The sequence below is a fragment of the Megascapheus bottae genome, chromosome 12, assembly GCF_031878675.1.
Source record: "Megascapheus bottae isolate mThoBot1 chromosome 12, mThoBot2.hap1, whole genome shotgun sequence".
Taxonomy (NCBI): Eukaryota; Metazoa; Chordata; class Mammalia; order Rodentia; family Geomyidae; genus Megascapheus; species Megascapheus bottae.
Window position 1 is genome coordinate 22,828,578 of NC_143520.1, and position 50,798 is coordinate 22,879,375.

Below are 50,798 nucleotides of genomic sequence, written 5' to 3' on the forward strand. Positions count from 1 at the left end.
TTAAATTTTTTGTCCATGTTATAGAAAAAATGATTATTTTCCTTAATTTGTGCTATACAGATATGTTTAGAGACACTCTATTCATTTCACACTATTCTGTCAATATTTTTTCATTGATCTCTTCTATTTGACATTACACCTTTACATCCTATAGTATAATGTGATGCTTAAAAGCAGTTTTGCAGTACATACTTTCACTTCTATACAATTATTATTATTATCTTTTTTGCTTCTCTTATATGCTTTCTCTAAGATGGCTATAATTATGGATGCTAACTTTTATCAACAAAGAAAAATTATAGGACTTTGATTTATAGTACATTGAATATTGTAGAATATTTGAGGGTAATTAGCATTTTTAGAAAAGAATTAAAGTACTTGTGTAACTCTTCTGTTTATCACTTTTACAAAAAAACAATTTGCTAAGTTCATTCCTGTTTTATAATAATTATAGGCACTTTGATAATGTTTCTTTCCTCTACTAATATGTCTTTTATAGTAATATAATTATATTATAGGTTAGTTAACATTATATCTAATGAATACAATAATCATATTACATTGTATATAATAAAATTATTATATTTAATTACCTCATGGACTTTCCTCCATAGGCTGGCTTCAAACCAAAATCATCAGATCTCAGCCTCCTGATTTGCTAGGAATACAGGTATGAACCACTACTGTGGCTCAACTGATAGACTGCTAGCCTTGAGCAAAATGAACCCAGGGACACTGCCTAGGCCCAAAGTTCAAGCCCCAGGAATGGAAAAGGAAAAAAAAGGATCTTTGTTTTATGTTTGTTAATCTACCTTTCCCTCCCTCCTTCCTTCCCTCCCTCCCTCCCTCTCTCCCTCCCTCCCTTCTTTCCTTCCTTCCTTCCTTCCTTCCTTCCTTCCTTCCTTCCTTCCTTCCTTCCTTTTTTCCTTCCTTCCTTTGTTCCTTTTTTCCTTCCTTTCTTCGCTTTTTTTCCTTCCTTTTTTCTTCTTTCTTCCTTTCTTCCTTCCTTCCTTCCTTCTTCCTCCTCCCTGCCTTCCTTCCTTTTTTTAATCCTCTGTGTCCAGTTTTGGATCAGGTTGATTATCAGTATAAACAACTTACTTTGTACTCTTGGATTTACTTGAAAAGACAGATTTAAAAAAAAAACTCATAATCTTCCAAAGGATCAATCTTCATCTATTTTTCAATATTTTCTATAATTTTTGTGCACACACACACGCACGCACACACACACACACACACACACACACACTCAAATCATGCATAAATAGTTAATGACTCAGCCTTACTCAAAAAGGCTGCTCAGCATAACAGGACAATTGTCTACATGCAAATGTAATTTGATTCAGTTCATTTCAATGTCCATACCTCCTTCTTGATAAATTAAATAAAAAATGGTTTTTCAATAAAACTTTTGAACAAACCCAGAAATAAGTTTCTTTGAAATATTGGTTATACTGTTTGCTTTGTATTTATGTTTGTGTGAAATTTCCACTATCTGTTTTGTTGCTGTAAAAAGCAGCTCTGTCTTTGGAAACTGGGGGCAGTCTGACACCTCTCTGCAGAACTCAACAAGCTATTGTTCTTCACACACTATGTATGGACTGTTTTCTCTCTTCTGTAGGCCTGTTGTTTTCATTTGGTTTTTATTTTTATGACCTGACTAAATCATGTGGTCTGGAAGAAGCAAGATATAAAAGAATTAAAAACAGAGCTGCTGGCTAGGACAGTGACACAAGCCTAACTACTTGGAAGATAGAAAATGGGGGGTTATGGTAGTTGAAGAAAAAAAATTGAGATTCCATTTTAATCAATAATTGGGCATGGTGGCATGTACCTGCAATCCCCAGAGATAAAGGAAAGCCCAGGTGGTAAGACTATAGTACTGGCTATGGCTCAGGCATACATCAAGACCCTATCTTGAAAATAACTAATGAAAAAAGGGAACAGAGATTTGGCACAAGTGTTAGAGTAGCTGACTATTAAGGATGAGGCCTTAAGTTCAATTCCCAGGACCACTACAACCACCCAAAACCCGTAGCTAACATGTGGAGGGAGGGCTGGTATACACCATGGGGATGCTCAAAGGCAAAGATGCCTTTAAAAACCTCCATATTTCCTTATTTTCTCTCATTGACCCATTTACTGTTGCATATCTTCAACCACAAACCCAATTAGACACCCATCTTTTACATAGATCCACTGAGCTCAGAGAACTCTCTCTAAACCTGCAGTAGATGAAAAGGTAAATGGATCTTTAAAAAATGTAGTCAGTGATATTCCTATATGTTAAGTGCAGCAAATGAATGTGGAAAGATCTACTTTTGCACTGGAAAGACTTAAGGCTTATCTGAATAAGCCAGTCAAGGCCCCATGAATGTAATATCTTAATTTCTTGGCTAATATTAGAATATACTCATAAGCTTCCTGATTGGCTCAAGTTAAACTCAATAGGTCATAAATTGTTTGTACATTAAAAATACATTTTGGAGCTTGGTACTTGTGGCTCACTCCTCGTTACTCAGGAGGCTGAGATCTAAAGATTGTGGTTGAAAGCCAGATTGGCCAGGAAAGTCTGTGAGACTGTTATATATATATAGTAATAAATAGAAGGATTATATGATATTCACCAGATAGAAGGTGCATTATTTCACAAACATTGATACCCTTTCTCATGTCTTGATCCCCAATTCCCTCTCCCTACCCCTGCCCCTCATCTTGTTTTCCCCCTTCCTTATCTGATTTCAAATAACCAAATATACATATACACAATATATCAGATAACAAGATGGAATACTATAACAATAGGAGATAACCAAGGGACAGCAAAAGAGATGAGCCATAACATAGTACATTAAGGACAACAATCATTCATTATATGGCTTTTGTTTCTATATTCTGGAGGTCCTTTCATTTAGCGTCATACTCTATGGCCTTATGTATCTAAGTTTTGTTCTATTGTAAATCTCTGTTAGGAGAGTCCAAGGTTTCTACTGATTATGACAAATAAGGGAAACCATTGAGCCTATGTTCCTTTGAGTCTGGCTTACTTCACTTAATATGATTTTTTTCTAAGTTTTTCCATTTCCTAAAAAATGGGGTGATGTCCTTCTTTCTGACAGCAGGAAAGAATTCCATTGTGTATAAATACTACATCTTGTTGATCCACTCATTAACTGAGGGACATCTAGGTTGGTTCCATATCTTTGCTATGGTAAATAGTGCTGCAATGAACATTGTGCTAGTGGATTTAGTATGCCCTTGTTTCTGGACGTTTGGGTCAATGCCAAGTAGTGGAATTGCTGGGTCATAGGGGAGCTATATATTTAGTCTTTTGAGGAACTGCCATCCTGCTTTCCATACTGGATGAAGGAGCTTGCACTCCCACCAACAATGTAGTAGTGATCCCTCCTGGCCACATCCCTGCCAGCATCTGTTGTTATTTGATTTTTTGATCCTGGTCATTCTAACTGGAGTGAGGTAGAATCTTAGAGTTGTTTTTATTTGCATTTCTTTTATGGCCAGAGATGTTGAGCATTTATTCCTGTGTCTATAGGCCATTTTTGTTTCTTCTTCAGAGAAGACTCTTTTTAAGTCTTTGGCCCATCTTTTAATGGGATGGTTGTTTCTTTGGAGATTAGTTTTGGAGTGATTCAATTTTTTGAGCTGTTGACATATTTTAGATATAAGGCCTTTAAAACCCCAACTAACCCCCAGAAAACTGGAAGTGGTAATGTGGCTCAAAGTGGTAGCCTTGGATGATAAAGATCAGGGATAGATTCCAAGTCCAGAGTTCAAGGGTCATTACTGACAAAAATTTGTGTGTGTGTGTATAATATGCTTTTTGTTGTATGTACATTAAAATATAGTTAACTATTATGTTAGTTACATTTTTTCATGTTCTAAACATATTTGTCAAAACTGTAAGTAACAATGAGATTTGTTTTGTATCTGCATTGAAATTGTGAATGTAGGAGTGTCGTGTGCTCTCTTTCTGTTGTTTCTTTTTTTTTTTTGAAGACAAAATAGTAAGCCTTTATTTTCCTGTTTTGCAAATAAATCTGAGTTGACTGCTTCTGGGAAATTAGTAAAAATTAAAAAACAAAAACAAATGCCATATCCTCATCTGATTCATCTGACTCTTCCTTGGCTTCAGCTTTGGCTGGGGCTGCAGCAGCAGCAGGGGCAGCAGTGGTGGCAGTAGCCACAGGAGCAGCAGCCACAAAGGCAGATGGATGGGCCTTGACTTTTGCGGAAAGTAGCAAAGTGCAGACAGGGTCAGGACCCACTTGTACCCACTGATGATAGAATGAGGCCTTGAGGCAACACTTGCATAACCAGTCTGCAGATAGACGCTGGCAACGTCGTGGATGCTCTCCGGGAAGAGAGAATGCAGAGCATCCTCAGTGATGTCGAGCCATTCCGGGTTTAGATGTTGCCATTGTCAAACACCTGCCCGAAGGAGAAGGGGGAGATGTCCAGCACGTTCAGCAGTGTGGCTTTACTGCCTCCCACTTGGCCTCCGATCTTTATCAGTTGCACATCACTCAGAATTTCAGTGGTGCTCCTGGAGATCTTAGTGGTGATGCCAAGAGCCTGGAAAAAGGAAGTCTTCTCGGGGCCCAGACCAGTGCTCTGGGTTGTCACAGTGACTTCCCATGGGGCAATGGCACCAGCACGGGCAGCAGCTGGTACCTGATTGGCCAGCTGCATGTCCCTGATCTCAGTCAGGTCCTCCTGGGTGAACACCAAGCTCACATTATCCCGGATATGAGGCCCCAGTTTCTCCAGAGCCGGGTTGTTTTCCAGGGGGCCTCGGGTGGCCTGGCACAGCATGGTGTTCTTGTCCATCAGCACCACAGCCTTGCCAAGGAGCAACACCAGATATGCTGCATCTGCTTGGACCCCCATTGTCTGCTCCCACAGTGAAGCATTCTGGATGATCATCCAAACGTTGGATGATCTTAAGGAAGTGGTTGGACTTCCAGGTCGCCCTGTCTTCCCTGGGCATCACGACGGTGACTAAGAGATTGCCACGAGGACGCTTGGCAAAAGAAGGCTTTCTGTTGTTTCTTTTTCCAAAACTAGCTACTTGTCGGAGCCAGTACTTAATAGAACTTTAATTTGCCTTTTCTGAAGAAGTCTACCTACTTGACCATTCAAATAAGATGATAATTAGGACAAAGGAGTTGTCAGAATTACTGAGCCTCCCAAGTGACAATGATTTTCTAAAATTAAATATACCCTACACAACTTTAAATGTCATGTAGTCAAATAGTGACTGTATAACATCAACTCATCTCCTTGTTTATTCCATGGACCCAAGTAAATGATTTTTAATAATAATGATTTTTAATAATAATCATCTTTCAATAGCTGTACAAAGGAGTTGCCATTCAGCAGAGCTGTTTGTGAATACAATTTGTCTTGAGCCATATCACCCTTTTGAACATTCTTACTCATCTCTCCCAACTCACCTATTCCTTTACTTTTCTTCAACTTTAAAGAAGATGTATAGAAATATTTTATTTTATTTTTTGGACAGTTTTAAGGTTTGAACTCAGGGCCTAGACAGTGACCTTGAGGTTTCTCAAGGCTAGCACTCTACCACTTGAGACACAGCATCACTTCCAGATCTTTCTGTGTATATAATACTGAGGAATGGAACCCACGGCTTAATGCATGCTAGGCAAGCACTCTACCACTAGGCCCAAAGCCTGGGATTGTATTGAAATATTTTACTGCCTTCTCCCTGTTCTTCTTCACTTCCCCTTGACCCTAATTCAATCCTGTTTACTTTATTAAACTATGTTTTTTTTACCTTTCTAAGGAATTACATTGAGTTCTCCCTTAAATCTATTGTATCCTAATTAACATCTTATGTATATTTGCATAGCACCCAAGGGATTTTCTTATATATTTATAAACCAATGCTGGCTTCCACTAATGAGGGAAAACATGCAACCTCTTTCTCTCTTTGGGTCTGACTTACTTCACTTAACATAATTATTTCCAGGTTACAAATAAAGAATTCTTATCCCAATAAAAGAAGACAAAAGCAAGATAAATAAACAAATGAATAACACAAACAAAATGTTATGATACTCTAGGAAGGCAACTGAAATTTTCTCACACAACTAACAGCTATCTTAAAATAAGGGAATTATATAAGAAATACTGTATTTTAAGCAACCACTTTTCTCCTATGCCCACCCTACTAAATAAATATATGAATAAATAAATAAATAGTAATTAAGAAATTTCAGAGATTGGCTCAACTTATGAGTTGCAGACATTTTGATTTATTATTGAAATAGACTAAAGATGAATTCTAGCCTTTCAGCTTTGTAGGGTGTGTGTGTGTGTGTGTGTGTACATAAGCATTGCTACACTAGTACTGGAGGTTGAACTCAAGGCCTGAGTATTGTTCCTTACCATTTTTTACTCAATGTTGGTACTCTCCCCCTTAAATCATACCTCTCCTTCTGCATTTCAACTTCTTGAGGGTGGATGGAGACATCTTTGTTACATATATTGTCACTGGGTATGATAGTTCATGTACAAGTAAAGTCACTTTTTTGATGTTTTCTTTTTGAATTCTTTTAAATTAAAATTCAATAAGAGTAGCTAACTTTGTATCATTTATAATGTGTAGGCTATTTTTACATATTTCTCTCTAATAACTTTCTTTTGATATATGAAACTTTTCATTTATGGAGTACATTAGTTAGCTTAGGCTGCCATACTTTATAACATAACTCGGATCATATATTAGGTATCTTTACACAATATAAATTTATTTTCTCACAAGTATAGGGGCTGGAAGTAAAATTCTACAATGGTAAAGATTTGTGATGAAGATGGACACTTTCTGCTGGATTCTCACATATAAGCAATATTCCTATTATATCACTGCCCTACACTACAACTTTATTGAAACATTATTACTTCTTTATAGACTTTTTCTCAAACTTCAATCACATTGAAAGTTAGGATTTGTAACATATGAATTTGGAAGGACATAATTCAGTTTTGGTGGACACTGCTTTAAAGCAGCAATGTCAGAATTTGAATTAAGCAGCCTTTTGGCACTCAAACCCTCTTCCCAACCCTCTTACATTATTCTCCTGGATTGATACAAGACTGGTCACATTTCCTTATAGACCTTCCTGCCTTTCCTTCTGCATTCTGTAGTCTTATCCCGCTCACCTGCCTCTTCTAAAGTTCATCTCATTTGTATTTAAGATTCATTCCTTCCAAAAGAATTTACCAATGAATGAACAAAACTCCAGCACATGAGAAGACTACTCTCCTCAAACCATGGAACATGAGTTAGTGAAGCACGTGATGGGGGTGGAGGGAGGGAAAATAGTAGAAAAACAAGTGAAAAAGTAACAATGTTCGAGAACTAATGTACTCACTACTTTATGAATGTAACAGTAACCACTGTATACATCACCCTGAAAATAAAATTTCTTTAAAAAGATCAATATGTTAACCTAGGTTTGTAATATTGTTGGTTTAAATTATACCATGAATAATAGCTTGAAATAATCTTTTAAAAATCAATTTATTTCTAGTGTGTGTCTATATATTATGTAGATACATGCATGTGTATATTGTATGCATATATGAATTATATGTATGTATAAAATATACTATACATACATGCACACACACTCTACACACACACACACACACACACATACACACACACACACACACACACACACATTCCATAATGGTATTTGTAACCTCTCACTTGGATCTTTGTATGTTTGAGGGAAGATCATTTTGCCCATGTTATAATCCAATTATAGTAAGTCATATTACAATATGGATTTAAAATTTCTGAATTAGATCCATCTTTTATTTTATTAAAAAAAATTTTTGCCAGCCAATGCTGGGGCTTGAACTCAGAGCCTGAACACTGTCCTTGGGCTTTCCTCAAGGCTAACACTTTACCACTTGGGCCACAGCACCACTTCTGGCTTTTTCTGTGTGTGTGGTAGTGAGGAAACCAACCTTGGTCTTCGTGCATGCTAGGCAAGGACTCTACCACTAGGCAAAACTCCCGATCCCTGGTTCCGTCTTTGAAAGCACAATGGAGATTTTAACACTTTAAATATTTTACAATTTATATTTGACAGGTTTTACTTGAACTAAATTCACCTTAACTTCTGGTATACATTTTATTTTGGTTCAAAGTCTTCTAATTATTTAGATTCTAGTGTTGACCTTCAGAATGATATTTAAAAGCACACCCAGCTTCTGTGAAACATAGAAACTTCTCTTTTTCACTTTTGCTTTGATTTTCCCTTTTACTTGTCTCTTCTCCCCAAGACCAGATTTCTCAAATCTACTTGCCCATAGCCAGGTGCTGGTGGCTCATGCCTGTAATTCTAGATCCTCAGATCTCAGTGAAAAGCCAGCCTGGTTTGAAAAATCTCCTTGAGACTCTTATTTCCAATTAACCACCACAACCTTTCCCCACCCCCCCCCAAAAAAAACCCCAAAACAAAACAAAACAAAAACAGGAGAGTGGTGCTGTGGTTCAAGATGCTGGAATGCTAGCAATGAGCAAAAGGGCTCGGGGACAGCACCCAGGCCCTGAATTCAAGCCCCATGACTGACTAAAACCAAACAAACTACCCACCCATGACCTCTGCTACAATCTTTTTTAAGTCTTTGATTTTTGAGTATCCTGTGATATCTTAAACTCATGTGTACTTGCAGAGACCAATTAGAAAATCCTCCTGCAATTTTGGTTTACCTGTTATATTTTGTTTTACTTTGTTTTACTTAATGCTAATACTGGGACTTGAACTCAAGGCCACATGCTCTCACAGCTAATACTCTACTTGAACCAGGCCTCTAGTCTAACTTTCTGCTGGTTAATTGGAGCTGCATTTCTTCATACTTTCCTGCCCAGGTTGGGTTTGAACTGTGTTCCTTTGATCTCAGTCTCCTGAATAGCTAGAATTATAGACATGAGCCGAAGGCAAGGCACCCAGTTGCCTTTATCTGATGAGCACTCTGCTCTTTTCTCAGTCTAGTGTAAAGTATGGCCAACATTGTGCCTTAAATTTACCATTTTTTTCTTTCTTTTGTAAAGGCCATGGATAACCTTATTAATGACAGATAAGAAGGACAACCAGAGAAATGCTGAAGGTGTAGAAATTAAGTGACACACAGAATGTGTTTTGGATGAACATAACGAGTCAGGGTGTACTTTAGAGAAAGCACATTACAAGGACTTACAAGGGAACATTATGTCCAGCACCTGCCATTCTTGCTTACACTCACAAGATCTAAAGGTTGGCTGATCCTGACTCTTGCATTACACTTTGAGTGTTAAATAAGAGTCTGGATGCAAAAAGGTGATAGAACTTTGGAAAAAATTCTTTAAAAAATTGATGGATGATGTTTTGAGCACCTCTAACCTTAAAAGCCTTAAAAGCATGAAAGTGGCTGTTGAAAGGAGGAAAAATATAAGTTGATTTTTTAAAAACATTGTAAAGAATTAGTTCGGAGCTAAGGAGCTTAAAAGAAAAAAAAGCATTGGGTAATGAGAGTAAACTGCTGGATAGGGTTTGTGTAAGAAGTACCTCAAACCACAGAAGTCACATGGGTTCTTTCTGCATTGCTATTTTTGATTGCTTGTCTGAGGGTTGTGTGTTTAGCTTCCCCCACCCTTCAAGGCCACTTGAGCATGAACTAGCTGGACTAACCTTGTCTTTATTCACCATGTCTTTACAAAGGCTCATGAAACAACAAGGCAGCAATGGCAATTTGGACTACTGCCCTGGACCCTCCTATTACTCTGACTCCATGCTCACAGGCACACTTACCATGGAGGATAACAGAAGGCTTCAAGTGCTGGCAGACACAGTGGCGACTTTACCTCGGGGACGGAAACAGGTAGAAGAGCTGGTTTGCACCGGCTAATATGTTTATGTGCTCTTGAGAACATAGTGATAGATCTGTTTGTCTTTCTAGTAGTAATGGTATTTCAGAAACTTTGGAATTTGTGGCTGAGATTAATTATTAATGGTTTCCTTTTTATGTGTTTCTGTTGATTCTTTCCCTCTCACCCTCACTCAGTCTTTCATAAGCATTTCGCTTCATAATCAAAGCGAGATTTTTTGTGTGTGTGTGAGGACACATTTTCTTAATTAAGAGAATCCTCTTCATCTCTGTGGCACTGGCACATACCCAATGCTGTTAGGAAATAAGAAGTTTTGAATGAGTTCCACGTAGAACACTGGTAGGCTATTTAGTGATGGAGGATCTTGAGAAAGTCACTGGCCTCTCCTAGACTCAGTGTCTTTTCTTCCACCTAAAATTGATATTAATATACCCATCTTTATTGAAACCTTACACTGCTTAAGTAAGAATATGTACACTGACATGCCAAATGTTTTCATTAAATCTAAATAATGCTTTTAGTTTTATTTTTTGTTTTAGTATTTTTTGGAAATAGGGTCTCTATAATCCAGGCTGACCTCCAACTCATGGTCTTCTTGCATCAGTCTCCTTGATGTTAGGGTTCCAGCATGTGCCACCAGTCTAGGCTTGCTTTAACATTTTTATTACACATTATTTTTGAGGGATTAAAAACTCATTTGAAAAATATCCTTATCTAACTGAAATTATTGTGGTATTTTCACTTTGTCTAACAGGTTGAAAGGTACTTACCAATATATAGCTTAGGATTTTGCTTATAAGGCTGGAGGCATGGCTTATGTGGGGGAGTACCCACCTGGAGAAGGGAGGAAAACATTTTCTTTGCTTATATAAGTTGTTATAAATCTCAGGTGTACACTTAAACTTAGACAATATTGACAACTTTTGCTATTATATTTGTGTGTATGCCATGTGCTCCTCTGAATTCTAATTTCAGGATTAAAGGTCACTGGGTAAAAGAAGGTCATAGCCTTTTGTTCTAGGTGCAGTGTAGGAATGAATTCTTAATTTTTTTTCCACAGAAGAAGAAAAGGGTGCAGTACGTCAGGATTTGGATTAAAGATCTTTCTCAATCCCAAATATTTTTATGATGGTGAACGTTTCTATCAAGTTATACTCTGACTGAGAATTAACGTCTTTCTTAAGTTATCAGATAAATTTGTTTTATTTACCATGAAGCTATCAAACTAAATGTTATTCAATTGATTCAATCATGATTTCATTTTTCTGTAGAGGCTATTTACTAAGAAAGAAAACTGAATTTTTTGAATCATGATGGGATTTTTCTTTGCTTTTGAAGCCTCTTTCTTTCTTTCTCTCTGTCTCTTTCTCTGTCTGTCTCTCTCTCTCTGTCTCTCTCTCTCTGTCTGTCTCTCTGTCTCTCTCTCTCTCTCTCTCTCTCTCTCTCTCTCTCTCTCTCTCTCTCTCTCTCTCTCTCTCTCTCTCTCTCTCTCTCTCTCTCTCTCTCTCCCTGCTATTCTAGTGCAACAGTTTCTGAGCACCTCCAAAGTGAAAGAGATTACACTATTGGTAGGAAGTGCAGAGATTAGAAGGCCATGTTTCCTTCCCGGCGAGGGTTTACAATTCAGGTGACGGGATGAATAGGACTTGTATAAAGGAACACAATATAAACACTCTCAGCCAAGTGACATGTCTTTGAGAACAACCCTGAAGGATGTCTTGTACTCAAAAGCAAGGGAATAATTCACCCTGATAAATTGTCCTGGTGCTTTGGGGGCAGGCAATATTCAGTGCATCAAGAGGATCCTCTATGTATGTAGAAGGTAGGTGGGGACCTCAGAGTTCTGCTTTGCAGAATGTTTGAACTACTTCCCTTGAGAAGCAATGCAATTGTCCCTTGGTATCCGAATGAGATGGGTTCCAAGACTCCACACAGATTCCAAAATCTATGAAAATTCAAATCCCTGATATAAAATAGAGCAGTTGTTTGCTAATATACTATGTATATACTCTCATGCACCTGTTGCTTGTTTGTTTTTTCTGGTCCTGGGACTTGAACTCAGGGCCTAAGCACTGTCCCTGGGCATTTTGCTTAGGGCAGAGTATTCTACCATCAGAACCATAGCTCTACTTTTGGTGTTTTGGTGGTTAATTGGGGATTACAGTCTCACAAATATTCTTCCCCAGACCGGCTGGAACCACAGTCTTCAGATCTCAGTTTTCTGAGTAGCTAGGATTACAACTGTGAGTTACTGGTACCTGGTTTATCTCTGATGTATGTTTGGTAATATTTAGATTAATTAACTAACTCATATGTGAATACTGTGTAAACAGTTGTTTGAAAGTGACAAGAAAAAGACAAGCATTCAGTACAGATTCAATTTTTCTTTGTTTTTTTGAACATCTTCAATCTATATTTGATTGTTGATCAACAATCAAAATCTGCAGATGTGGAGAAGGAATGCTAATTTGATCATTTTAGAAAGCCATGTAATACAATTGAACAGTGGAGAAAATTATTAGGGAAGTTATTCTGAAACCATGGTGGGCTGGTTACTGAAGCTCATGGTTGGCAATACAATAGAAATGTTAAGAGATAAATAATAAGAGAAAGTTAGACACTAATTACATGTGTAATTCTCATGAATTAATTTATGCATATGTCCTTATCATTTCTAGTTCTTCTCTTCCTCTGGCTCTCATTTTCTTTTACCTGCTAAGCTTCCCATAATTCTCACAGCTTTTTCTTACTGTGGTAAAAATTGCTTTAAACCAAAAGCAAAACCAACCCAAACCTTTTGAACATGACACTTCTGATTTTTCCAAACATTTTGACACTTCCAAACATTTATTATCAATGAGGCTTCATTTCAACATTTCAGGAAACGGATGTTCGATGCTTCCTAAAGTGTTTTTAGAGAATAGCCACCTTTAGCACCGACTGAATTCCAGGCAACAAGATCCCTCTGAGATAACCACACATGCAGGTGTGTTTCTGGGCCTGCTGTTATTTTCAACACTTCGAAGGCTGACATCAACAATTCAGATTTTTAATTTTTGTTGGCTCATGTTTCTGCATAGCTGTATGGGTTAGCCTCTAGTTTTGGCTTACTCTTGAAATCAGTTGGATATTTACACCTAGAAATGCTTTGAAAGTTGATTTTAGCATGCCTGTATTTTAGGAATGGCAGACATATGAATGAGGCCTTTAGTTTTGAACATAGATTTTCTTTTGTGGGGAAAGTATTCCTGCAATGGCAAACTGTAGGGTTTAGATAGAAGAAAATAAAGCCAGGTACTGTGAATGTGGTGAGCACATAGGACCAGTGAGTGGTGTGCCTGACTGCACAATCTCACAAGGCTAGAAGAGAGCTTTTGAAAAGTGAGCTTCACCAAATGCTGTGGGGAGGCCCATAAACCTGATTTATAGGCAAGGAACTTAACTGACCATTTAGAGTAGGAACACCAAGTCACTACTTAATTCTTTTCTACTCAGGAAATTATTACCAGACAGGTAGCTTCTGAAGGGCCCATTTCACAAACCAGCTCAGCTGAGGCTTTTGTGCTATTCTTTGTAACATGGATGTGTCTAGTTGTATTCCACATACAGGAGCTTTCTCAGAATTGTTGCCCCCGTACATACATCATGGACCATCATTGTTTCCTATCTGCCTCAAAGGATTCTGGTCATCTCATTTTGCTTTTAAGTAGAAATTATATTCACTCTACTATGACAAAAGCTTAATATATCTGGTCCATATTGTGGTATGGGTGGGTTAATATCTAACTATTCTAGAAGAAGATGTTCATGAGCCCTCAGTGGGATCTTCCTGGGATGCTGGAACCTTCCATTTAGTTTCCTTTAGGGAACTTAGAACTAGGACATGGAGAACAACTCCATTAGTCCGTTGTATTTTTGAATACTGGTGAGCCTTGCTAACCAAACTCTCTTGATGTAAAAAGTAGGGGTGTCTTTATGAAATATTTGGGGCTTGAAGGAAAAACAAAGAACTTGAAAGAGAGAGGAGTGCATAATTTTAAGATATTTGACACAAACAATGACACCAAACCAACACCCCACCCACCTATGAATCAATACACCTCAGTTATCTCACCCACAACTCTTTCAGGAAATGAGTGCACAAAACTGGGACAAGGAAGTAACACTCTAACTTACCAGAAGTGGCCGCAGCATTGACCTCAGAGCTCACAGAGTGGCTAGCTAGCTGGCTCAGTGTAGTTTGCAAACAGACAGCTGCAGCATTTGGTCTTGGTTTCCCACTTAGAGGGAGACTCGTGAATCACAACATTGCAAGAGGCATTGCATTTTGAATATTAATGCATCGTCTTTCAAGTCACTTGACTAAAAACAGAAGAGCCATTGTAAATTCAACTCCAGGCATCATTGGCTTAGTGGCTAGTGAGGAGTTAAGGAGCTTTATGTATTCAACAGTCAGAACTGAATGTGTAGTTTGCAAGACTGCCAAATTGCTAAACCTAGATTTCTCATATTAGATAATGTGTAATAAAAGACAGCTGTTGCCAGCATATGCTGTGAGTTGCACACTATTCCCTCATTTAGCGGTCTTCATGATATCACTAAAACTCACCAAAGCCTCTGCCTGAGAGGGAGGCATGGGGATGCCAACCCTACCAGTCACATCTGTAAATAGGGTTGCTGACCCTAGGGAAAGTGGCATAGGGAAAGCTAGAAATGAAAGACCTGATTAGGAATCGGACATTGTACATGCCACCTAGGCAAATAGAATGAGTTTCCAATCTATTTCTTTCTGCATCACCTTAGTTTGACAGCTCAGACAGACCAAACAAGTAAGAAGACTCTTATCATGATATGCTATTTGCATCAGGGAATTTTATAGTGCCTAATTTATCTAATTCCTTTGCATTTATATGTAAGGTGCCCTAAATATACCATCTGCTAATCAGGAATGGAAAATAATTGATCATTTGTCTCGGTCTGAATTTTTTGTGTGTGTAACTGATAATTCAAATGAGTCAGTAACCACAGAAATTGACCATGTTTCTCCTGTTGTGTCAGGCAAATATTTTCATGTTTAGTCAGTTATCTAAACAGAAAGGGTAGAAAGAGATGCATTTCTTTCTCCCTAAAGCACTGTGGCCTGTTTTGTGGGCCTGAAAGGTTTTTACATTTGGAACTATTCAAAATGATTTTTTTATTTGGAAGTTATGCTGGAGGCAGTCTGGAGGCTGTATTAATGTTTTGGGGATCGGAATAGAGATGTTAAAGTTGGTGAGGCTGGAAGTTTGAAAAAGAATATATTAATTATTACCATAATTCATTTGTTTAATATTTATTGATAAAGACATTGCTATCTTACTTGATTTCTGGTATTTCTATTTCTGCACTTCTTAGTGTTTTAAAATTTTTTTGTCTTCCATTGTATTTGTTTGAAAATGTTTGAGATTTTAAATTTCCATTGTGTATTTTTTGTGAACATCTTTGAGTTTCCCTAGGAACATTTGATTTAATCAAAGACCAAAAATATATTAGCATAATTCCTCCTGAATGTGAATGTTTTGACTTAGGTTTCTCACCCTTTGTATTCATTTGTCTCGTCTAGTAGAATTTTTCTGTGCTGTTTTGCTATAGTTTGGTTCCTGTTCTATTTTAGGCTCTATGCTATATATTGTGGTAGAAGGCAGAAAATAACTATATTCCCCAGAGGATCAAATAATAAAGATGATTATTTGCACATGTGAAATATTTGATTGAATAATTTTCAATATATATATATATAAACTCATAGATAATGAATAAATAATATGGGGCATCAGGATAGCAATTGTAATACCCTAAAAACACAAATTCCAGTTCTTATCATAAAGATCACAGCTTTGAATATGGTCAACGTATGTCCTCTGCAATATGAATTAGGGGCAGCAGACAAGCAGATAAAGATTAAAAAAAAAGTGATCAAATACAATGGTCATTGGGAATGTTTGCAGACATCAGGCTTATTGTTCTCATTCTTAAGAATGAGCTCACGAACCTCATTGCATGGTCCCCCATCCTTGTTAAAAGTACATTTCAGGTACAATATTAGATCATAAAAAAATCATATCAAATGCTCTAGGGATCTTACAGTTTCTCTTGGTAAGTCAGAAGTAGATGATTTTAGCAAGTTTAGAGCATCTTTGTGGCCCTGAGACATCCTGTTTTAGTGGTCAGCATGATATTACTAAGTTAAGCTCTAGAATTGACAGAACAAAACACAATGGATTTATACTCATTCTGTGGAATGAGATTGCCTCTAATAATATGACACTAATTTTACAGATGAGTGGCTGAATTCTTAACACTGGGCCAGTCCCAGAAAAATTGGTAGGTAGCAGTAATATAGGTTTTGTGCATCTTGCTACACATGCATTAATTTCTTCTACTCATTTTACTTCTGGGTTCCTCTTCTTAGTGTATCTAGACTGACTTGAGCAATTAGATGTTATAATTTTTGTACATATGCACAAAATCATATTAAGCTGGAAATTAAACATTGCAGTTTAGCTAGTGTCGAAAGCCCTTGGGCCATGCTTGAGAAATGACTAGCTAGTAATTAAGATTTTTTAAAAATACTCTTCAAACAGACAAAATCGCAAAGCAAAACAAAACAAATCAACAGCTTCATAACTGTCAACTGCAATCCCCTAAAATGTCAAGTGTTACTCTTTGTTATCTTCTCTCCTGTGTATAATTGTAGGATATATCCTGAAAGCTGATATTTATTCATATGACTTTTTCCCCCAAATGTGGAGAAGACTATGGGTAAAAATATTTCTGCCATTTGGAAGCATTTTTTTCCTTGCTTGGTTCACTACTTTGTTTCAAAACTATTGGAAAAATATATCATAAACAGGATTAGGGTTTTGAGTCTCTGATGTTGCCTGAATAATGATTTTGTACATAAGTTTATTCTTTAGAGATTTTTATGCTACGAAAAGTAATAAGGTATTGAAATACTACAATAAACATCCACCAGCACCTCCCAGTGTTATCAAGTATTTTGACCTGTGTATTTCTATTTTTTTATTTCAGTATAATTATAAATTGATATGGTTCACCTTTCAGGGGCTATTTTTCAATACAAATCAGAAATGAAGTAATTGTTGGAAGCCAAGGAGTAAACTCTTGTCAGGGTATATTACTGTCTGAGCTTCTTCTAAGCTTAAGTAGACCTTAAGTCTGAAAGTCCTTATTCCTAATTCTCCTTTGCCATCACAGAAGAATGGAAATTACTGCCTTTCTGAAAAAAAATTACCAGGATCTGGGCCAAGGAAAGATAAAGAACAAAGTCCATTATGATTTAGCATACTTTATAGACTGTCTGAACGTCTTAAGGTACCTGTACACTTTCTATATTTTTCAGATTGCATTGATGAAATCAAGTTCTTTGGGTGACTTTTCATGGCCTCAAAGGTAAAATTATTCATTTGTGTTTTAATGTCTTGTAATATTTAGGAATATAGCTCTTCAGCCTGTACACACACGCACACACACATACATATACACACACACACACATACACACACATACACACATGTCCCACATTCTACAATTTATAGAAAAGCTATTTTTAACTGTAATTGTTATTTTTAATGACAAATACATGCTAAATGTAATAGTTTGGAATCATACAGTTTTATTTTTAACTTCTGTTACAGAAAGCTCATTTCTCTGGAAAAGCAAGACAATGGAACATTTGGATTTGAAATTCAGGTAGGCAATTTCCCCATTTTTCAGACTGCCAAGGAGAAAAGTGATTAATAATATCAAAATAATGACTTTAGGGCAGGATTTGAATTTTATCCACTGTATGACTGTGCATGGCGATTTTTCAGTGTGTTGAGTGCTAATTAGCAAGGAAAGAAAATATTGAAGGTAGTAAAATATTATTTCTGGAGTGTAATCAGGTTCTTGTGCTGTGTACTTTCAGTATTTCTTATGTCCAAAATTGAACAGAAGTACTTGACATCAACTGAGTCTTAAGAAGAGTGAAATATATCTACAGATGTGCACTTTACATATTTGCAATTTTATGGATTTGGATAATCATATGCTTAAACCGTATATCAAGTTCTAAATCTTTTATTTATTTATTTTTACTGGGAGTTGTTCCTGAGCTTCTTTTGCTCAAGGCTAATGGTCTATCATTTGAGCCACAGCTCCTCTTCCAACTTTGTTAGTAATTTATTGGAGATCAGAGTCCCACAAACTTTCTTGCCCGAGCTAGCTTAGAATCACAATCCTCAGATGTCAGCCTTCTAAGTAGCTAGGATTACAGACATGAGCCACTGGTGCCTGACAAGTTCTAAATCTTTAGCATTTAAGAAAAACTTGAAAGACTTTATCTGCATATGCAATATACATACGCACGCCCCCCACATATGCGTGCACACACACACACATGTGTGTGTGTGTGCAATTCTTGTTATTATTGATACCAAGTATTTCTTTTGGATACAATTAGAAACTTTTTATCTATTGTTTTCTAATAATACTTTAATACTTTATGACAATTCTTTACAAGTAATTATTTGATAATTAGGAATGTGCTTGTGGATTAGTGGTAGAGCATGTATGAGATTTGGATCCAATCCTTAGTCCACAAAAACAAACATGCATGAGGCCCGGGTTCAGTTCTTAGTGTACACAAACAAACAAATAAAAGATTCTTTAGAATCTTGGCACTTGCTTACATATTGCTTCATGCTGAAGGAAGATTTTTAAAAGTCTTTGTAGGTTTCAATGTAATTACCTCACAGTTTAGTTTCTTATTAACTGTCTGCTTTTATATGACGATATTTGTAAAGATTGTGAATGAAGTGCTATAAAATCTAGTCTAATTAAGTGCAACAGGAGTAGCCTAAGTATTACTGTTTTTTCATAGTAATTTTGCATTTCCTGTACATGTATTTTGCATAATTATATTCTCATGCTATATATCAGAATTTAGATGTCAGCTTTCGTTCTGCTTTTAGAACACGTTGATATGATATCAGACCCCAAATGGAAACCCAGTGAGTTTTTAAGATCATGAACAGGAAGCTGCTACATAGACAGGATTTATGAGTATAGAACCAAATGGAAAGAATAAACAGAAAGTAATAGGAGAAAAGACTTTACCTTCTCATCTCTACTACCTTGAAATTTTGTGATGCCTATAAATTGCTGCAATAATTGAAATCTATCAGACATCAGAAGAATCAAGCTCTCTTATTCCCAGTTCACAATAAACATCCCTGTTTTTCTATAGAGATACTGTATATTTTAGGATTGCTTTAAGTAACAATAGTCCTTAGGGATGGATAGCAGTTGCTATTGAAAACAGGATAAATGATTAGTTCTTTATCTTAACTTTCTATGATAAGTTATGACATCCTTACATTTATATTCCATACATTCTGAGCAAGTATCAAAATTATAATTAGCAGGCCACAGCTTGTTGAACTTTCATGGATCAACATAGATTTAGTGCCTGTCCTCTGAACTTAAGAATGTTCTCTCCATGAGGTAGGAAGTATAAGGCCATGCTATGGGAGCCTTTTGAAGACAAGATAAAATCCCCTTTACCAGTATCATGCATATAGATGAAAATACCATGTTTGTTAGTTGTTTACTGTTTATGAGAATCTTGGAGCATGATTTCAGAATTATGCACACTTGGATCCATGCTCTCTCAATTCTTGCCTTGTTAGGTATGTATGTTAAATAAAAATAAAACATATCAAATGCCTAGTTACAGCTTGATAACAGCAGAAGATCAACAACTGACAGTGTTAGCATAAAGGTCATGGGGCATGAGAAAGGGCAATGTGATCTTTATATTCTAAGAAATGCCAATGATCATTCTGTTACTAGCTTCCTAACGTGAAATAGAAAAGAAGGTAGTAGAAAGATGATAAGGAAGCCAGGTGCGGTGGCCCACGCCTGTAATCCTAGCTATTCCGCAGGCTGAGATCTGAGGATCAAGGTTCAAAGCCACCGGGGCACCGGGACTCTTATGTTCAGTTCACCCCTAGAAAATGGTAAGTGGGGCTTGGCTCAAGGATAGGGCAGTAGCCTTGAGATGAAGAGGTCAAGGAGAACACCCAGACCCAGGGGTGGGGCAGTAGCCTTGAACTGAAGAATTCAGGGACAGCACACAGGCCTACTTCAAGCCCTATTACCGCCCCCCCCACACAAAAGCCACATGAGAAAGGGTGTCAGTGTTTGTGAAGTAATGCACCTTCTATCTAGTGAATATAATATAACCCTTCTATTAATTACAATTAAAAATATATGGGGAAAAAAGCAAAGGAAGAAGAGGAGAAAAGAAAGATACTTGATTTTATTATTATTATTATTATTATTATTATTATTATTATTATTATTATTTTGGCCAGGCCCAGAGCCTGAACTCCAGGCCTGAGCACTATCATTGACTTTTTCCTCAAGGGTAGCACTCTACCACTTGAGCCACAGCACGATTCCCAGCTTTTCCTATGTATGTGGTACCAAGGAATCGAACCCGTGTCTTTGTGCACTCTACCGCTAGGCCAAACTCCCAGCCCCCAATATTTCTTTCCTTCTGTAGCATTGGGTTCAGTCTTTTCCTAAGTCTGTCCACCCATTGTATACCTATTGCAGACATTTGCACATGGTGACCCCATAAATGTGTGTTTCCCCTTGTGTCATACTCAGTAAGAGCATTGCTGATGGAGGGTAGAGTCTTACTGGTTAATAAGAATTTCTAGAATGTGTATTCCATCATCTCCTGAACTACACCATTCCCCATCTTTGGAAGAATCTGAACTACAGTGAGATCTTTGTACAGAAAATTGTTAATAGTTTTCCAGATGAAAATACATCACATCTTTCAAAGACCCTTTAAAATATGAGGAAACCATATGCCTTATAGATTCAGGTTTCTGGAAATTATTTGTACATTATTAACTTATTAACTCAGGAATTAGTAAATAAGAATAAACTGAATGCCAGACATTAATTTTTCAACAAGGAAACAGTGGCTGCAGTGTAGTTTAACATTTGGGGTCAGATGTTGGAAAGACTTAACTCAAAGCACTAACTTTGGCTTTAAATATAACTAAATCTCACAACTTACATGAATTAAAATGAAAATCGGTTTGTTTGGGATTCCCAGGTTAGTATATCTAGCAATTATCCAATGCTTTGATAAAATTTGAGGGAAGAGTAAAAAATAAAAACAAAACATACAACAACAAAACCAGACAGCATCATCAAACTCCTTGTCCCAAATTGGAGCAAGAGGCAAAAGATGCCTTTCCTAATTTAGTTAGGTAATTGAACTGGTAAGAATTCAGGACGGTCATAGCAGAGCATGCTCAAGAATGAAAATAGCTGAATCAACTAGAGTACTTTTAACTGAATGCAAGGCACACTGCCATTATTTGCAGAACTCTGATTTAAGCAGTCATTGCTGGCTTATCTCCCTCACATGTGTGTACTCTCATACCCTCCTGCAATGAATGTTTTATAGCTTAGCACACCTACATACAGATTTCTCTCTTTGCTCTTGGTCCCCATTGTTTTCCCCCACTAGGTAAAGGAGAAAACATAATTCTCTTAATAAATATGAAACGGTGCCATCAGGTGGCCTCTTGGGCTTGAAATAGAAAATCTTTAGCTACTTTCTATTTCATGCCAGATTTTTTTATGAATGGAATTGGCTTCAGATTGTTTGGTAGAACTGCAAAATTGGTACCCTTTATTCAGTTTATCATCAGGAAAGCCTTTTCAAATTGTTCTTTGTACTTACCTATTATACCACTTAATGATAATTGACAAAAATTTTGTTTGATAAATGCATTTTGAGTGTTTTGAATAGTAATTGTTTATCTCCTTGTATTTTAAAGACACACAGGCTCCAGAATCAGAATATCTGCTCCTCAGAAATGTTTACTATCATCTGCAAAATACAAGAGGACAGTCCAGCTCACTATGCAGGCCTGCAAACTGGTAACATAACTTTGTTTTTGTTGGAAGCCATTTAAATTGCAGAAGAAAAGTCCTTGACAGTGAAGGCCAGCATGTGATTGTTGATTTGAATTTCTTCAGTAATGCTTTGGCTGGGAACTCATTTGTTTTGTCTTGTTTTGCATGTTAGTAAGGATTATTTAACAAGCCAGTATAACACTGATTTTTCTCTGCATCTCCAAGGTGATGTCCTTGCTGCTATCAATGGAGTGAGCACAGAAGGCTTCATCCACAAACAAGTAGTTGACCTGATCAGATCATCAGGGAACCTGCTAATGTAAATATCCATTTATTTCCCAGTCCTCCTATTTAGTGGAATTAAAACGATGCTATGTTCCTCACAATGCCTGTTAAGTGAATAAGTAGGCTTTTGTTCATGGCTTTTTGTATACAGCTTTTGGATTGAGTACAAATACTTTTTTTTTTTTGGTCAGTTACCTTTGTGTCTCAAGGTTTTCTTAGTCTTGAACATATTGTTAGTATCTGTAGTAGTGGGTATAAATAGTCAAAGGTCATTCTGGGAGGATAGACTTTATAAAAGTATTTTTATTGTGAAATTTCATTAACTGGTGCATTCAGTTCCTTTGGGGTGAAAGAAACTGGTTCAAATTCCATGGTTGACAGAATATTATAGTTATGACAAATAATCAGAGGATTGGATTTTTTTCTTATTATGCCAGAAGCCACTGTTTTGTTTTGTTTTTATTCTTCTGCTTTTCCATTTTGGAGAAAGAAGAATAGCATTTAATTCTCTTCTCCCCCAAACATACATATTCAGCTTTACCAATATCCTAAATTAAATACTGGCTTTGTCATTCACTCCTCCAGGAATAATAGTAGCAGTGACAGTCTCAGTGACTTGGGAGATAGAAGTAGGAGAACAATGGTCTCCACAAAACCAGAAAACTCAATCTGAAACATGATTTATAAATGAAAGGACTGGGATATGGCTTGAGTGATAATGGACTTTCCTATCAAGCATGACAACTTTAAGCATCACAATCACAAATGAACAAACAACAACAAATTATAAAAATAAGAAACAAATGTACTATCCCTAGCAGAGTCAGAGTTGCCTAAATGAGAAAGACCGCCACCTATTTTAATTGGTATGACAACATTTCTAGGACCTTGGAGGTTGGTAAAGACATGCCTGAGGTCTGAAGATGACTTAGTTAAGGTCATGCTAGTAGGCAGTGATTTTAGGGCTAGATTTGATCACCTGCTGACAGCAGAATCTTTTCTTTTCAGTAAAGGATCTCACTAACTTTTTTTTTTTTTTTGCCAGTCCTGGGCTTGAGCTCAGGGCCTGAGCACTGTCCTTGGACTTTCTCAAGGCTAGAGCTCTACCACTTGAGCCTCAGCACCACTTCCGGCTTTTTTCTGTGTATGTGGTACCGAGGAATCGAACCCGGGTCTTCATGCATGCTAGGCAAGCACTTTAACCACTAGGCCAAACTCCCGGCCCCTCACTAACTTATTAACACTAAGAACACACTGGCATTTGCACCTATATAAGTCCATAATAGGCAAAGATAAAGTCTTGGATGGCTAAGAAAAGCTTGAAAAAGGAGTGACTTTTTTTTTTTTTTTTTGCCAGTCCTGGGCTTAAGCTCAGGGTCTGAGCACTGTCCTTGGATTTTTCTCAAGGCTAGAACTCTACCACTTGAGCCTCAGCACCATTTCTGGCTTTTTCTAAGTATGTGGTACAGAGGAATTGAACCCGGGTCTTCGTGCATGCTAGGCAAGCACTAGGCCAAAAGGAGTGACTTTTATATTTCAGTTCTTAAGAGGGAAAATATAAGAGGGCAATGAGGGAGAATGCTGAGTAAGCAGGCTGCTGCTTTAGCACGTCCAGGTAAAGAAAAGTCCTCTCCCATGGAATGAGACAGAAGATGAAGGAACAAAAAGAAGGATGATGGGAAAAAGGGAAGGAATTCCTGGTAAAAGGATTTTAGACCTGACATCTTGATATAGCCAAAATCAGAGAGTGATCCAGTAGAATTGGGGATTGGTGGAGTATGTGAATATAATAAAAAGCAAATACTGCATCAAAAGTTTCATCTGCTGTGCCAAGAAGTCCAGGTTTCATTTTGATTGAAGTGGGTCCTAGATTATCCAACTCATTGTTTGTTTGTGTGTCATAGGGCTTGCACTCAGCCTGTATGCTGCCCTGAACTCTACAGCTCAAGGCTACCTCCCTACCCCTGGGCCTGGGCATTGACCCTGAGCTCTTCAGCTCAAGGCTACTGCCCTACTCTTTTTTTAAATATATTTTTATTGTAATTAATAGAAAGGTTACATTATATTCACCAGATAGAAGGTGCATTATTTCACATACATTGATACCCTTTCTCATATCTTGGTCCCCATTTCCCTTCCCTCCACCCCCACCCCTCATCTTGATTTCCCCCCTTCCCTATCCAATTTCAAATAACCAAATACGCATTTATCCAATATATCAGATAACAAAGTGAAATACTGTAACAATATGAGATAACCAAGGGACAGCAGAAGAGATGAGAGATAACATAGTACATTAAGGACAACAATCACTCATTATATGGCTTTTCTTTTTTATATCCCAGAGGTCCTTCATTTAAATGAAAACACCACATTTTGTATAAATACCACATTTTGTTGATCCACTCATCAATGGGGGATATCTGGTTTGGTTCCATATCTTTGCTATGGTAAATAGTGCTGCAATGAACATTGTTGTGCTAGTGGATTTAGTATGCCCTTGTTTCTGGACGGTTGGGTAAATGCCAAGTAGTGGAATTGTCAGGTCACAGGGGAGCTCTATGTTTAGTCTTTTGAGGAACAAGCCCCACTTCTTGTATTCTAGAGGTTAATTGGAGATAAGAGTCTCAAGTCCTTTTGTGTCTGGGCTGGCTTTGAACCTTGATCCTCAGATAGATCCTCCTGAGTTGCTAGAATTACAGGTTTGAGCCACGGTGCCTGGATCCAATTCATTCTTTATGGTTGTCTTCTAGTTTTGTTTTTATTTCTAAGTATAGATGAAATGTACAAAGCTTAAAGATGATTGAAGGTCACTCAGATAGTGAGCATTAGGGCTGGATTTGACCTCCTGCTGTTATGTGAAGATGTATTATTTTTAACTACAACTGCCCATTGTAAGATGCCAAAAAAATCTGCTGGATCCTTTTTAGTGATACTTCAAAGATATTTTGAGGGGGGGGTATTTGTGTGATCTTGAAAAATGACTACTGGTAATTCCAGATTGAATGCATTTCCATGAATGATATGATTTCCTGATAAAGAACAGGAGTCCTTTTGTTTCAAAGAAAGCTAGATGTAGGAACCATATAAATTCCAAGAAAAAAAACAATGGTGCCCAGGGCCAAAAAAATATGTTCCACATAAGCAAATTGGGAGGACAATAGATAGCTAAAGGCTAGTAGATAAAGGCAATTCTTGGAAGGACAGAGATCAGGAAAAAGTGAGACAATACATACAAACACTGAAGGGAATGTCCCATTCATGCCTGCAATTTGACTCATACACATCTCTTTCTTGGACAAATCAGACGGATATTAAGATTCTCAGTGAAACAGCAGCATAGGGATTTCTTTATTGATCAGAAAATCAAGACTGGTCATAACCAGAGAGCAGGCAGCTTTTACCTTACTCATTATCTGAGCCATGATGCTGGTAAAAATAGAGGAAAATTTGTCTCCACATTAAATGCTTTGCCATACATTGAAACATTTCTCATATCTTCATAAACAGAGTTAGATCATAGTTAGCAGAACCATTTATGGGTATTTTTAAATGCTTAATTGTGTGATTCTCAAGAGAAATTCCCTAGTATACCCAAATTTAATAGTCAAAGTAAGGGTTTTTAATTTGAGTACACCAAGCATCAAATCAATCGGAGCTAGCCTTCTGGTTTTAGAATAGCGTTTACTATTAAAAGAAAAGAACACCTTAATTTTAGGGTTAAATTCTAATCTGTATACTAAAGAGATGCAGGAGCCATACTACGGTTATTATTTTAAAGTAATTCTTGTTCTCTTTGTTCTTGTTCCAAAATTATAAATCAATTTTTATGGTAAAGGTTCTCAGAATCCTAGGGAGGAGATTATTACTTTCTCTTTGTTTCAGGAAATAGCATGTTGATTCCACTGTTGTGATAGATTAGAGTACCTGTTGTTTTTGTTGTTGGATAATGTGATGTTGAAGAGTCTGGCACATAATAAATGTCCAGTAACCATTCATCTGAAGGAGTGATCTGATTTTCCATGTCTCCACAAAGGAAGATCCAGTAGACAAGAGCCATTGTTACCATAGAGTAGATACTATAAAATGATGACCAGGTTACACAGTAGCCAAGGCCCTCTCTTCTACTCTTTCAAAAGGATTTTCCCCCTATTTTCTTTCCCTCAGTGTGGTTAGATTTGGCTTAGATCCAAATACCTAAAGTGCCATGGGAAGGATGGCATTATTGTAGTTTTAGATTAGTTTGTGCTGTACATACAGTACTCTAGTGTAGTGCTATAAGGATGGTACTTATTTAAATGAATCACTTGTGTTGTTTACTTTCTCCCCTTTTCCCCTTAAAACAGGATAGAGACTCTTAATGGAACAATGATTCACAGAAGAGCAGAGCTTGAAGCAAAGCTGCAGGTTTTAAAGGTAATTTGATTTAATGCAATGAGCCACATTTTTCATCCTTGAATGTGTGAGTGGTGAAATAAAGATGTATTGGAGGAATTAGTTAGCCCTTGAGATGAAATGTCATGATGAATCTAAACTGTTGAGTTATCAAGAGCCACACAATTACCTTTGCAGGGATATGAATTTCAGTAAACACATAAATCACTTCCTTCCTTCTTCAGAAGGTTTCTGGGGCTCAGAAAAGCAAGAGGAAGGCAACATCATTTGAACACTTTCATTGACACACCTGTGATCATTCTTGATTTACATTTTGTTTGGGGGAATAAGATAAAGAGGAAGAGCTGGCATTTTCATCCACTTCCCTAGTGTTGCATATATGTCATAAAGAAGAGCAAGGGACTTGTACTTGCTCAGTGTCCTCCTTTGGATCCTTTCCGTTTGTTTTATTCTGACAACTTGTATTATCTTGCTCCAATCCTACAGTAGCTCTTGAATTGGCAAACAGAATACATACTGAAACAGAAAAACATTTTTCTAAGAAACAGCCTACAATTCAGATTATTCAGTGAAAAATTTCCAGGGTTGGTTGATTGAGGGTCATTAAAAGTGAACCATGAACTCCAGGCCCTAACTTGGGCATCTAAATCCTAGCCTTGTAGACCCTTACCTGGCATTTCTGACTTCTTCCTTATGGTACTCACTCTGCATAACAATAAGCAGAGCTGAGATGGAATGTCCTTTATTTCCATTAGTTTTTCTCATGAAGTGAGCTCTTAATTATTGATCCTGAGAAGATGGATTCACTGAATTAATATTTTATCCATCTCTTCATGTTCAGTTGATTAAAAAGCTCAGTTTTCTTCTTCATTGCTTTGATTTAGAGACTCTTAGTTTGGTTATCCCCATTAGAGTCTAGTTTTAAAATTTCTTTGAAAGAAAAAAACACCTCTCCTCAGATTCTAATATTAATTTAGTTAAATTTACAAATTAAAATGAGATCGATTGAAATATTTATGGTTTTCGTTGTTCTCACTTTCAACATAAGATCTAATGCTTTTACTCATATCAGTCATACACTTCAAAATATTTTGTAAATATTTCATGTATTTTCACATATTTTATGTTTATTCTTTTTGCTACTACTTACTGGTATTAGTTTTGTATAAATTTGAAAACTTATTAATGCTGAACTCCTTTCATTTCAATAATGATTTTATGAGTTCCTTTAGTTTTCTATGTAAAAAAATTACTATCTGAACATCTAAAAATTTTTTCCCTTTATTTCAATTATTTAATTAATTTCATTTATCTTCTCTTATAGCATTGGCTACAATTTTCAGTTAACTGTAAATAGTGTTAGTCTTATTCTTGACCTTGAAAGGAATAATTTACATTTTTGTTATTATATTTTCATAAGTAGTAAAATGTAATTTATGTTACATTTTAAAAATACATTGGTCATTTTTAAAACTAGTGATGTAAATTTATTTTTGCAAAAGGAAGGTAGTCATGGTGAACAGCTTTTTAAAAAATGTTTAAGGAGTTCTTTCATCATCAGGTTAAAAAAAATGAAATGATGATGGAAAATAAAACCAGTGAGTTTATGTAAAATAGATTTATATTTTTATTTGTGTAAAACATTACTTAAGGCCCCAGAGTTTGGCCTAGTGGTAGAGTGCTTGCTTAGCATGCATGAAGACTCAGGTGTGATTCTTCAGTACCATATATATTGAAAAAAGCCAGAAGTGGTGCTGTGGCTCAAGTGGTAGAGCTCTAGCCTTGAGAAAACCCAAGGACAGTGCTCAGGCCCAGAGTTCAATGTCCAGGACTGGCAAAAAAAAAGTTGCTTAAAGATTTATATTAATTTCTACTCTTTGAGCTCTTTTCTTAAATTATTTTTGCTTATTACTATTTTCTTATAATGTACACATCCTTCAATACCTTTATCCTCTTCCAGAACATTATGAAAACCTTAACATTCTAATAGTTCATTTACAAATCAATTTTCTTTTTCAGATTGGACCTGTGGAGAATTTTGTCAATAAAAAATAGCAGACTATGTGACTTTATTCCAAATAGCTCATAATGAACACATATATTAGTCTTGAATTGATATGTTCGCTGTTGCTTCTTACATTCTGCACCTTAACTCTCTCTCTCTCTCTCTCTCTCCTTCCCCCCTCCTCTCTCTGTATATATAGATATATAAATACATACATATATATGTATATGTATATCTATCTATCTATCTTCCTGTCTTGTGTAGTATTCCCTTCAGTGATGGTAAGTAGGTTTTGACAGAAACGTGTTTATCTCTCTGCTATTCTTGAAAGGAAAGTTTTGCAAGATAATTATTCAAATTAACATTTTTGTTTCCTTATAACTTGCTGTGTATTATCTTTGATGTATTTCCTAGAGAGCTTCTGATTTTGGCATTTTGTAACTAATCTGAGTTTTCTATATTTTATTTTTGAAATATTTCTTTTCACATTAACTCTTTATCTGAATTCACTTTTGCACATTTTGACAAGTGTAAGACAAATTTATTTTTCTTAAGCATCCAGTTTTCCCAATATTATTTCTTTTCACACCTTCCTAACTAATCTGCAGTGAAATAGGATTCTCTTTCTTCTCTCTCTATGTCTCTCTTTTTCTACATATGCTGTATATAATTATGTGTTATATAATTATATAAATTATGATTATAGCATAATTATATCTTGTATAAGATTATATATATATATATATATGTGTGTGTGTGTGTGTGTGTGTGTTGGTATGTTAGCCAGTTGAGCGCAAAGCCTCATATTTGCTCTGCTTGCTTTTTATCCCTGGCAGCTCTGTTTTGGCTATTTTGGAGATAGGGATCTCATGGACTTTTCTGCTGAGGCTGGCCTCCAATCATAATCATCTGGATCTTATCTAAATAGCTAGGATTTTGGATAAGATATTCCTCCAGGGCCCAGCATAACCTCTATTTTTAACTGAACTTCTTTATTTTAAAACTGAACTTCCTGTATGCATAGATTTGCTTACCTCCTGCCTAGCATAATCCATTGATTGATTTGTTTATCCGAAGTTCATTTGAAATGAATCTTGGTTTATTTTGTGCAAAGAATCTATTTTTGTTTCCATTTGGTCTTTGATTGTGCATATAAATTTTAGAATCAAATTATCCAGAGTTTTGATTGATATCATAGTATATAGAGAAACCGGTTCAAAGAGAATAGGTACTTTGATGGTATTCCATTTTCTTATTGATGAATTATCTTATCATTTTAACTTTTTTCTTATGCATATATTTTTATTTAACTTGGCTGACTTAGTCCTTTCTACCTTATGACTTTTATGATTACAAGATTTTATAAAGTAAAATCTTGATTATGTAGACACTTGAATCCATTTTCCATGCAAGTTTTATTACTCATAAACATTAGATTTTATCTTTACTATAATTGTCTATCAACAATTCTAGATTTTCCATGAAGATTGTAACTTGAAAAATGATATTCATTTTCTCATCCTTACACACAAGAATGAAGTTGCAGGATTTTGTACCTCTGTAAGGGTAATTGTGTATACCTTGACAATTTGGCACTTGGATTCTTACTTTACTACAACTGCTAGGACACACTGTGTAGAATGAATGGAAATGATAACTGCAGGCATTCCAGTTTTGTCCTTAAAAGTGAATTTTTTCAATACTTTTTCTATCAGGAATGAATACTATCTATAGAGAAACTTCAGACTGAAACTCCTTTCCACATCAAACTTTCAGCGAGCCATTATGATGCTAATACATTAAGTTATGTTGTATACTTTTCCTTCATTTGCTAAGATTGTCTTCTCAGTTATTCATTTATTCTCACTCAAAAATCTGTCAACATGGTAAATAGTATTCAAAAATCTAATGTACAACTACTCTTTCATTTCTAAGATAAACCCAATGAAATTCACCCTAAAATATATAATTTCATGTATGTATAAGTCCAAATTACTATTTTTTAAAATTTCCTTGAATGTACTTTTATCTTGTATAGACTGGTCTATGATACTAATTTTCTCAGATTTTTTGTGGTTTTTGGTATCAAAGTTACTGGATTTATGTTATGAGCTGAGTTCTGTTCCTCTTTCGATTCTGTAGCTGGTTAACTGGTGGTAAGAGTGTTACAGGCTTTTCTACCCAGTTTCAAACCTTAATTCTCAAATCCCAGCCTCCTGAGTAGTTAGGATTAATAAGCATAAGCCGTTGGTACCCAGCAGCATTTTTAATTCTTCTTTGGAGACTTTCCTGTTTTCACATTTCTTGGAGAGTATTTGTGGACTCACTTTCAATTTATTTTCTTTGTCATTAAACATCTATGAATGTTCTGGAATAGAGTGCCTCCTTCCCAGAGTCATGGCATCTCTTTCATCTCAATGTGATAGATCAAGGATCCTAAGGCAGAGTAGGTCACGAGGCTGTCGTATATGCTCCTATTTTAATAGGCATCACCACCAGCAGCATTTTTTTTCTTATGCAGAAGCTTCAGCCAGGGTTCATTTCTGGAGCAGGAAATGTGTCTCAGCCCTCTGCATCAAATGCATTCATTTAAACCATCTACTGCCCTAGAAACAAAATTCCTGACCACACCTATTTGCTTCTTTGTAATAGATCTTGAGTTTCATTCTTCTTACCATCTTCATGCCTAATCTATGAACTATGAAACTGAGCCACAAATGATTAAATCTGACCTTTAACCAGGTCAAGCTAGCCTCCCTCCATACAAGGGCATTGACTGTTTTCATTTTACAGAAGCAAGTGGGGAGAGGGGGAGGGAAGCTCTTCTTTGGAAACAGTGATCCCTTCTGAGAAGTTTTCAGGGATTTCCTTTCTCTACTTATGATTCAAGTATTTAAGGTGAGAACAGCGTATCTATTGGGCTGGCTAAGAGAGCCAGTTTTTAATCTATTTGAGTTATTTTCCAGGTAGGTAGTATTAGTAGGTAGTAGTATTTCTACAGAACTATTCTGCTACCGTGAAACTTTATTTTCTGGGGCATAACATTATAGAGAAATTACAAAAAATTAATGTCATATTTTCCATGAAAGCACAATAACAGTACTAGAATGTCAGAGAAATAGTTGTCATCTGAAGTAGATTGAAAACACCAGCAATGTATTTGGAGCCAACCCACAGTGTGATAGTTGAAGGTTGTTCGATGTGCTCATTCAATCACTTTTTCTTTTTTTCAACATGATTTCAGCTACTCTGTGCCAGGCTCTGAGCTAGGCCCAATGTGGTGATGTGACCCAATATTATTTCATCCATACTTTAAGGCTCACTGATGGTGAGAGTTTAGATTTAATAAAGTTCACACATGTAATGTCCACAACACAGGAAGAAACAAAATTCTGAGGAAAACAAGGAAATGTCATTAGACTGAAAACTCTTTAATCACTGTAACATATCTGCTCTTATATTTTTGTGGTGTAAGTGATGTCATACTTTGATCACTGTATCAATTCCACAAATTAGATACATTAAAATCTGTACATTCACAAAAATAAATTATTTGGCAAGCTGCAATGATGTGCTTTGGATAGTAAGTGCAAAAATAAAACTTCCTTTTGCTTTCTATATTTAGTTGTGACTGTCAGTCTAACCTTCTGCTCCTCTATTAGACTGTTTTTCTTGCAGTAGATAAATCTGTTTAAGAAACAAGAAAGGGGTGGGTCTATATACCAGCTCTTGTGTTCTGACCTTCAGTGATCTATGATTCAAAAGAATTAAAAACTTGTTTTAAAAGACAATCCCTTATAATCATTATAGACAGTATTCAGATTCAAAAAGAATAAGAAATTAACCATGTCAAGTACTCTATTGCTTGATTGCTTCCATGCATACTATATTGGCAATCATCAGGAGTGTTCTTTAGTGTTAGTATTATACAGGCTTGAATAAATGCTGCCCAGGTCCTGCTGACTGAGCAATGACCACGTTTGCATTATGCATTTTTTGACCTTGCCGATTTATCCTTTTATTTATTTGAACATTTTCCTTTCAAATCACTTTTCCTGTTGTTTTTTTTTTTTTTGCCAGTTCTTGGGGCTTGAACTCAGGGCCTGAGTGCTGTCCTTGAGCTTTCTCAAGGCCACCACTCTGCAACTTGAGCCACAGCACCACTTCCAGCTTTTTCTGTGTATGTGGTACTGAGGAATGGAACTAAGGACTTTGTGTACTAGGAAAGCACTCTACCAGTAGGCCGCATTCCTGGCCCTCACTTTTCCTTTTTACCTTCCTGGATTGTCTGGGTTTCTCTGCCAAAGGGACTGCTCATTTCTAACCCAGCTATCTTTCTTATCTTCCCTTTAAGAAAGGTATCCAGGCTAAGCTGAGCTGTGCCCATATGCTAAGCTTGCTATAGGGATCTGAAAAGGTTAAGAAGGGTTGGGTAGGAGATAAGAATTAGGAAGGGGTGTGAACCTGAAACAATTGTCTTATCAGATGTTTTCTGACTGCTTTGCTATGGACATCCATTGACTAGCCCTCTCTGGATGCTTGACTTACCATGATTATCACCTCATGCCCATGGTAACAGGGCCCCACTTGCTGCACTGAAGCAGCAAGGGAGGAATCAGCCAGGAACTCAGGCTAAGTGGCAGCGTTCTACAATTGGTTTTCAAGGAGGAATTTCGAAACAAGTTTGCTCTCCTTTTTGGAGGAGAAGATGAATAGTTGTCTGGCTATGAGGGCTGTTTAAGTTCCCTAGGCATACAGATTGATGATGAGGGTCTTGCTGCACATTCACTAAGTTCTTGTCACTGTTATGAATTTTTTTTTTTTTGCCAGTCCTGGGCTTGAGCTCAGTGCCTGAGCACTGTCCTTGGGTTTTCTCAAGGCTAGAGCGCTACCACTTGAGCCTCAGTACCACTTCTGGCTTTTTTTCTATGTATGTGGTATCGAGGAATCGAACCCGGGTCTTTGTGCATGCTAGGAAGGACTCTAGGCCAAACTCCCAGCCACTGTTATGAATTTTTTACATCTGATAACTCATTTCATCCTATGAGACTCACAGGCTTAGTTCTACCATGTTTACCAGGATTTTGTCTGAACAGCTAGTAAGCTCTTTCAAGCCCAAACAGTCTGGTTCTATAATACTTAAAACAATTTAGTTTCTATTATTTTTTTAGATGAAGGCTTATTGGTGTTATTAGGTGATGTGTCCAAAATTAGCATTCCAAATAATCTCTTCTAAGATAGAAAACATGTTTACGTGAACAGAAGGTCTTGGTACTACTCAAAAGGAAGGGGATAATTTTCGAAGACAAATCTAAACCCCTGGAATTAGATTACTTTCTTTGCTTGGATTTCCTACTAGTTCAAACTATATATAACTATATATATATTTTTTTTCATTCTTTCTTTCTCACAGCAAACCTTGAAGAAAAAATGGGTGGAGTTCAGGTCTCTACAGTTACAGGAACAGCGCCTACTTCATGGTAAGTGTGACTTCCTGTACAGAAACCACAGGCACATCTCATCCTTTTAGTACTGATGCCTTTACGGTTTTACATGAGTATTACCATTATAAGAAAAGCTTGTCTAGTACCAATCAAGCACATTCATAGTATTTCTTTGTCATGACTTATGTATTTGAAGACTACTCACCCCCTTCACCACACACACACACACACACACACACACACACACACACACACACACACAAACATGCACATACACATGCATTCCTACACTCACAAGAGATTGGTGGACATTTTCAGAGAGTCCTCAGAAACATTGCCTAACTCCTTTGATATTTGAGCAAATAAATTAGATTCCTGAAAATGAACACGGCTTTGGGAATCATAGATCTCAGAAGTTTTTGAAGCTAGAATGGCTACCTACCCATAGAGCTTGCCTTTATTCAAATCATGTAAGTCATAATTATGCAGTGAAACCCTTTTTCCTGGTCCCATGACCAAAACATTCAAGATTATTATTATAGTAAATACATCTTTTATCATGTGTACATTCTGAAGGAAAGGATTAAGGTTATTGTATGATTTGTTCCTTATTCTTTGAATGATGGAACCTGCAGATTAACTTTTCCATACCAATAATGTAATAGATATAAAAACATTAGTTTTGTGGATGTAAAATACAGGTTATGTCTTTAGATAATAGTTTAAATCCCTATTTGTAGCCTGGACTATCTGTTAAAGGTGATGATCACTTTTACAGGAAAATATACTATTTAAAGTATTTTAAAAAACTAATTCCAAAACATAAAAATTTTGCATAGCCATGGATTTTCTTGTGATATATATACATGTACAAATGAATACATATATAGACATATATAAACACTATATTATATAAGTCAGGTTGAACATACTAATATTGTCAAACATTTAGCATTTATTCGAAATAAAATGTTTATACTTCCCGCTTTTTAAATTTGAAAAATTCTATTTTATTGTCTTCAGTTTTATAAAGTTACTATTGAGCAGATAGCTTATGCATACAATGCATCTTGATCCATGTCACCTCTTTCACATTTCTCTTCATCTCTTTGAAAAATATGGTAAATTATTGTTATCTTTAGATATATCGAAGTTGTCTTGAGTTTATGATAAAGGGGCTTCTTTGCCATTAACTTTAGAGTAACTTGTACACTTGAAGGAGAGCAAGTGAAGTCCCTCCTTTCTGTACATATAACACATATGTATAGACACATTTGCTAGCTATACGTTGAAATTTTTGAAGAGAAGTAAGAACATCTTCTAACATTCCACTATGATGCAATAGCATAGCAGAAACTTCTTGCTTATATTTAACTGTGTCCATCGATCAGTGCTCATTGCTCAGTGTGATCCCTTCTTTCCCTTTTCATTCTCCCTGAAATCTCTGGTAGTTATTTTACTGTTAACTTCTATCAAATCAACTTCATCAGATTCTACATATGTGAGGCTGTGAAGTGCATGTCTTTCTATGACTGGATTATTTCACTTGATATAATGATCTCTACTTCTGTGTTGTCAAAAATGACAGAATTTCATTAACATTTTTGTATTGACAAACAGTATTCCATTGCATAGATGCATTATCCTTTCTTCTTTGGCTTGAGAAACACTTAGATTGTCTCTGTTTCTTAGCAATTGTGAATAGTGCAGTGATAAATACAGATACATAAATGTTTCTGCCATGATGATTTTTATTTCATTTGGCATAATATACACAGTAGTAGGATTACTGGATGATATGGTAATTCTGTATTTAGTATTTTGATAAACCTCCATTCTATTTTTTCATATATATTTATTGTAATTAATAGAAGGGTTACATTATATTCACCAGATAGAAGGCGCATTACTACACAAACATTGATACCCTTTCTCATGTCTTGGTCCCCATTTCCCTCCTCCTACCCCCGCCCCTCATCTTGTTTTCCCCCTTTCCTATTTCAAAATACTGTAACAATATGAGATAATCAAGAGACAGCAAAGAGATGAGAGATAACATAGTACATTAAGGACAACAATCACTCATTATACAGCTATTGTTTCTATATCCTGAAGGTCATTTCATTTAATGTCATACTATATGGCCTTATCCTCCATACTATTTTTAATAATGGTATCATTCCTATGTTCCCACCAACTGTGTCTTAGTGTTTTGTGTTCACAGTGTTTCCAGAACTTGGTATGTTTTTGTCTTTTTGGTATTATACATGCTTAATTGGAGCAAAATAATACTTCATTCTTATTTAATTTGCCTGACCTTGGAGGAAAAGTCCATGATACTCATATTTTCAATATACTACTCAGAAAAAGCCAGAAGTAATGCTGTGGCTCAAGGGGTAGAGTGCTAGCCTTGAGTACAAAGAGGCTCAGCAATAGCATCCAGGCCTGAGTTCAAGCCCTGGGACCAGGAGAGAGAGGGACAGAGAGAGAGAGAGAGAGAGAGAGAGAGAGAGAGAGAGAGAGAGAGAGAGAGAGAGAGAGACAGAGAGAGAGAGAGAGAGAGAGAGAGAGAGAGAGAGAGAGAGACAGAGACAGAGAGAGACAGAGAGAGAGAGACAGAGAGAGAGACAGAGAGAGACAGAGAGAGAGAGACAGAGACAGAGAGAGACAGAGAGAGAGACAGAGACAGAGAGAGAGAGAGACAGACAGACAGAGAGAGAGAGACAGAGAGAGAGAGACAGAGAGAGAGAGACAGAGAGACAGAGAGAGAGAGAGAGAGAGAGAGAGAGAGAGAGAGAGAGAGAGAGAGAGAGAGAGAGGCCAAGATACAGATACAGAAACCAAGACACAGAGAAACCAAGACACAGAGAGAATGAATCATTAAGTAAGCATTAATTTGTAGATTTAAGACAAATTTCTCTTTTTAAAATATGAATTTGAAACCAGTACAAATTATTTGTTTTTTATACTTATTTAATTATTTATTTATTTTTGAGATAAGTTTTTGCTATGTCAGGATCCTTCTGCACTTGCCACAAAATGAGATTACAAGCAGAGAGTACCATACTTTGAATTAATATATATTTTTAAACTAAAAAAAGTTGTTTATGAGGTCTAAAATTTGTTATAAGATGGAGACATAGATGGATGCAGCTTTAGCATTGTTAATTCAACCATTTCCTGACTTTCCTAGATGAACACGTTTGAACAGCCTTCATCTCCACTTATGGAGTTTCTTAAATGATCAGTGCAGGCAGTTCCATGCCTGTGCGTGAATGGCTTTATAGAGATCCTTAGGTTAGGGTGCTCACAAGATCAATGCTGCACTCTTTTTTTGGGGAATTGGAGTGTATTAGCTATTTTTTTTTTTGCAGTAGGATAAGTATCTAGAGCATGAGATGCTGCGAGGCAATAATTTCTCAATGAAAGAAAACTTATCAACTTTCTGGAAGAATAAATAAAGTAGGTTGTATAAGTAAAACAGTAAGGTTTAAGATTAGTTGTTACAGGCAAGCTGTGTTCAAGGTTTAAGATTAGTTGCTACAGGCAAGCTGCGTTCCACCTTTCAAGTCAAATATTGTCAACGAAGGACACAAAAGAGCCACAATAATAGTTGTATAAAATTAAACCACTCAGCCATGTGTGGTGGCTCATGCCTGTAATCCTGGCTACCCAGGAGGCTGAGATCTGAGGATTGCAGTTCAAAGCCAGCCCAGGCACTAAAAGTTTGTGAGACTCTTATTTCCAATTAACCACCAGAAAGCTGGAAGTGGTGCTGTGGCTCAAGGGGTAGGGCAGTAACCTTGAGCTGAAGAGCTGAGGGCCAACACCCAGACTCAGAGTTCAAGTCTTATGACCCACCAAAAAAACTTAAACTGCTCTTTAATGTGTAGTATTTTATTGCTTTTCTTGAAACAAGATCACATTCTCGTTTTACTTTTCTAAGGACGGTCTCACAAGCATTGTTTGTCATAACAGCTAACTGAAATGGTGAGGAAGCAGGTTTGTGTGAACAGGAAGTTGGTGCCTGATTGACACTGACGTTCGAGTTCAGAGCACTATATAGTTGATAAAGAATTGGTGAATAAAAATTAAGCCAAACAGGTGAAATTCAACTTTATCAAATAAATGATTGCATATCTGTAGGCAAATATTTTTTGAATACAGTAGTTCATAGCATCTTTGAGAATTCTAAGACAATGCTTAAACTACTGTGACTGGAAGATATATTTTACTCAACAAATTCTTTGATAAATGACCAGTTATAATAAAAAGGAAGTTAAAATAAAACACTGAGAAACCAGATGAAGAAAGTCCCTGAGGTGAACAGTTCCCTAGTGTTTAAGTTAACTTTATTTCTAAGTGAAATCTAACATAGAACTTTCTCTTATGAAATGTCTGTCACTGTAACATCCCTATTATCTGTCACTAAACATATCAACTTATAAAGAGGAAAGTTTTGGAAGTTTCAGCCGATGAGGAATTCGACTTAGTGCTCTGGATCTGTGGTGGCACCACAGGAAAGCAGCATACACCCAAACTAAACTACCATCATCAGGGTCAGAGAATGAAAAAGATAACATGGAAGAGACCAGAATCTCATAATCTAAATAGAGAACTTGTCCCCAGTAGCCTGAAATATCCAGTAGGCTCCACCTCTCAAAATTTCTACCATCTCGCAATAGTGCCCTTTCGTGGACCATACCTTTATCATTGTGCCATTTGGGGAACATTCCAGTGAAGCATGCTGTTTCAATTTATCCAGCCATATCATATTCAAACAAACCTTCTGGAAGCCAGACCATTGACAAGAGTTACAGAAACCTTACTATGTGGTTAATAAAATGACCTCATAAACTCACTAACTCCTATGAATCAAAACTCAGGATAAACATTCACCCTTAGTTTTCCATGTGTGCTTTAAACAGAAGGCTTCACGTAGTTATTTATAGGAGAGGGGATCCGATCCATAGTATAATAGACATTGTTTTCTATGTTTTAGGTGATGCTGCTAACTCACCGAGTTTAGAAAACCTGGACATGGAAGAGTTGTCTTTCTTTGGAAGCCTGCCTGAGACAAGTCCAGCCCTCGTGGCCCGGAATCGCTTATCCAGTGAGAGCAGCTGTAAGAGCTGGCTGAGCTCCTTGACAGTGGACAGTGAGGACGGCTACCAGGCCTGTGTGTCTGAGGACTTGAGCAGGGGTGCCTTCAGCCGGCAGACGAGCACAGATGACGAGTGCTTCGGCTCCAAGGATGGAGATGATTTTCTGAAGAGCTGCTCCTCAAGGAGGAACCGGAGTATCAGTACCACCAGCAGTGGATCCATGTCTCCCTTGTGGGAAGGCAATTACTCAAGCATGTTTGGGACTCTGCCCCGGAAAAGCAGAAGGGGAAGTGTCCGGAAACAACTCCTGAAATTCATCCCTGGCCTTCACCGAGCAGTAGAGGAGGAAGAGAGTCGTTTTTGATGGGTCACTGTGCCCTTTAAAACTGAATGTCACCATGTTCCTTCACTGGTCTCGATCGGCTCCACCCAGTTTAGTGGAAAAAGTGCAAATGAATTGTGAAACTGACATGCATTTCCCAACAACGGGGACCTTTATTTAAATTTTCACATCATTGTTTGTGCCTAAGTCCCGTTTCAACCACAGCAGGTCATGTTGCAGGCAGGAAACAGGGAAATGACTGCAGTGTGTTAGATAATTTATCCAATGCATGCACGCACATGGCTGCCCATTTTACTGTTGCTGATGAAAAACAGAATATTGTTTATTTTTCAGATTTGGCACATAAAAAATGTGAGAAATTTTTGGTGGAAAGCAGCAGGTTATGCTTATTTAGTTTCCCTTCTATAGGTAAATTTGTTCAATGAAACTTGGTGTTTGCTTAGTTAAACCCAGTGGCTTCTGGGGGTCATTAGTACTAGGCAGTCTGGAACATTTCTGTTTAAATCATGAAAGCACAATAAGCGCAGATGTCTATCATCCTTTCTCACGTTCGTAGTGACAGTGCAAGGGGCGTGTAACATTGGATACAAAGTATTAAGTCATAGAGCCATGAGAAGATGGCCAATGAGCTGGGTGACAAGGGCATTTGTGAAAAGGCTTTTTTTTCTTCTTTTTTTTTTTTTTTTTTTGCCAGTCCTGGGCTTGAGCTCAGGGCCTGAGCACTGTTGTTGGACTTTCTCAAGGCTAGAGCTCTACCACTTGAGCCTCAGCACCACTTCCAGCTATTTTTTTCTATGTATGTAGTACTGAGGAATCGAACCCTGGTCTTCATTCATGCTAGGCAAGCACTCCACCCACCGTGAAAAGGCCTTTCTAATTGACAATCTAATCAAAACGTGCGGGAGTCTTGTATTGTTTGCCCATGTAGGTTTTGTTTTGCCTCAGTAGCCTTCAGGATCCTACAGCTTTGGATTTTTTTTAATTGTCTAAAAAAATTTTAAATGAGAGTGAAGAAAATAACTCTTTTCCTATGAGTGTTGATGTTACTTCTCCTGTACATATTTCCCAAACTATTACCTCAGCACCTTCCTACTGACTAGTTATACCTGGTCACATTCTAGTGTTTAGCTTTCCAGACATGCTGTGCTTTCTTTTTCAATGTCTTTTGAAGTTCATGCTTCCTCATTCTAGTTATTACCTAAAATAAAGAATCTGGATTTTATGTTGACAAGTTTTCATAGATTTTAAGTTCTGTGAGGAGGGGTGGTATGTATATTAAAAATTGAGAAAAGTGACATTAAGTGGAACTGACACATATTAGCAAACATAATTATTCTACAAAAAATCATTTTCAGGGAAAATAAATAGATGGATAAGGAAGAATAGAGGGTAGTAAATTTTGGTTTTCTCTGCAATTCTTTGAATCCACAAATTTCCAGTGGACTATGCATGGAAGTTGTTCAGGTAAAGGCAGTATGTGCATTTGTTCTCAGGCATACTTACTATTCTGCCTACTTGTTACTGAACTTCTAGTAGGTTATAGGCAGTTTAAATGTGTTATTGGAATGGTAGGTATTAGGCATATAGATGAGAAAGAAGGCTATTGGAGAAGCAGGCCTCTGCAAATGTAGGAAGGCTGAAATCTGGAGCTAGTTCTTGCATCCTTTGTTCCTTTAGATATCTTTATTATTTTGCTATTTCTATGGACTTGTTATCATAGTACTTTTCAATACCTTAGCAGGAAAAATACAAAGGTATGTTGTAGTTTTTGTATATACTGCCCATATTGTGTTTTGCAAATGGCAACGCATACACTTAGGGTGACTCTTTCCACTGGTTTTCAGAAGCAAGTTTTCAGACAAGCATGTTAACACCTATGTGGTTAATAATGTATTTATTTTAAAGAAGAATTTTCAAACCACCTACCATCAAATCAGATTTGCCAGTATTGTTTATTTTTCACTATACTCTAAAATTATTGTGTTACAGTTAAGCTTTCATGAACATAAGGCTTCTTATTAATCCAATTTCACAAAATCAGGGAGAAAGAAATACATTTTCTTGGGAAAAAATGACTTTAAAATGAATGTGAAAGAAAATTCTGTGGGAAGAGAAGGGAAAAGGAAAGTATCTCTTTAGTTGTTTAATAGAAGCGTCAATGTTTTTGGAAAAATAGAAAAAAAAATCTGGTTAACCAAAGCACAGGGTGGTTAGTATTTGTGTATTCACAAGATATTTGGTGGAAATGTGGGTAAATTTTTGACAGTAGTTCTTCAGTCTGCATTTGACTTGGGTGTGGTTTGGGAAGAATCTTTTTTTTTTTTTTTTTTTGGTCATGGGCTTGAACTCTGGCCTGGGTGCTGTCCCTGAGCTCAGCAGCTTGAGGCTACTGCCCTACTCTTCAGCCACAGCCCCACTTCCCTTTTTCTAGTGTTTAATTGGAGATAAGAGTCTCTTGACTTTGCATTGTCCTGGCTGGCTTTGAACCTTGATCCTCAGATCTCAGCCTCCTGAGTAGCTAGGATTATAGACATGAGATACAGCACCCCGCTGGGAAGAATCTTCTTGAACAGAGTGACTCGTTCTGATGCAGGTTAAGAGAAAATAAACTCAGAAGTGGTTTTTATTGTTTTAAGCTCTAATTTGTAATTATGTAACTGTAGTGAACTATTACTGACAATTTGTCATGAAAATTAGATTTGCTAAATTAGATTTGAATCAAGCATATTGGAAATTATATTATATGACTGAAATAATATTATCCTATCAAACAAATAGGAAATGTATTTTTGAAATGAGCAAATTGCTCATCACTTCCAATTTTGGGGGGGATTAAGTATATGTATATATAATTTTGAAAAATTATATTTTTATTGTCTTTAATAGTTGTACAGAGGAAGTATTATTCAATAAATCATCTTATGAATATATTGCATCTTATTTTGTTTTGTGTTGGTCCTACAGTTTTAAATCAGGACCTGGAATTGTCCCTGAGTTTTACTGCTCAAGGATAGCATGTAATCATTTGAGCCACAACTCCAATTCCAGCTTGTGGGTGGTTAATTAGAGATGAATGTCACAGATTTTCCTGTTCAAACTGGCTTCAAACCTTGATCCTCTTGAGTAGCTAAGATTACAGGTGTGAACCACTGGCTCCTGGCTCAAAAATTAAATTTTTATTGTCTTTAAGTAGTTGTACAAATGGGTTTATGGCTACAATGCATTTTGATCAATGTCACCCCTTTCCCCTTCATTTTTACTCTACCTTTCCCCTCAATCTTAATTTCATAGGATATGCATTGAACATTATGACTGCATTCTCCTTCCCTTCCCTTCTTCATTGTCTGTCCCCATCCCTTTGACCTCTCTATCATACCTTCCAAGTGGCAGTTTCCTGGTTTCATTTTGTTTGACTGTGAGTTCATTTTTTCAAGGAATATGCCATTAGAATTCTCCCCAGCATATATCCTACTTTGGTTCATAAGTTTTTGTATACTTGTACACATTTGTACATTTATGAATTAGATCTAACTTCCATCTATGAGAGAGAATATTAAGCCATTGTCTTTTTTGGCCTGACTTAATGTAATTTTTTCCAGGTTCATTGATTCCTTTGCAAACGTAATGTTGTTCTTCCTATTGGATAAATTCCATTACATATATATAGTGACACACACACACACACATACATATACATATACACACCACATTTTCTTTTTCTTTTTTTAAATTTTATTTTACTGTCAGGATAATGTATAGAGGGGTTACAGTTACATTCATCAGGTAATGGGTACATTACTTCTCAAACCTTGATACCCCCCTTACCTTCCCTATTTCAAATAAATAAACAAATAAACATATATACAATATAACAGGTAACAAAGTCAGTTACAATAACTACATGAGATTAACCATAAGTGGAGAAAAAGAGATAAGACATAACGACATAGTACATTAAGAACAACAATCACAAAGATAAACCTCTTGTTTCCATATCCTAGAGTTCATTTTGTTTAGTCTCATTTATAAACTAATATAATGGTACTGGGTTGTTTTTAAATCTCTTTGAGAAAAAAAGGCAAATGTTATAATTTTAACTTAGAAGTGAAGATGGTATCAAGAATATCGAAATGAGCTGGGTGTGATGCTCTCACCTGTAATGCTAGTTACTCAGTAGGTTGAGATCAGAGGATCAAGATTCAAGGCCAGCCCAGGCATAAAAGGACCTTAGACTCTTATCTCCATTTAACCTCTAGATAACAGAAAGTGGGACTTGGCTCAAGGGTAGGGTGGTAGTCTTGGGCTGAAGAGCTCAGGGACTACAGAGAGAGAAAGAGAGAGTGGGGGAGGGAGGGAGGGAAGGAGAGGGAGAGAGAGTGAGAGAGAGAGGGGGGGGGGAAATGAAAGAATATGGTCAAAATTTAGTAACTATCTAGGAAGCTGAGTGGTCCACAGACTTCAATCAAAGGCCTATTGACCTCTGAACTTTGCCTTCTGGGTGCACGGAATTGTTGAGAACCTTTTGATTTCCTACTATTGAAAATTGAACTAATTACTTCCCTTTTAAATAAATATATTTAAGGGAGTTCAGAGACAGTTGAATCTTCATAATCAGAAACAGGAACTGTACAAAAACACAAACAAAATACATCAAAATTGTAAAACTCAAAATATTTTGGGATAATAGTGTACAGAGGCATAGGAGAAGGCAACCTCATTTTGTAGTGTTGTATGCTATAACAATATTAACTGTATGTTTTTGTAGAGATGCTTTATCTCATATGCTTTTTGTTGGTTCAAACTATTTTCCCCTATATTTCTGATCATTTTATTTGTGCTACATCTTCCCTGTTGAACTGTTTAATCATGAGTGTTGACATTTGATGTTTCTGAAAAGGCCACATTCTTTGAAGACAAAATTGTATAATTATTCATCCTTATGTTTCCAACAGTACCTGGCATCTTACATGACATTTAGAAAGGGCTATCAACTCTTGTTATAGTTGTCTAGTTATCTTGTCTAGTTTTGTTTCTTTTCCTCCAAAATTTCTTCTCTCTTCTCTCATTTGAGAACAAATAATGTAGATTGACAAACTCATCTTCCCCTCTGACATGGTGCTCAAACTGTTAATCAGCTGGTGATTTTGAATGGTTGTATTTAAACACTCAGGAGACTTAGAAGCTGAATCAGAAAGCTCAGATACAATAAATTCATGCCTCCCTTCTGTCATTGGAGTTGACACTCAATCAACCCTTGCTAAAAAGATACAGCAAAATGAGAAGAGGGATATACCCAGAAGGGTTGAATTGATATCTAAGTTTCTACAAAAGAAAAGTCAGATTTAATGTGTTATCATGTGCATAGAATCTATGCTGATTTTATGGTTCTAGGGAATATAAAATCCATGCACTTTCTATTGGAAGGTTTTGATTATTGCTATTCCATGGTAAAGAATATAGTAAAATAGTGCCGTAAAATATTTATTAATAGTTTTATCTTAATTCCCTCCCCCCCCAAAAAAAACCTATCAGGCACCAATGGCACCTAAATACTCAGGAGGTTGAGATATGAGAATCATGGTTCAAATCTGTAAGACTGTAATCTCCAACTTACCATCAAAACACTGGAAGTAGAACTGTGTGGCTCAAGTGTAGAATACTAGCCTTGAGCAAAATTTCAGGGACAGTGCCCAGGTGCTGAGTTCAACCCTCAGGACTGACATACATACACAAAAACAAAATAAGAAAATTAAGTGATACGTGTGTATCATTAAATATCAAATGAAAATGTTGTCATTTTAAAGTGATAAAAATATGTCGTTCAGCTTTATAAAGGAAATTGAACAAATGAAAATATCATCTTCGGAAGCAAAATTGATCCCCTTGTGAGGAGTTGAAACAAGACCTATTCTACTCCCTCCACCCTCCCTCCTCCCCATTGGTTGTGAGACTTGAACGCTGGGCCTGGGCATTGTCCCTGAGCTCTTTCGCTCAAGGCTACCACCCTACTCCTTGAGTCACAGTGCCAATTCTGGTTTTCTCATGGTTAATTGGAGATGAGGTCTCATGGACTTGCAAGTTGTTATTCTTTTCCCTTAACATGTATTTGTTTATTTTATTCTCACAATTGCTTTCTTTTAAGGCAATCTGTTTTGTATGAGGTACTATTCCTATAATTTCTACAGAATCTCCTGGTATTGTATGAAAAGAACCTTTATACTTTGTTCTCTAGAGGCAAAGTTTTCTGTTTTAACCATCATGTTTATGTTTTTTCATGTTGGTAACATGACATCTAGTTTTCCACTTATTTCTTGCTGTTTTTTTTTTTTACAATTTTATGGAATGTGGTAGCTTAATTTCCATTTGTTTCTTTCTCTAAATTTCTTGATCATCTGTCCCTCTTTATTGACAGCCTTTTTAGAGCTCATGTTCTATTTAATTTCACAGTTTCCTGGTTTTATTCATTCTCTTATCCTACCTCTATTTTTGTTTTATCATTGGCTTGTTCTTTTGTTAAGTCATATAGTTTTGCAGAGTCTAGTTGAGGGTCTCATGCTGGAACCTCTGTCTATTACACATCTGAAATGAATGCAGAGAAACACAATTGGCCTGAGGGCGCTGGGGCAGTGGGAGACCAGTAATGCTATCCACAATGCCTCCTCTTCAGTTCCTTGGGCATTATTGATTTCTCACCTTGTGGTCCATTTCCATTTGGGGTGAGCAGGTGACACATGAGATGTCATTTTAGTTTCAGGAGAACATCTGGCTTATCAGGGTTTTGGAAGTGATTGTTCTGGATTTGTCTGCATTTGTGATCACCTGCAAGCTGGTTTTGGTCTCAAAAACTATTCTCTTCCTCATGTTACCTCCAGGTGGTTTTCCAGGTCAAGGATACCATCCACACTGACAACTTCTAATATGCCATTAACATTGTTGACATTGAATTTTCAGTGCTCTCCCTGGAGTCCTTTGTGAATTGTGTGTAGTGGTAATCTTCTTTGTTTTCTATAATATATAATTGGGAGAGACTTTAGAGATTCTTTGGTTTACCTTAAGATTCATCCACCTGGGCTGGGGATTTGGCCTAGTGGCAGAGTGCCTGCCTAGCATGCACAAAGAGCCGGGTTCAATGCCTCAGCACCATATACATAGGAAAAAGCTGGAAGTGGTGCTAAGGCTCAAGTGGTAGAGCTTTAGCCTTGAGAAATCCCAAGGACAGGGCTCAGTCCCTGAGCTTAAGCCTAGGACTGGCAAAAAAAAAAAAAAAAGATTCATCCACCTGTTTGACACATGAGTTAATAGAGTATAAGGCTTAGAACTTGTACATTGATTTTCCTCTTTATGTTGTGGCTAAAATTAGCTGAATTATACACAGAGTTGGTACAATAAGATTACAATTACAGTGAGACTTACAGAAATAAGGACATAAAATTTTCAACAATCCAAGGCGACTTTCATTACATCTTTGTTGATATTCCCCTATATATTTGATATAGCTATAAAAATAGGCTTACCAAAATACCAAAGAAGTTAAAGGAAGACGTTCCATTGGAAACTTGAGATAATCAGATTTTACCTGAAGGATTAAGCCTAAGATCCCAGGCTCCCCATTCACTGGTATCAAGATTCCTGGTGTTATCATGTGATATAAACACATGACATGATTGCTCCAAATTCTCTTCACAAAGTGTTCAGCCCTGAAAAATGATTCTTTAATTAGCCAATAAAGAGGATGAAAAAATAATGTAGTAAAGTTTAAAATGAAATGGTTCAGAGCCCCAGTTTTCTGTAGTTTTTCTTTCAGCATTTCATGAAATTTGGCTTAGTAGAGTCCTCTTTTAAGAAAAAAAAAAAGCTTATCAAAAAGAAATGATCAGATTCATTTTTACCCATTGAGAACTCATTAGAAGGCTTCCAAAAAATGTCTGTCTGGAGGGATTTGACTTTAATTTTCTGTTAACGAAGACACTTCATCAGACTTGCCCACCTTTTGAACTTAAATCAGTTCTAAACTTCCTAAGTTCAAGAGTACAAAGGAGCAGAGCTGATGATTAGAGATGAACTTTTTTTTTTGGCTTTCAGGTATATTTTTCCTCTTTATTTTCATACATTTTGACTTTATATTTATATCTCCTTCCTTCCTTGCTTCCTTGCTTTCAGTTTTGGATTGTCCACATATTCTATGAATCATAATTTATTAAGATGTGGTAATACAGGAAGCAAATGGAAAATTTTCTGAGCTCATGACCCCTCTTCTTTTTTCTGTGATTACACATAATAGAGACAGTACTAGATCTCTTTTTTGGGGTGTACTGTTCTCTGATTTTCCAATCTCTGCTCTACACCTCCCCATTTTCACACTATCTTATGATTACTGACAATTTTGAACTTCTACCATGTAATGTATAAAATGGGCTGAAGAAAATGCAGCCTCAATTTCTCTTTATTTCACATATCAACCAAAAGGTATATCCTGGGCTAAGGTGTTACTGCAACCTCTTATGGCTTTGTATGTCAGATATTTTAGTAATAGTTGTCAATATAGTCAGGAGTCTAGAGAATCAGATATGGGACATTTTAAGAGCAATCAAAGTACTTTATTTCCCCCCTTTTTCACTTAGTTTTTAAAAGTATTGTCTTTAATACTTGTATAAAGTGTTTCAGGAGTCTCTGGAGAGATCAGCGGAAGATGGCAGCTGTTCAGTGTGAGTCTTTCTGAACTCTCACCAAGATACCAGTTCTAGCATTTTAGAGGGAAGTTCATACCCAAAGATCAATCCTAAGTAAGCTTTAGCACCACAGAGATCTAAGTCAGAGAGGAGAAAGGCAGGTAATTGGTGCAAGAAGACAGCATATAGCAGTGCCAGCTTCGCGGAGACAAAGCCTCCCTCCAGCACCTGAGCGGATGGCAATTCTCGGCAGTGCAGAACTGCAGGCTCCAGACAGAGCCAGACAGAGCCAGACAGAGCCTGTGCGAGCCCAGAGCCATCACCTGGCCATGACGTGGACCTGCCAGTTTCACAAAACCAGAAAATCCAGCAGTTTGTGAGTAAACTATATGGAGATGTTTCCACTTCTGCTCCTGGTAGGTATGGCATTAGGAATAAATCCCCTCCCCCACCAGCTGAGGGCAGCGCCATTTTGTCTGCTGGCAAAAACCCTGCCAAACCAACTGGAGCCTGAGAAGTGGTGCTGGCAGCGCCATCATTCAAAAGGGCAAAGATTTTCCCAGAGGCAGCTTAGCTGGACATCTACCCCCAGTGCTAGTGGAAGTTTCTCCTCCTGGGTGGGGCCACACTCCTGGTAAACAAAGCCACTCCCAGCTCCACCGGCTGTTTTTTTTTTTTTTTTTTTTTTTCTGCCCAATCAAGCAAACTGATCAGAAAAACCACACAGCCAAATCACAGGAGAAAAAGACTTTTTGAAGTCTACCTTTTTTTATTTGCATTTTTATGTGTTCTTATTTTTTTTGTCATTTTACCTCCACCCTTATATTTAAAAATGTTATGACTCTTTTCATTTTTTTCCCCACTTTTCTTTTGTCATTATGGTTGTTCCTAGAAACATACTGCAGCACTGGATACAGTCTGGATACAAATGATATTTTATTGATACAGTCACCTGCTTTTTAATCTGTTGGTTCTTAACCCTTGTATTTCTTGTCTAAGGTCTCAAAATTGTATGGGATCTCTCCCCCTCCACCTTTTTTCTTTTCTTTATTTTTGTTTTTTTTTTATTTTTACTTTTTAAAATTTTTTATCATTGATCTCTCTGATATATACCTTTGTCTTTTCTTTATATATTCTTCTTATTACACTTCTGAATTTCATGAGTTTTATCTGAATTTTTCTGAATTTTGTACTCAACTATTTTACCTTTCTATAACCTTAGGTCAGTTATCCATACTCTATCCCTTTTCTTCATTAATATATTAAACTTACACTCCTACATTACTCTTTTCTTACCTCCCCTCTTGTCTTTCATACTATTTTTTCTGTCTCTGGTCCTCTGTTCATCCTTCAACTTTTATAATGCATAGATCTACAGTTGATGGTTGTTGAGCAATAACTGTTTATCCAGGTGTTCAATTATACTGTAGGTCCAGAGGGACATAAATACATAGAGATCGGATAGTGGGGTTTTTTTTTTTTTGTCATAAAATGGTGATCAGTGGTGGTATTAGATTTGTCTGTAAGTACACAGAAAGAAAGAGAGAATGTTAATACCAGTCTAAAATTGTGAACATCTACTGTCTGGCCAACTAAAGAGGGCTAGGTTAGTTGTATCTTCAAAATTATAATCTTGTTTAGTATTAATCTTGCTTCCATTTTCAAATGGGCAGAACAAGAAACTCAAGAAAAATGTCAAATCAAGGAATAGCATCTCCCACCCAACATAAACAAGCAATAGAGCAGTCAGTGGAAAATCTAGAGGTGAGTCCTCCAAATGCTATACAAATGCAATCGATAAACATCATTAATGAAAAGTGTGAAAACGTACAGAAAGAGATAAGGGAGGAAGCCATAGCTAAACAAGAGGAAACCATAAACAAGGTAATATGTGGAAAAAGAGGAAGCCATAAAGGAGGCCATAATAAAGGTTTTTCAAAGAAAAATAGACAAATACATAGAATCCACAAACAAAAAGGTGACTGAACTCCAACAAATGTCCAAAGATAAATGTCCAAAATAATGTCCAAAATAAAGCTGCTGACCTAACCACTCAAATGGAAATCAGAAAGTTAAAGAAGTCCATACACAATCTAAACAAGAGATGCAAGGCATCAAAAATGAGCAATTAGAAGCAAGGGAAATGAAGAATAAAGTAGAAAGTTTTGATAGCAGGTTAGACAATGCAGAAGAGAGAATTTCCAGGGTTGAAGATAATCTAGTTGTTATAGAGAAAGAACAGAAAATGAGTCAAACCAAATCTAGGAAATATGAGAGAATGCTTCAGGAAGTCCAAGATACAATTAGGAAGCCTAATTAAATGCTAACTGGAATTGAGGAGGGCCTGGAGAAAGAAATCAATGGTATTGGAAATATACTTCAGGGAATCATCTCAGAGAACTTCCCAAATATCCAGAAGTTCAGGACCATCCAGATACAAGAAGCTTTTAGAACACCAAACAGACCTGACCAGAAAAGGACATCCCACCGCCACATTATAATCTGTACAGGATCAATAGAGACCAAAGGAAAGATCCTAAAAGCAGCCAGGGAAAGAGAAAAATCACCTACAAAGGAAAAACAACCTGAATAACCACAAATTTCTCAGCAGAGACCATGCAAGCAAGAAGAGGTTG

General features: G+C 36.7%; 1 protein-coding gene and 1 pseudogene across 1 annotated transcript; one reads left to right on the forward strand and one right to left on the reverse strand.

The window, feature by feature from the left end:
* Positions 1–4,094: 4,094 nt before the first annotated feature.
* LOC150056333 (large ribosomal subunit protein uL10 pseudogene) lies at positions 4,095–5,011 on the reverse strand (annotated as a pseudogene).
* A 4,593-nt stretch (positions 5,012–9,604) lies between these two features.
* Cytip (cytohesin 1 interacting protein) lies at positions 9,605–40,539 on the forward strand. The gene is made up of 8 exons (XM_090342805.1): positions 9,605–9,921; positions 17,331–17,380; positions 17,626–17,680; positions 21,838–21,940; positions 22,142–22,235; positions 26,548–26,617; positions 34,015–34,081; positions 39,048–40,539. Exons 1-8 carry the CDS (start codon positions 9,628–9,630, stop codon positions 39,512–39,514), a joined length of 1,200 nt encoding a protein of 399 aa, XP_090198931.1. The 5' UTR covers positions 9,605–9,627; the 3' UTR covers positions 39,515–40,539.
* Positions 40,540–50,798: the final 10,259 nt, after the last annotated feature.

What these genes read in the sequence shown, in the direction of transcription:
- Cytip (XM_090342805.1), top strand. Translation starts at nt 9,628, where the DNA reads ATGGGTTCTTTCTGCATTGCTATTTTTGATTGCTTGTCTGAGGGTTGT. An exon ending in TACCTCGGGGACGGAAACAG is followed by an intron (nt 9,922 to 17,330) that starts GTAGAAGAGCTG and finishes TATATTTTTCAG; the next exon opens with ATTGCATTGATGAAATCAAG. An exon ending in TCATCAGGGAACCTGCTAAT is followed by an intron (nt 22,236 to 26,547) that starts GTAAATATCCAT and finishes CCCTTAAAACAG; the next exon opens with GATAGAGACTCTTAATGGAA.